We start from the raw sequence: 72,089 nt of genomic DNA, 5'->3' as shown, positions 1-72,089 counted from the left end.
CCTAACCCTAACCCTAACCCTAACCCTAACCCTAACCCTAACCCTAACCCTAACCCTAACCCTAACCCTAACCCTAACCCTAACCCTAACCCTAACCCTAACCCTAACCCTAACCCTAACCCTAACCCTAACCCTAACCCTAACCCTAACCCTAACCCTAACCCTAACCCTAACCCTAACCCTAACCCTAACCCTAACCCTAACCCTAACCCTAACCCTAACCCTAACCCTAACCCTAACCCTAACCCTAACCCTAACCCTAACCCTAACCCTAACCCTAACCCTAACCCTAACCTAACCCTAACCCTAACCCTAACCCTAACCCCTAACCCTAACCCTAACCCTAACCCTAACCCTAACCCTAACCCTAACCCCTAACCCTAACCCTAACCCTAACCCTAACCCTAACCCTAACCCTAACCCTAACCCTAACCCTAACCCTAACCCTAACCCTAACCCTAACCCTAACCCTAACCCTAACCCTAACCCTAACCCTAACCCTAACCCTAAACCCTAACCCTAACCCTAACCCTAACCCTAACCCTAACCCTAACCCTAACCCTAACCCTAACCCTAACCCTAACCCTAACCCTAACCCTAACCCTAACCCTAACCCTAACCCTAACCCTAACCCTAACCCTAACCCTAACCCTAACCCTAACCCCTAACCCCTAACCCCTAACCCCTAACCCCTAACCCTAACCCTAACCCTAACCCTAACCCTAACCCTAACCCTAACCCTACCCTAACCCTAACCCTAACCCTAACCCTAACCCTAACCCTAACCCCCTAACCCGAACCCTAACCCTAACCCTAACCCTAACCCTAACCCCTAACCCCTAACCCCTAACCCCTAACCCTAACCCTAACCCGAACCCGAACCCGAACCCTAACCCTAAACCCGAACCCTAACCCGAACCCTAACCCGAACCCTAACCCAAACCCTAACCCGAACCCTAACCCTAACCCTAACCCCTAACCCGAACCCTAACCCTAACCCGAACCCTAACCCTAACCCTAACCCTAACCCGAACCCTAACCCCTAACCCTAACCCGAACCCTAACCCGAACCCTAACCCTAACCCGAACCCTAACCCGAACCCGAACCCTAACCCGAACCCGAACCCTAACCCTAAACCCTAACCCTAACCCGAACCCGAACCCTAACCCTAACCCTAACCCGAACCCTAACCCGAACCCTAACCCGAACCCTAACCCTAACCCGAACCCGAACCCCTAACCCTAACCCGAACCCCTAACCCGAACCCTAACCCGAACCCTAACCCTAACCCTAAACCCTAACCCGCACCCTAACCCGCACCCTAACCCTAACCCTAACCCGCACCCTAACCCGCACCCTAACCCGCACCCTAACCCTAACCCTAACCCGCACCCTAACCCTAACCCTAACCCACACCCTAACCCGCACCCTAACCCGCACCCTAACCCACACCCTTACCTGAACCCTGAACCCTAACCCTAACCCTAAACCCTAACCCTAAAGTGGAAGCCCCTCAAGAGTGTTTTAAGCCCCCCCTCAAATACCTCTCCCCTCTCCAATGGTGTCTGGAGATCCCATGAAGTGCCTTGAAATCCCTCCGAAATACTTCTACCCCCTTCTCAGTGTATCTGGAACTCCCCAAAGTTTGCCTGTTGCCCCCCATACGTGACCATATGCCCCTCCGCCTCAAATTGCCTGCACCCCCTTTCTGGGTTACCTGGAGCGCCCCAACCCCCCTCCCCCCACTTGTGGGATCCCCCCCTTACCAATGAAGACCCTCTGGATAATGTCCCCCCCTCATTTGAGTCCTGCAGCTCCACCACATCTGGCTCATCCTGCTCCATGGGGTTTCCTGGAGGAACTGTGGTATCCAGGCGGGCCCGAAGCATCCCAAAACCCTGTAGGACTCCCCAAGATGCAGAAACCCACTCCCTCTCCCAATTTCAAAGGTTTGTTTGCATCTTGGTTCCTGCTGTGTCCCCCAGATTTGTCAGTGTGACGCTAAAATCCTCTCTTTGACTCCAAATCCCTCTGGTTGACCCCAAATTCCTTCTCCCCCCCCCCCATCAATTTTCCTGTACCATCCCCAAATCCTTCTGTATTACCCCCCAAACCCTTCAGGGTGATCACAAAGCCCCTTGTGCCCCCCTAAGTCTCATCCTCCCAAAAACCTCTTTATCCCCCAACCCATCTGTTTCCCCCAAAATCTCTCTGTGTCACCCCAAATCTCTTCATGTCCCCCCAACTCCCTAAGTGTAATCTCAAACTCCTCCACATGATCCCAAATCCCTCTGCGCCCCCTCAAATATCCGTTTCCCCCAAAATCCCTTTGTGTCCCCCCAAATCCTTCCGTGTGACCCTCAAATTACTCTGTACTCCCAGTTCCTCCCCCCCCCACCTGCTCTTTGGGGCTCTCAGGGGGTCACAGCTGCTTCAGACTCAGCCCCCAAAATCGGCGGGGTGGGGGGGAAGGTGAATGGAGGGACGCAGATGGGGGTCTGCTTTTTATTGTGACAGACTGCCATGACTCAAATGGAGCAAAGCAAAAAAGACCACTGGGACTCTGTCCGAAATGCCACAAAGTACAGCACTATGCTAACCAGTGTTGCTCTAAATATGGTATTGATGGCAAAACGATCTCAGTTTGCCATCAGAGTATGGGATGGTGATGTGCTTAGACACAAATTCTTCAGCTAAATTCTGCAGCAGGAGTGCTGCTGCCTTACAGCCAGCCACCAGCCATAGTGCTGGGATGGACCTGGCAGCAGCCTGTGCAGTCACTATTTTAGATTCCTCCGTCCATCTGATCCCCAAGGGGATTAATGGACCTTTAGGGCAGGGATGGAGTGTATTGCTTTTGAGGCATTCTTCAACCACTTTAACAGGATTGTTTGTGCTCCCAGGAATAATAGATACAAACTTTTTAGGAGAAATCAAAATCATGATCTGGACTTCCTTCTCCCCATGTACTGTACTCCAGGGTTCTAAAATTGCTCAATCAATGTTTTTTATAACACCAATGTCTATTAACACAGTGCAAAAATGGAGGGGGGAGGAGGGTTTTAGGCCTACAAGAGCACCTCAAATTTTCTAGACTCAGCAGTTAACCATTCAACGTCCCACTTGTAAATGTAAGCTGTCATGGCAAGGACAGCATGTCACACTCACAGGCATTATTGATACAGGTAATTTCACAAGCCAAGTGGCCTCCTGAGATAGTCACTTACTGCAGTTCCCCAAGCACTTACTGGTATTGAGGGGAGCAGTACTAGCTTTCAAAACAAGGATTTTATCCAAATTGTAGGTCTTGAAGGACACACTGCTAATATTAAGCCTTTTGTTTTGCAAATTCCCATGGTATTATGGGGCCATGACATGTTCTCACAGATGGGAGTCAGAATTGGGTCTGATTTTTTGGGTCACCAATTTGCACATTATCCTGAAAATGACCTGGAAAACTAACAAACTGGCCCTGTTGCGAACAGGCTTAGAAAGAAACTTTAAAGTAACAAAAAGGAGGCAGGTTAATTAAATTAAAGTAAGCCTGTTTATTACAAAAGGAACAACCCGCTAGTCCGGAGACTTAGTAATTGTAACCTAGGGGTGCTTCCAGGGAAACCAGCTCCGAGGAAAGACATGGGCGTTAAGACACCCCAGGCCTTTTCAAGTTTGTCTCCTGATTGGGGTGCTCAGGATCTGTGCTGTGACAGGTCTATTTCTCCGTTGCTGATTGGCTTATAAGTTGGTGCAGTCTTGGCCAATCATTTTGGAATTCTTGCCTTCCATTGGTCTCTCTTCCAATCTTGATTTAAGTTGTGGTTGTGTTCTATGATGTAATACTCCTGAAAGTTTCTCTGCCCTTCCACAAAGATTGGCACCCCACCCCTCCCCGGTTCCACTCCCCCTTTATACATGAACAACAGTACTGGGTTTTAATACAACTAATCACAATTTGTTACTTGTATTAACAACATTTAACTTGTATTAACAACATTTAACTTTGTAACAACATTTAACCATTGTTAACTAGGTTCCTCAAAGGTTTAATTTTCATTTTTTTGTTCATAACAGGCCCCACTAACAAAGTGGCCCCTGCAAGCAGAAAAATTGGGCGCCTTACAAAATTTGATGAATGAATGTTCTGGTTTGAAAGCAAAACCAGTGAGGGACTCTTAAGTCAGAAATACAATTTATTAGGAAAAGGGAAAAGAAGCAAAATACATGCAATAATACAAAAGAAAAAACTACTGACAGAGTCAGAATACACCCTGACACCCTTTTCGCCAGGGTCTTGGAAGCAGTCTAAATTGGAATGGCTGCAGTCCTGGAGTGGCAGATGTAGTGCTGTTGGAGCAGTGATCCTGTAGAAGGGTGTAGTCTTCCTCTGAAGGTCCAGTGGAAAAATCCCAGCTGTTCATCTTGGGAACTCATGGAAAGGCTGAGTCTGGTGTCTTAAAAAACCAGATTGTATCTAGTTAGGAATGCTTGGCTCCTCCAAGAATTGGAGGGAGAATTGGTTGTGAAAGAGATAAGGAAAACTGCCCACCTAAAAGAAGACAACTGCCATACAGATGGCAATTGAATACATCTTGACTTCCAATGTGGGACAGTGAACAAGTGCAAGCAGGACCTATTGTCCTCTCCACAAGCCCATGAAACTGATGTATTTGTCACTCAGAAAAGAAGTGGTAAGTGGTGTTTCCTTCATGACCTCAGAAAAATAAATGCAGTCATGGGAGATATGGGAGCTCCACAGCCAGGCCTCCCATAATCTACTTACCATGAAATTGGCACTTAACAATCATTGATTTCAAATATTATTTTTTCACAATTCCTCTGCACCCAGAGGATGCACCAAAATTTGTCTTTTCAGTACCCACTTTAAATATGCAAGAACCTTTGCAAAGATTCCACTGGGTAGTTTTACCCCAGGGGATGAAAAACAGTCCCACAATTTGCCAGTGGTTTGTTTCACAGACCCTTACCCCAGTGTGACAGGCAAAGCCTCACGTGCTACTATACCACAATACGGACAATATTCTTATTGCTGCTAAAAAACAAGATGACATGAAGGAAACCTTGACCCTCACCACAGAAGCTGTAAAATGTGCAGAATTGCAAATAGCTCAGGACAAGATTCAACAAATGCCTCCATGACAGTACCTAGGTTGGCATACTAGATCCCAAATTGCACAGCCATTGTGTGGGAGGGGTCCCGACTCTCCCTTGGGAGGCAGCATCAGCATAGAAAAGATTGTCAATCACCTCTTGCTCTCTGCCCCAGCTGAACTGCCCATCAATGTTTAACACACTCCCCGGTTCTGGAAAGTTCCCTTGTTCTGTTAACCCCATTGGCCCCTGTTAGAATGCCACTCCTCTCCTGTACCCCGATTGGTTTGCTGTGTGTCACCCCATCCTCTCTCCTCCCCTTTGCCCGTTACCCATTGGTTGTCTTGTACCTCAACCACTCCCACTCCTCCTCCCTTATATATCCAGTCCCGCCTCATCTCGGGGCTCCTGGAGCCAGTTCCCTCTGAGAGTGCTTGTGTCCCCTGCCTTCTTCTCCCATTCCTGGTCTCTCCCTACAATAAAGCCTCTTGGATTTTACTACTCCGGAGACATCTTGTCTGTTGCTGGTGGAGTTATCCGGGTTCCATCTACCCCTCCCTGCGGACCGGTCAGCCGAGGATCGCTCCCTGGACTGACTGGGAACCCAGGGGGCCCCTGGGACATTTTCAATTTATTACAATCGGCGCCCCGAACGCGGCGACCGCTGTCCCGGTCTCTGAAGAGCATCTCCTGTCAGTGTGTGGATCTGTGACCCTGCGCTTCAGGACTGCAAGCGCCGTTCGCCGCCGATCCCAGGAGCAGCTGCTCTTCTGTTGTAAGAAGACTCCTGCTTCCTGGACCTGCTGACAAGTCGTGGATATCCAATCCTGCAGCTTCAGGGGAAGCTCCGGATTCCACAACACCAGCGGACCTCCACCACCCCACCTCACCTTTCTTCTTTTCGCCTCATCTTCGTTTGGTGAGTTTTGCTGCTCTAGGCGAGCAGCCGACGCAGGCCCTTCTCCTTCTTTTCTCTCTTTTGGTTTGGTGGGGAATCTCTTCTGCAGCGGGAATATGGGCAACCGCCTCTCCCCTGCACGACGAGACTTTTACGTCCAAGTTAAATCTGCCCTTCAGTTGGGGAATGTTACCTTTAATAAGCGGGTTCTTAAATCCTTTGTTAATTTCATTTTCGACCATTTTCCCGACGCCTCTAAGGAGGACGTCTTTTCTGTTTCCTTTTGGGGAAAAGTGGGACGTTATATTTATGATGTTCAAGTCTCTGGGAATTTTAAAGTGGGGAGGTTCTTTCCGATTTATGATATTATTTTTAATTTAGTTAAATCAAAAGGGGAAAGTTCAGGTCCCAGTTTTCCTGCCCCTCATTCCACCCCCCTCATTCCAAATCCCACTTCCCCTAAGCGTGGATCGGGAGACAGATCCTGCCAAGATGCGGCACAGGGTTGCTACCGTCTCCCTGCTGCCTCCCGTTCCACCCTGTCCTCTTCTGGTGCTGGGACTGGCCACCCCAGCACGAGTCCTACCCATTCCCTTGTTCCCCAAATCCCCAACCCCAGTTCTAGCCCCAGTTTTAATACTTGTTCTCTTGCTGTCACACCACCTCAAAATGGCGACGGCCTCGTGGCTGATTGCCTCAGGGCACAAAAGGGCGCCTCCTCCTCCCTGCCTCCTTTGGTTCCCGCCACTGTTACATCTCCACCCCTTCCGTCGGTTGCCACCCCCGCGTTGGGTCCTGCCCTTCCACACGCGTCTATTTCCATGACGTCGGGACCCTCCCATCCTGCTCCCTGGACCACGCCCCTGGGTGGGCCCCTGGTGGGTGGGACAGGTCTACCAGAAGGCCATGCCCCATTGGGTGGGTCCGGCCACGCCCCCTCTCATGCCGCTTCCGGTTCCCATGCGACCGGAACTGGAAGTAGGCCTTACCGGAAGCAGGCCATCTTGGCCTGCAGGGTCTCCCGTAACTGGGACCTACCGGTAAGGGAGAGGCTCCGCGCCCTAGCCAGTCCTGCCTCATCCTCGGAAGATGATGAGGACAGTGACGACCCCTGGCCCACAACCAAGCCGGGGGAGGCCTGGGCCCATATACAGGCGGAGGCCATCAAGGATGGGGACCTAGATCTCACCAGGGATCTAGGCCCAATCGTGGCGCCGGTCAAACTCAAGAGGGGGAAGGAACCACGGTGGGAACAATTGCCGTATGCGGAGGTAAAAGAGTTGAGGAGGGCCGCGAAAGATTATGGGAGGAATTCTCCCTTTTTCAAAAACATTTTGGACTTGACGTTTACTGGACATTCCCTGGTACAGCATGACCTTCGCTACATAGCGAAGACTCTGCTGTCTCCCACAGAATTTCTTCTGTGGGGGATTCACTGGAAAAAGTTGATAAAGCCTCTCCTAACAAAATACGACCTCAAGGAAGTGTTAGGAGATGGCGCTGAGGGCTTTGAGGCTTTGGCAGGGGAAGGGAAGTTTAGTAAGCCAGAAGACCAAATCCTCCTTCCCGAGAACTTGTTAGCAGACATCAGAGACGCTGGGAAGGAGGCCCTACTAAAGATCCCCGACGGAACCACCCCCCTCCAAAGTTTTTCATACATCCTTCAAGACCCTGATGAGACCTTTATCAAGTATGTTGACAGGCTAAAGGAGGCTATTGACAGACAAATCAAGAATGTCGAGGCCCGGGAAGAACTGCTAGGTAAGATGGCCCTGACCAACGCAAACCCGGAGACCAAGAAGATCCTGCGAGCTCTCCCCCAAGATCCGGAGCTGACCATTGCCAAGATGGTCAAGGCATGCACCAAAGCAGCGTCGATGGAGCAGACAGTGGCGTTCGCAGTGAGCAAAGGGGTAGGGGAGGCGATGGTGGACCTAATGAACACTTGTTGTTTCGGCTGCGGTCAGTTGGGACACATACAAGCGAATTGCCCACACTGGCCGCCAGAAAGGTACTACCATCAGTACAACCCCTCCCCGAGGCCAACATATCGGAATCCCCAATTCCATTGGCCGGGAAACGGGAGGCGGAGCGCGCTGAGGGGCCGCGCTATGACATCAAATGGCCTGTCCCAGCGCCCTGTGCTACCATCTCTCCCGGAGAACCACTGCCCCAGCGGCACGTTTCTCCGGACGTCCGCAGCCAGGAGGACGGGCTCCGGCTCCTCAGAAGGACCAAGCAATTAAACTGCGCCCGCCGCCAAGTCCTCCGGAGTTCCATCCACATCATGTTTCCTGATGAGGACTTGGTCCACGTCCCGGTGGGATTCCTGCCACCGCCATACTGCAACTACCCCGCCACTGTCCTGCTATTGGAAGACTCCATCAACACGCCAGATGACCTCACTGTCATCCCGGAGGTCATCTACTTTGAGGCAGGGGCAGAGCTCAACATCTCCATGGTGTGTCATCATCCGCCGTTCTCACTGCCAAAAAAGTCTCCTTTAGCCTTGTGCTACATCCTACATCTGCACACCGAAGAAACCAATTACGACACTTCACTGGACATTTCACCTAATCAAGACTCTTCTGCCTTTTTTGTCCAAAACATCAACAGACATAGACCAATTATTAAAACATCTTTTGTCTTTCAGGGGAAAACCATCTCATTGGACCTAATGGCAGACACCGGCACGGACGTTACCATCATCCCTCAGGCAGAGTGGCCGCGCGACTGGGAGTTAGTGTCCCCTTGCGGCACAATCTCCGGAGTGGGAGGAGCTGTCAACTCCCACCACAGTAAGCACTTAGTGTGTGTGGAGGGGCCGGAGGGTCAGGTTGCCACTACTCGACCTTTTGTTGTGACATCCAATATCAAATTATTAGGCAGGGACGTTTTGTCCCAATGGGGTGCCCGTCTTGACATCCCTAGCCCTGCGTGGGATTTTTAGTCTGGGCCACTGCGGAGCGCACCTCCCCACTGCTCAATTGGAAGACGGACACACCGGTGTAGGTGGATCAGTGGCCCTTGCCATCCGAAAAACTTAAGGCGCTCAATGAACTGGTAGAAGAACAGGTGCACCTGGGGCATTTAATACCTTCCACCAGCCCCTGGAACACACCTGTCTTTGTAATTAAAAAACCCGGCAAGGACAGGTGGCACCTGCTCCAAGACCTGCGCAGGGTTAACGATGTCATTGAAGATATGGGCCCCTTGCAGCCAGGCCTTCCCTCTCCCTCCATGCTGCCTCGGGATTGGCAGCTGGCAAACCTGGACATCAAGGATTGTTTTTTCAACATCCCATTATACCCCGGAGATGCTCCCAGATTCGCATTCTCGGTTCCCTCCATCAACCGAGGTGAACCATATAAGTGGTATCAATGGACCACTCTGCCCCAGGGAATGAAAAATTCCCCGGTGCTCTGCCAAACCTTTGTAGCACAGGTCCTCTCCCGTATTCGCCGCCTCTTCCCAGAGGCCATTATCCTTCATTATATGGACGACATTTTGATTTGCGCTGCGAACCCTACATACTTGCAAGCGGCCCTGGATAAGGCAGTTAAAGCCATCAAAGATGCGGGATTTCAGATTGCTGAGGACAAGATCCAGCTGTCGTGCCCCTGGAAATATTTGGGCTTCCTGATTACGGGAAGGACCGTCGCGCCCCAGTCTCTTACCATCAAAGACGACCCACGAACCCTGCGGGATTTGCAGCAGCTCTGCGGTACCATCACATGGATCCGACCTCTCCTGGGACTCACCATGGAGGAGCTGTCACCACTGTTCCACCTTCTGAAGGGCGACGGCGACTTGGCATCCCCATGTCACCTTACTCCGAATGCCCGTGAAGCCCTAGAGAGAGTCGCAGCTGCTATCAAGTCCCGCCAGGCGCATCGGGTCGCGCGGTCCCTCCCAATCAACTGTGCCATCCTTGGTAAGTCACCGAACTTACACGCCCTGTTATTCCAGTGGGAAGACAGCCAGAGGGACCCATTCCTTGCCATCGAGTGGTTGTTCCTCCCCCACCAGCCCACAAAGACTGTAACCACATTTCCAGAATTAATGTCCAAACTCATTATAAAGGCCCGCCAGCGCCTCCAGACCCTCACAGGGTGTGACCCAGCATGCATTTATTTGCCATTAAATTTGGACCAATTGGACTTTCTTTTACAAACAAACGAATATTTACAAATTTCAGTAGATAGCTATCCTGGCCAGATTCTCATCCACTATCCAAAACACAAATTATTCAAAGACACTTTGTATTTGGTTGTAGGTAATTGCCAATTGATGTAACCAATTGTTAATATAATGAATTGTTAAATTGTTAATGTAGTGAGTGGTTGTGAGTTACTGTTAGTTAAGTAAGTGCGCATAGTTGTCACAAAGTTTAATATGTACCATTAGTTAAGTGTTTGTGCATAGTTGCCAATAAGGGGGAGGAGGCCAGGTGCATCGGAGAGCGACATCATCAGTCCAACCTGCTATTGGAGAAACAGACCAACCAATGGTGCCTCGAAGTTCAGGAATGATTGGCCAGAAATGCACCATCTTATAAACCAATCAAGGACCAGAAAAAGGAGCCAATCAACGAGAGGATCAAGAACGCACCAATCGACAGCCTCCAGAGACTTTAACAACCCCGGGTGCTGGCCACCCGGGGTCTTTCTGCGGACTTTGTTGCCAAGGAAACACCCTGTGCCTGTGCACAGTTACTGTTGCAAATTGTTACTCTCTGGCTTGCCGCTGAGGTCCTGGGCTTATCCTGGGACCTCGTCCTCAGCTGTCTGTGATTTTAATAAACAGGCCCAAATTTTTTTAACATATTCTGGCTCTGAATTCGCCTGTTTTTAACAATTACAAAGGCCCGCCAGCGCCTCTGGACCCTCACAGGGTGTGACCCAGCATGCATTTATTTGCCATTAAATTTGGACCAATTGGACTTTCTTTTACAAACGAACGAATATTTACAAATTTCAGTAGATAGCTATCCTGGCCAGATTCTCATCCACTATCCAAAACACAAATTATTCAAAGACACTTTGTATTTGGCCCCAAAATCTTTCAAAAGTAAAACTCCGCTGAAAGGTGCTCTCACGGTGTTCACCGATGAGTCGGGTAGATCCCACAAATCGGTGGTCACTTGGAAGGACCCGGACAGTCAGAAGTGGGAGTCTGACGTCCAAATAGTTCAGGGTTCCCCCCAGATCGCTGAACTTGCAGCGGTTGTGAGAGCCTTCAAAAAATTTCAGCAGCCGTTTAATTTAGTCACTGATTCGGCGTATGTGGCCGGGATAGCAGAGCGAGCTGAACATGCCCTGCTCAAGAAAATTTCAAACAAAGTACTCTATAACTTGCTCTCAGAATTAATTTGGCTCATCTCCCACCAGGAGCAACCTTATCACATACTGCATGTTAGGTCACACACAGACCTGCCAGGCGAAATCACAGAGGGAAACCGGAGAGCGGACAACCTGGCAATGTTAGCTCATCCTACCTCAGTGAATCCAACACTGTTAAGACCTACCCTGCCTGATGTCCACATGCAGGCTAAGATGAGCCACGCCTTTTACCACCAAAATGCTCCGGTGCTGTGTTGTCAGTTTAAAATCTCTAAGGAGCAAGCGCGAGCCATCTTGGCCACATGCCCCAACTGCCAATCCCACGCTTTACCATCTTTAGCGATGGGGGTTAATCCCCGGGGATTGGGGGCATTGGACATATGGCAGACAGACGTAACGCATTTCCCTTCCTTTGGCCGACTTAAGTACATCCACGTCTCGGTTGACACCTTCTCGGGGGCAGTATTTGCTTCCGCCCATACGGGGGAAAAAACAAAAGATATTATCAAGCACTTATATATGGCTTTCTCCACCTTGGGTGTCCCCAAAACCATCAAAACAGACAATGGACCAGGGTTTGTGTCCAAACAGTTCATGGATTTGTGCAACAATGGGGCATTGACCATGTCACAGGTATTCCACACAATCCTACAGGGCAGTCAATCGTGGAAAGGAAACATCAGGAAATTAAAAAACTACTAGAACAGCAGAATGATTCGGCTATTACCACGAGCCCTGTAGAGAGGTTGTGCAAGGCCCTATACGTTCTCAATTTCATGAACTGTTCGGACCGTGAGCCAAACCCCCCGATACTGCGCCACTTCCATAACAACACCAGGGCGCAGTTGAAAGAGAGACCTCCTGTGCTCGTGAGAGACCCTGAGTCCAAAACTATCAAAGGTCCATACCCTCTAATTACGTGGGGGAGAGGGTATGGATGTGTTTCTACAGAGCAGGGCCCCAGGTGGATCCCCGGCAAGTTCATAAAGCCGTACCAGGAAGACATCGCTAAGGAAAGCCAACCCCCGGAGCACTCCCCTGAGACACCAGCTCCAGCGAAGACCACTGTTGCCTGGAGCCGAAGGAAAAGGAAGGGAAACAGACCAGTCAACGCCGCCATCAGAACCCTAATAACCAACAGATACTTTCAACCGGCATGGACACCTTACCCCCTAACTCCATCCCCTTCCATCCCTTACCCTTTTCCGTCTTATCACTTTCCTCGCCCCTTTTACCCTTATAATTGACCCTATATTTTTTTTTTTTGATCTTTTGTTATGATTTTGACTTAAACGGGGGAGGATGGGGATTCAAAGGGACCGTTGCCCTCATTTCTTTTTGTATGTCTTATTTGTTAGATTATCAGCCACCCAGATGGCAGCTACATCAGCCAGGACACCCCGCAGTGACCGGCTTCCTGCAACCGCCTTCCTCACCATCCTATGGCTCCACCTGGCAGGAAGCTGGCTCGTTCCACAGCCCAAAGAGTCACGCTGGCAAAGTCCATCGGACAGGAACAGCTGTGCATGGCCATGGGCAGTGTAGACAATCCATTGTCTACATGCCTGGTGGGAGTCCCCCTGTCCGAAAACGATTTTCCATTCACAGGGATGAAACCCAACCCGGCGGACTCCTGGATGGGTTGGATGAGGACACTGCCACAGGCACCACAGGAACCCCAGGAATTAGACCTACTGGGGTCCACAAGGGCTCACTTCTGTATCAGATTCTATACTAAGGCCCCTCAGGCAAAACCAGGCCAAAACATCAGGGAGGTAACACCAGTCAATAAAAAATACATCAATGAGTGGTGTAATTACACAAGTCCTGTGCTGTCCAAGTCCTACCCATACCCTAAGGAGCTCCCTCGGGGTGTGTTTTTGATCTGTGGGGACAGGGTGTGGGCTGGGATCCCCTCCAAGATCAAAGGGGGCCCCTGTAGCCTTGGCAAGCTTACTACGCTAACCCCTAACAAGACACAAATTTTAGATTGGAAAAAGGAAGGACAATTGGCACGCCAAAAGAGATCTTAAAGTGAATTCGACCCTAATTGTGATTCAGAAATTTACGATTGGAGTAAAGGAAAGAGGGTTGCCGCATCCATCTTTCTACTGTGGTATGCGGCAGCAAAGGCCCTCGGTGAGATTTCTCACCTTGGGTGTTGGGTAAGTAAGCAGGCCAATGCTACATCTGCCGCACTGTCAGAGCTCTTGGCAGAAGAAAAGACCACCAGGCACGCTACGTTACAAAATAGAGCGGCCATTGACTTCTTGCTGCTTGCCCATGGCCACCGCTGCGAGGACTTTGAAGGGATGTGCTGCTTCAACCTGACATCGAAGAGCACATCCATCCAAGCCAGCATCCAGCGGATCCAGGCGTTAGTAAAAGACTTGAAAACTGAAACTAGGGCTGTGGATGCAGTAAACAAGATCTTCTCTCAGTGGGGTGTTCCTGGGTGGGCCGTTCCCATTGTTAAAGGTTTAATTTGGGTTTTGATTATTATTTTCCTGATTTCGATTGCCCTAACTATCTTTAAGAGAATGTTATCCAGGACTGTAGGGAATGCTTTTTTAGTAAATCAGAAAGGGGGAGTTGTGGGAGGGGTCCCCGCTCTCCTTTGGGAGGCAGCATCAGCATAGAAAAGATTGTCAATCACCTCTTGCTCTCCGCCCCAGTTGAACTGCCCATCAATGTTTAACACACTCCTCGGTTCTGGAAAGTTCCCTTGTTCTGTTAACCCCATTGGCCCCTGTTAGAATGCCATTCCTCTCCTGTACCCCGATTGGTTTGCTGTGTGTCACCCCATCCTCTCTCCTCCCCTTTGCCCGTTACCCATTGGTTGTCTTGTACCTCAACCGCTCCCACTCCTCCTCCCTTATATATCCAGTCCCGCCTCGTCTCGGGGTTCCTGGAGCCAGTTCCCTCTGAGAGTGCTTGTGTCCCCTGCCTTCTCCTCCCATTCCTGGTCTCTCCCTACAATAAAGCCTCTTGGATTTTACTACTCCGGAGACGTCTCGTCTGTTGCTGGTGGAGTTATCCGGGTTCCATCTACCCCTCCCTGCGGACCGGTCAGCCGAGGATCGCTCCCCAGACTGACTGGGAACCCAGGGGGCCCCTGGGACATTTTCAATTTATTACACCATTGCAATTGCAAATTCAAAACAAAATTTCTAGAACAAAATTTTAAAACAAAAGTTGTTAAGGGACCATTAATGCGTGACACCCTTACTGGGAATCACAAAATCAGGGTTAGCGCCTCTTCATGCATTGTTAAAAGGAGAGTAAGATTTGTATTCCCCAAGACATTTGAATCATGAAGCACAACTGGCCTAGCAAAAGGTGATAGATGTTATTGCCCATTGGTAAACCTCACAATGGGTGCCTGATCTTCCATTTTTACTAATCCATTTAAATCCTTCATGACAACCAAATGCCTTCCTCTTCCAATGGGATCCTAATATAGCCGACCCTTTGCTTATCATTGAATGGATTTTTTTGCCACAACAAATGACAAAGACAATTGTTACTCAACATGAAATGTTTGCACAGATCATTCTTAAGGCATGACAGAGATTACAAACATTGGCAGGCTATGAATTTGAACAAATTTGTACACCTGTAACTACTGTCTACCTGTAATGGCTTTTGCAAACATCAGAACATTTTCAGATTGCACTAGCTGATTTTTCTGGTCAGATTACTCTCCATTCACTGCCTCATACTAACTTTAATATTGTGTTAAAACCCAAGCACAGTGAAACTCCTTTACAAACTCCCAAGTATTTACTGATGGGTCTGGAGGTTCCCATAAATTCATGTTACTTTGATAATGATACTGGTACATAGGCCTCTGATATAACTGTAGTTTCTGGGTCCCCACAAATTGTGGAAATAGCTATAGTTGTTTGTGCTTTCCAAAAATGGCCAACACTTTTTAATTTAATAACAGATTCTGCTTATGTTGCAGGTATTGCTGAAAGAGCTGAAGCTGCTGTTCTAAGAGAAGTTTCTAAGGCAAGTTTTTTCCAGTGGTTACAACAATTAATTTTCCTTTTAGATGCCAAACAACACCCTTATTTTGTTATGCATGTTTGCTCTCACACAATGTTACCTGTCTTTATAGCAGAAGGAAACCAACAGGCTGACTTACTTACTTTACTTGTCCAGGTACTCCCTGATCATTTTGCACAGGTCAAACTTAGCCATTCCTTTTTTTTATCAGAATGCTGTAGCTCTTTATTGCACATTTGCTTTAAAGCACCAACAAGCAAAGGACATTATTGCTGCTTGCCCTTATTGTCAATGTCATAATTTTGTGACAGGCTCACTGGCCTATAAAGCCTCCAAATATGGCAAACTGATGTCATCCACTACCCTAAATTTGGTTGTCTCAAAGTACGTTCACTCATCCATTGACACCTTCTCAAGTACATTATTTGCATCATGCCACACAGATGAAACTGCTGAAGATGTTTGCCTCAATTTTTTGGCTGCTTTTGCAACTTTAGGGGTTCCTCAACAGATTAAAACTGATAATGGTCCCGCTAATACTTCTCAATGACTTTCCTCCTTTTTTGCCCTATGGGGAATCTCTGGCATCCCTCACTCCCCCATAGGACAAGCAATTATTGAATGTGCTCATCCAACACTTAAGCATCTTTTAGCTCAACAGAAAGGGGGAATGCAGGGATGTATTCCAATGGAATGGTTACATACAACACTGTATTTTTTCAATTTTTTAAATTGCTATGCTGATAGCAAAGTAACTCCTATTGCCGAGCCGTGGGGGCTTTTAGCCACTCGGCACGAAGCTCGGATAGCTGGTACATCTGAGGGTCCACCAGAAGAACGGGAGGGACACTCGGGCTGCTGAAATCCTGCTCGTTTATTGAAGGGTCGCAGAAGGGGCAAACAGGGAGACAACGAAGCAGAAGGGAGGCAGATTCCGAGAGCCCCGAAGGGCGGGGTGAGGATTCTTTTACTGCGTAGGGGTAGGAGGGTTTAGCATTCGAGGGTACAATCGGGAGAAGGCTAAAGGGAGGGGAAATATAACATTAACCAGTGGGGAACAGGGAAAGGAGTGTTCTTGGTGGAAGAACCAAAGGGAAAACGTGGAACAGAGAAGATTCTAGGCTAAGGGGCAGACTTGAACAATAACTGACAGGACAGGGGGAGGGTACAATTCTCTTACAAAAGGGGGTAGAGAACTCATACAACTGCTGTTTCCCATGGCAACCCTAGACTGACTTCCCCAACCCCTCCTCCTACATCCTATAATAAAACATGTTTCTACTTCTGAAGAAATATTGTTAGACATAGGAAAAAAAGCACAAGTCCTCATAAAAAACACAAAAAGTGGAAAAATCATAGGCCCATTTCCCCTTGTTACATGGGGAAAGGCTTATGCTTGTGTTTCACACAGACACTGGTCCTCGTTGGGTTCCAGCCAAGAACATCAGACCCTTCATTGAACAGCCAGCTGTGGAGGCCCATCAACCTACCAGGGAAAGGTCAAGGGCCATACCCTGGAAGAACACATCATAGGCTCTGGGCATTCCTCCCAACTTAGAGTGAGGACAGAGGCTTCCCCCATGGTGCTCTGCAGCATCATGTTAATTATTACAGTTCTGTTCTTCCCATTAGCCTGTTGGCCTTTCCTATCCTGCTGCAGTTCGTATTTTGTTAAGTTATTGTTAAATGGTTTGTTCTATTGTTCCTCTGTGTTCTCCCCAAAGTTGGTTTATCCCAAAGTTTTACCCTCCCTCAAAACTGTCTCTCAAGCCATTCCCCTCCTTTTGTTCCAGCCCCTTCCCTACCTGTCAAGGCAACCCTGCCCCTATTGTTTAAGGTTTTAAAAACCATAAAAAAGTTGCCTAACCAAGGCAAGAATTTGCTCAACCAAGCCAGCAGGGCAGGAGACAATGCCTGAGTCCTGTTCTCAGGTGACATGTGATGATGAATGGAGAAAGTAAGGTGGGGGCAATTCCCCAAACCAGACCATTTCCCAAATTGCATGCGCATGCTCCACTTTAAGGAGTACACCTTTGCATATGTAAATGGCTTCTGAGAAGCGGAGGAGAATTCTGGGAATTTAGATATTATGTATGCTTTGTATACAAGTGATAATTTTGGAACTTTGCATGTGTTGTATACATTAGGAGGAACAGTGTCCCCCAGAACTGACACCAAAATAATGTCTGCCTCCTAATACTGAAATTAGAGTGTTAGAAAGTTTTATTCTTCCTGACATTTCAGTGACATGACATGCACTCTTTCGCATGTTTTACTTTCCCAGACTGGGATTTGGAAATGTTTCTTCTTTGCTGTGTTGCACTGCTTCTTTCTTGTACATAATGTGAGTTGCCATCTCACTCATTTTACTCTAAGAAATGGGAATAAAAGGGTTCAAATGAGCATTCAAATGTTCTCTTGGTATCATCCTGCAGAGATTCCAAGTCTCAGGCAGCAGACACAATGAAGTGGGGAAGGCCTGTTTGTTGGGGGGCTCCAAAGTGAGAAGCTGACACTATGGCAGGAGCTGGTTCCTGGTTGCCATGACTTTTGGCAGCCTCTCCATCTGATCCAGCCTGGGGATGCCTGAGGAAAACTGGCCAGTCAGGGCTGCCAGTGCACCTGGCACAGGCTGGGCATTTCCTGGATAAGGTCACAAGGGTTGTGGAGCCACGGGGCCACCATGGGTAGCCCCTCAGGAGCTTCCCAGCCAGAGCCTGTACTGTGCTAAAGTAAGATGGAAAACACCTCATAGATAAGATGGTAGCAGTTTTGTAAAAGAAATGCAAAGGTCACATGTGCAAAGAAGAAGAAAAGTACTGCAAAAAGCTGATGAGCCAATGTCCCTGTGGGTCCCAATACTCCCTCCAACCCCACAAGAGACACTGGAGACAAAGGAGACAAGGGGAATGTTTGGAACATGGGGATTGGGAGTCTTGGTGGGTCCCTATGAGGACACAGGGACAAAGGGAGCTGGTAGATCCCTATGGAGACATAGAACTAGGGGGGCTGGTGGGCCCCTTGTGATGATGCAGGGACAAGGATGGCTGGTGGATCCCCATGGGGACATGGAACTGGAGGCAGAAGGGCAGGATGCCCTTCTGGGTGAGGAACAGGGCCCCTAGCCATTAGGAGGCCTCACCCCAGAGGTTCTTCTGTAATGTCACAATCATGGCTACAAGCCCTGTTCTGAGGCATGAAGAAACAGAAGAGCAGGATGCCTGGGTGATGGACACGTGTCTTGGTCTTTGAGCTGAACAGGGGTGTTTCTGAGCTCAGGAACACCTGAGCATCAGCTCCAAGCCTCACCAGCACTTGACACCCTTCAGCAGGCACCAGATGAGGAGGGGCTGGTGCAAGGAGCATCCAAGGGAGACTTAAACAGCTCTAGGAAGTCTGAGTGACCTGAAGCGAGGTGAACAGGAGTGCATAACCCAGGGCATGGCATGAAGTGGCAGTGAGGGCCTGGCATGGCAGCTGGCACAGTGGTTCACCCAGGCAGGGCAGGCAGTGGGGCAAGCAGGAAGGACTCCTCTCTGATCACATGAGAGCAGCCAATAGAGTCAGCAAACAGACTCAGTAGCTGGTAAGGAAAAGCATGAAGAGATCCTTTCATCCCCAATCTTACTAGCATACCAGTTATGATCCTGACACACCAATCCTCTGTACATGCCTTCCAACTCAGAATATTTCGTGATTCTGCATGTCACAAGCACCACATGGGGATGGATGGCATCAGGGGCTGCAATGGGGGGAGATCTGATGGCATACAAAGGGGACCCTATGGGGCTGACGGTGGCTGTAAGAGGCTTGGAAGTCTGTATGGGGCTGAAATGTGGGGTGCCAGCTGAGTTTGGGGGGACACAGGAGCCATATAAGGGAGGGGAGCCATATAAGAGCGAGGGGACATATAGGGGAGCTAGCAATGACCTTCAGGTTCAGTGTGTCCCTGGTGTCACCATGTCCTCCATGCCTCTGACCCCATCAAAGCCATTCCCTTGTTTACCTTGATTTTCAGGAGTGACCCCACAGCGATCCATCATCAATTGATGGGAGCTCAGTCACCAGGCCAGGTAGGGGGCATCTCCCCAGTGCTACCCCAAATGGGGAAGGACTAAAGTTCAGAAGGAGCAGTCGGGGAAGAGCATGGGGAGGGGTGTCCCAAAATGGGCATTGTGGATATCCCAGGGTGGGTACGGGACTCAGTGGGTGGCAGGAGTGCTGGACTGGGGGTGTGCCCAGGTTGAGTAGCATGTGTGTCTGAGGTTACTCTCCCAGTGCATGCGGTGTGAGGTGCATTTGATGCCACTCCATGGACTGTGGAGTGGGGCATCATTCTGTCCATGAAGACTGAGGCATGATTCAGAACACTGCATGCATGAGGTTTCTGGGGCTGAGACATTTGGAGTTCCTGGGAGCCAAGGGCTGGGGCCTGGGCCCTTGCAGGTTTCAGAGCTGGGTGATGGGAGCCAACTGGGTCCTGATGGGAGATGAAAGAAGCAGCAGGGTCTAGGGCTGGGTGACATAAGCTGGGCTGGTCCACGACCGATGCTGGATGCTGGCAATATACAAGGCTGACTGACAGCTGGAAGGTCTGGGGCTGCAGTGGGGTCCAGAGCTGGTGATGGGACCTGGACTGGGAGGTTCACATTTCATGCTGCTTCTTCAGTTGTAGTTCCTGACCTTTCCTCTTCATATTCCCCACAACTTTCCCCTATGTTTTTCACAATTTTCTCCTCATATGTCTCAACCTTTTCCTCCTACATTTTCTAGGCCGTTTTCTTTCCTCAAGTTTCTCACAATTTGTTCCTCCTGTTTCCTGCCCTTTTCTTCCTTCACATTTCCCTCCCTTTTTTACCTCATGTTTCCAGTCCTTTTCCTCTCACATTTCCCACCTTTTAAATAACTTGACAGACTGTAGAAGCAGCAGCCTGCTTGGGCCGCCCTGACCTTGATTAACAGCTCTTCACCCATGGGACAGTGCATACCAAAGGATCAAATACAGCCATAAATACCTGTGCTTTGACATACAGTCCTGAAAATTGTGTGTGGGATGAATTTTAAGAGCTAGAAACATCAGCTCTACTCTTATTTTTTGTGGTTACTTTCTGTCTCCTACTGGTTGGCTGTGTAATTGATCCTAAAACTTGTACACAGAAGAAACATATAAATACTCAAGTGTGTATAATAAAGACAATCCTGCTTGAAGACAAAGTGGTGGTCTGTTATTCTCAATTGCTGCACAGACAAGGTTAAAAACTGGCTTCTGTATTTTTATACAGACTGGGCATCATGAAGCTGTCTCAGGGTTCTGCCTCTGGCCAAGGCAGCCTCCTCCATCCCATGCTTCCATTTTCCCACAGGTGGAGCTAAGGCAGATGCAGGTGAACCACAGGCACACGTAGGCAACACTGCAAGACAGCCAGAGCCAGGTTTCATCTCCCTGTGGGGACAGGGTGCCAGGGAACATCACACCGATGTATCGAGACTGAAGGAAATAGGACTGAACATCTTCCCACGCCAAGGAACTGCTGACAGGCAGGCAGAAGGAACAGACAGGAGGCAGGAGCAAGGGCCAAAGTCAGGCAGTCTCTCTCCTCAGCTCCTCTTGCAGATGAACAGCCTCGTGCAGTTCACACAGATTTGTCCACACCAGAGCGACACAGAAAGAAACAGCCCATCTGCCAGCAACACAGGTGGCAGCACTCCTCCACACACAAGCTGCCTCCTCTACCAGCAGAATCCAGCAGTTGATTGCTTCTACCAGGGGCAGGAGAACAGCCATAACCGTGGCCAACAACAGCCACCTACTTGTCCCCATTGCTCAGGGCATTCACAGTGAGCAGGGCACAGCCACAGATGTTCAGAGCTTGAGGGCTGCACCACACCACCACCAAGCCTATGTTGCAGGTGTGAAGGACAAGAACCAGATCCCTATGTATGACATCCCTCACAAGAACTACATGTGGAGTCAGAGAGACAGCAGAACAGTGAGAGTGGGCACACAGCATGGTTACATGAGTTTCCCTGGGCAGAGATGCAGGGACATGGCACTAGACAAAGCAGCATTGTTAAATGCAACCTCAGCAGCAGGTCTCTGCTGGCGCACCACAAGATTGCAAAGGATCTGAGCATTGTGTCTAAGACAGAGCCTTCACAGGAAGTGAAGCCCAGCCTGTGCAGAGCATAGACTGTCCCTACTCAGGAAAGCCAGACAAATTTTCCAGGATTTTGAAAAAATCATCAGTCATCAGAGGGTGCTAGAACTTCTGGAACCGAATTTTTCAAACAATCATGCTACCTTATCTGAGGAAGAGAAAGAGTGGGAAGATGATGGATAGCAAAAGCTGTGCCAAGGGAAGACATAAAGGACAAAGAGCTGTCTCAAAATGAAGACAAGAGTCCAAGAACTGGGTGAAAGGGAAGACAACAATGAGAAAGATCTGTCTCAAGGTGAATACAGGAGATGAAGAGTTGGCACAGTGAGAAGAACACAGTGATAAAGAGCTGTCATAATGGGAATACAACAATGACAAAGACATGTCCCAAGAGGAAGATTGGAATGACAGAGAGATGTCCCAAGGCAAATACAGGAGAGACAAAGACCTGTCCAATAGGGAAGAGGACAATGACAAAAAATTTACCCAGCAGGAAGACAACAAAAACATGTTTCAAGATGAAGATTATTTTGACAAAGGCATATCCTAATAGGAAAATGACAATGACAAAGGGGTCTCCCATGGGAAAGACAATATCCCAACAGGTACAGGAGAAAGACCAAAGAAAGACCAAGACCTGTCCCAAGGGGAAGGCATCAATGACAAAGAGCTCTCCCAAAGGGAAGATGACAATGAAAAAAAGACTATCGACAAGACAAGAAAGACCAAGATCTGTCCCAATCGGAAGATGTCAGCTACAGGATCTGGGACAACTCCTTGGGCCCAGTGAACAATGAGGACCCTCACACTGCTACCCAGAGGAGGCCTAGCTGTCTTAGCAGCATGGTCACAGAGGTAGCAGGAGGGGCAGCTAGTGACCCTAGCATCTCTTGCCCCAGTGGGTGCCACAGCCTCTGAGCCAGCTGTGGCCAGAGTTCCTGAGGAAGGGGAGCACTATGCACCTCTTGCTGCTGAAGCACAAGAGGCAGCAATAACAGCTTCTCTGGCCTTCAGTGTGCAGGTAACAGGTGCAGGGGCAGAGAACCGGGCAGCTGCACTGCACAGCCCCTGCTGCTCACCCAGTCCTTCACCTCGCTTGTTGGAACCCCACGCCCACAGCAGGCAGTGGGCAGAGACAGTTGGAGGTATCAGTCCTGTTAGTACCAAAGACCAAGGATGGAGCCTTTGCTAAGGAAGAGGAAGAGTGGAAAGATTACATCAGCTAATATCTGTCCCTAGAGGAAATCTACAGTGTCTAGGGCCTTGTCCAAAGTGACAAAAAGCTATCCCAAGAGAACAAGTTCATGTACTTCTACAGAAAAGTGACTCTGATCCTGCCCTCTGAGAAACACAGGTGTTTTGCCTGCACACCCAAGACTTGCCTTGCCAGATGGAAGCCTATGCCCTCACCAAGCATAGATGCCAGCAAAGCCCTCTTTTGCTGGCAACAATCATCCCACTTCAGGAGGGCATTCAGGCTCTGTACAGACTGTTCGGTGGCTCTGCATGGTAGCACAAGGATGGACAGAGGATTAGTACCCTGCTGCCAGGGCCAGGCTAGTCTCTGGAGATATGGCTGGCCCTGAGCCTGTGCAGCATCCTGAGGGAGCCACACAGGCTAGTTTTGCTGTGGACATTTTGATAAAAGTTGATGATTTTGCAACCCAATTTCCCCCCATGTTTCCAGCCCATTTCCCCTCACATTTGCCATACTCCCCCCACACACACTTCTTGCATTTTCCCCATATTGCTTCCTTGCCCTTTTTTCTCCTCAGATGTCCTGTCATTTTTCCCCTCATGCTTCCCACTCTTTTCCCCTCATGCTTCTCACACTTTTCTGGCCTTATTCCAGTCATGTTTCCCACTCTCTTCCCATCACGTTTCCTGCCCTTTCTCTTCCCATGCTTTCCTCCAACCCCGTCACCCTCACGTTTCCTGCCTCTTTAAATAGCTGGAAAACAGGGGTACAAACTGTCTTGTGTTTCTTCGTGTGCACAGAGCAAAGTTGCAATACTGCATTAATGAACCTATTAATAGTCATCTAAACATATACCTCATAATGGAGACACCCGCCTGCCCCGGCCCGGAGAGACACCGTGCCTCGGGCAGGCCACCCCAGGACACCCAGGGGCGGCGCTGGGAATGGCAGCCACGGCCGGCCGGGAAAGCCCGCGCGGAGCGGCGGGAGGCACCACCTCCTGGGAGCAACGGCCTCGGCCGCCATCTTGTGCGTGGCGCCATCCCCTGCGGCGCGGACCCCACTCCAGTCCCGACCGCTGCTCCTGAATACGCGCTTTCTGGAAGAGGCAGACGCTGTTTTCTGTCTCCGTAGGGATTGGTCTCGGCTGAGACCAATGAGGCCGCACCCGTTAGCAGCCAGCCGGCAGCAGAGACCTTCCCACTCTGGTCAGCGCCCACTCCCTGTATCCCTCCCTCCCGGCACACCCGTGCCTTCCACGCCCGTTCCGGTTTGGCGGCGCGCGGAGATTGGCTTTTCGATCCCGTCGGCCGGAAGCGGGACATTTGAACAGTAACGGACTGTCTAGGCTGCTCCGCTGTGGGGTCGCTGCTTCGGGACAGGGTAACACTCGGGACGGCTCCTGCCGGCAGCGCCCCAAGAAACGGGGCGACTCGAGGGTCTTCTTGCCGCTGCGACTCGGCGTCGCGGCGCTCCCGCGCCTGTCGCTGGGGAGCCGTGACAGATCCGTGGGAACAGCAGCCGCTCCGCCTTCCCCGGGGGCTGCTGCTGAATCGCTTTCTGTGCCCGAAAGCATGAGCGCGATCTGCGGTCTCCCCTTATAGGTGCTGAGAAGAGCTGCCTGCGTCCTGCGGGTCGCAGAATGGCCGGAGATGACTATGAGGAAATTCTTAAGTACTATGAATTACACGGAACAGTCGGCACAGGTGGGCTCATTCTGTGAATGCAAACAAGTGTGTGTGATGTGTGCACTCACCTCGATGTTTATCTGGGAGATTAACTGTTGCTTCAGAGTCTGTGGGTCATGTTTTCTCGGTGTGTTTTGCGGGGCGCAGCTGTGGAACTGTAACTGGAAGGTGGTGGCAGCAATTGCTTCTTCCTCTGGTAATGATACTACATGCTGTGCATATGGTATTTGCTTCAGGCCGACTGAGATCAGGGTGAGAAAGCTTGTCACCATGCAGAGCTTTATACATTTCTGTTTCAAATTCTAGGTGGGTTTGCAAAGGTAAAACTTGCGCGACATCGTCTCACTGGTGAAAAAGTTGCGATAAAAATCATGGACAAGCTTGCTTTACAGGTAATCCAAAAGATACTTCAGAGCTGGTAAGGTGCTGTTCCTGTGGAGCTCTCAGGAACGCAGGTGCAACCTGTCACTGTGGGTTAGTGGTAGATGCTGTAAAATTGAAAGAATTTTAAAGGCACCACAAATCCTGTGCCCTCATTTGGAGAGGGCAATGTTCCCTGGCAGTAAAACTGAGACAGTTACAGTTTTAAATATTAAGTAACTAAATAAACTAAGTCAGAGTGTTGATGAGAATAGTAGCACAAATCTGCCCCTTTGGGTTTTACTGACCAGTGTGTGAGGAGGGCAAGTGAGCAGTGACAGAGCTGGTGCTGGTTTGATTTTGAGCAGTTCTGATGTGCAGGTTTACTTTGAGGTACCGGCTGTCAAAATACTTCATACCTTGCTGTTGTGATCTTTTAGGATGACTTGCCTCGTGTTAAATTAGAAATCGATGCCATGAAGGACTTGAGTCACCAGCACATTTGCCAGTTGTATCATGTGATTGAGACACCCAAGAAAATATTCATGGTTTTAGAGGTAAGGAATGGTGTTTCTGCTATAGCAAAAATCTCTGGGTTTAGCCATAGCAGTAGATGGTAACAGAGTCCAAATGAAACAATTCTTAGAAAATTGTCTCAATGATGAGTGTGTCCAAGGTGCTGTAGTTTAAAAATGAAGCTGATAATGTGTTCTGTCTCATTGTAAAGTTACTTTTCACTGTTTGCAATAAACAAATTGACTTTAATTCCCACCTCACACTCCAAAAAACAGCACCAGCAGGATATGTGGGACCTGGGAAATGCCACTGAGTTGTCATGTCTTGGGCAGTTTCTGTCACCTGTGCTGGTAGTGTGATATGGCTGTGGCAAGCATCAGGCAAGAGTTGGGCTCTTGGTCTTGTTGGATCTGTTGCACACTGGCCTGGGGCATGCCCATGGGTGCTGCTGGGATTAAGAAGAGGGAAGGAAAGAGAAGAGTGCCTCTTGCTGTGCAGTGTCCTTGTTCATGTTTACATTTCATGATTGTATTCCAAATGTATTCTTTTTTTCCTGCTTTCATGCAGTACTGTCCTGGAGGAGAACTGTTTGATTACATAATTTCTAAGGACCACCTTTCCGAGGAGGAAGCTCGCATATTTTTTCGGCAGATTGTTTCAGCAATTGCTTACGTGCACAGTCAGGGATATGCCCACAGGGATCTCAAACCAGTAAGTCGGAACAGTAGTTGAATTTGCATAAATAATAATGAATACCTACTTTTATTTCTCTGAATGGAGCTGGTGTGAGTTATCTTCTCTGTTCTCCTGCGCTTAGAGCTCTTTAGTTAACATTTACTGAAAGAGCATTATTTCTACTTATTGCTTTGTTCCTCAACTGAGCTGGATGTGGCTGTATCTGAGGAAGGAGCTTCCTCTGGAAGAGAAGCAGAATAGTGCACTCCAGTTGAGAGTGGAGCAGACACAGATTTGATTTTGACTGTTGGTTAGGCATTTTTGCTATCCCCTTTATTCCAGCATGTACCCAGGGAGAGTTGTTAGGATTCCTCTCTATTGTGCAAACTGTTCTGTTCTGACATTCAAAGGAAAATGTGACTCCCACAATGTAAACAAGTAAGGACAGAGGAGGGATGTGCCAAATGATCCTGTGGCTTTGCTGTCACCACAATAATTAAGCATGGGCTTAGGGAAGACTTGAGACTATTTCTCCTAGAAGGGGTTAGAAGTTTGCATGTTCAGAGACACTGATAACTGAGAAAAGCAAATTCTTTGGGTACAAGCATTTTACTAGACAGTTCATGAAATCTTTGTCTCCAAAGAGTTTCTCTCCAAGCAAAGCCTTCTGTATCCCTCTTGGAAGGATTTGGATTGTAGCTGGAGACCTGATGAATTCATAGGATTGTGAGAGAACTTGGTCGGGAACTGACTTCTAGTGGCTTCTGCTTTTATCTCCTGTTTAAAACAGTGTCATATCAAACTTCTTCATCCAGTCACATCTTGGACCTCTCCCTAGGATGAGACACCATAATGTTGCTGGGAAACCTGTTAAGATCTTCACTTTCTTTTTTATAAGAAAGGCATTTTCTTAGTACCAGTCTGAAAGTCTCCTGAGGCTTGTTGACTGTCATCATCCCACTGTGTGCTTCTCTGGCGGGGCTGGTGCTGTCTCTATGCCTCCTTTATAGGAATGAAAAGGCTGCCATGAGGTCTCCACTTAAGCTTTGTCACCTACAGGCTGAAAAACCATCTCTCCCTCAGCCTCCTCATGGAAAAAGTGCTCCAGCACCTTGGACAGGCTGGTTTCCATCCACAGAGTTTACCTCAGTTTGGTGTCTTTCCTGTGCTAGAGGGTGGGCAGAAACTGAATGTGCTGTTCTCACTGTGGTGAACAGAGGGCAAGTGGCTTCCCCCACTTTGGCAGCTTTGCTTCTTTTCACGCCATCTGGGATATCAATGGCTGCATTTTCTGCCAGGGCAGACTGCTGCTTCACAGTTTTTGCTTTCTGTGTAGCAGCCACCTAGGCCTTTCTGAGCAGTTAGGAGCTTGTATTTCCTATCTGGAATATAGGATATATTCATTAGCAACAGACCAAAATCTCCAGAGGAGAGCTTCAGGTAAGTTATGGCTGGTAATGGCAAGAAGAAATAGGGTGAAAGAAAATGTGGTTTCTTGGATACCTGGCATTATATAAGAATTCATTACCAATTTCTCTTTTACTAGGAAAATTTGCTGATTGATGAGGACCACAATCTGAAGCTGATAGACTTTGGACTTTGTGCAAAGCCAAAGGTCAGTTGCTCTCATAGCAGAGCTTAATCAACTACAGTGCACACATAAAAATTGCAGGCGTGACTTCAGGGTGCAGTGCAGAGCCTTGTCCTGAATTTGAACTGTTGGTGTAGTTGTCCTACTGCTAATTGCTTCGTAGGACCTTAACAGTGTGAGACAGTTTTACACTTTCTGTGCGGAATATCAGTTTTTCTCCTCTTACACTTCATCTTCCATCCCAGTATGAGCACAGATTGCCTTGTGTATATCTACTTGTGTGTAGAGTATCTACTCCCACAAAGCACTGTAAAGCTTATGTTGGTGTCCATTTGCCCCCAGTAATTTTCAATGGCATGTGTAATTTTCAAATGATTTGTCTATGTGTAGAGATTGCGATTCAAATCAATTCCCCTTACCTTTGCAAAGCCTCTGGATCCACATGGTGGTACTGAGTTGTTTAACAAGTTTAAAGTTTGTTTCTACATTGCTGCTCTGTTTGTCATCTTCACATATGAGATAGGTGCTGGGAGGAAGGAATTTAATGGAAAGAAGATCTTACTGATCCAAAGTCTGCAGATTGTTTTAGCTGAGTCAAGATAAAGCACCTTGCAGGAAATTGAGAGTATTAGACCACCATCTTGGTGGTACAATGTCATCTCACTCTGATTTGCTTAAAACAAAGCCCAGGCTAAGGAATAACACATTTTTAATACGGAAGCATTTTAGTGGCTCTTCATGAAGTTATTGTCTTAAATATTGATAAAAATATCCAACCAGCCTCATGCCCAGTAGCTCTTGGATTACTGATTCCCAAGTTCCATCTGTTTTCTTTCCGGTCACAAAAGGAAGTATTTCTATCACAGGAGGAGCTGCAGAAAAGGCTGCTCGGGATAATGTGAAGAAGCAGCTTGGGATCTGAACATTTATAGCAGTCTCCTGGTCTTGGACAGTTTTTGCCTACACCAAAGCAAAATGTTAGGTGACTGTATATAGACAGCATTGAAAAATGAAACTTCTGAGGCCTCTTAATATGTTGTTGCTAGAAGACACCATTTGTACTAGAGCCAATGCTTCTTTGTCATCAGTTTTGTCTGATTCTAGGGTGGCCTTGATTACCATCTGAACACTTGCTGTGGAAGCCCAGCTTATGTGGCACCAGAGCTGATTCAGGGCAAAGCATACATTGGCTCAGAGGTAGGTGATACAATTGTGGGTTAGGGTGTTTTTTTTTTCTGTGTGCACCATGTATTTAAAGCTGGTGAGATTGAGATATACTCCCATGTTGTCTTTCTTCAGTGTCATGTTGCCTCAGTGGCGCTCAAAAGCTGTGTGACTGAGAGCAGTCATGGCCTGGAGTAGCTCCTGACCACAGGTTCTGCATCAGACTTTTTCATCTCTGACTAATTCTTCACTGTCCCCAGATGTTGCTCTACAAAAAATAACTACCTCCTAACACATTATTCCAGGCGGCAATTTGTTCTGTTAATTTTCCAAGTCTTGTTGCAAATTTCTATGTGGTCTCAGTATCTTGTGTACTTTGCCTTTGAAATCTTCTATGAAAACTTGGTCTTTGTACTGTGTAGTGTAGTAAAATTGAAGAGAACAAAAACTGTAGCAATTCTTCCAGCTTTGATTCCATGTCTAGAACATTGGGGTTTGCTACATGCCCTTGTCAATTCATTCAAAATGCTGCAGTTTCAATCTCCTCAAACTTCCTGTCTGTGCTGTTGGATGGAGTCAGTCTTTTTTCCTTTACCTCCTTTGCACCACTGTCCCTGACCTCTAAGTCTTGCTTTCTTTTAGTTTTCCACAACGTCAGTGCTTCTCAAACTTCCTTTATCTTTATGACTGAAGTGGGGGTTGCGGTATGAGGCAAGTAGACCTTGTCATGTCTATACAGAAAAGTAACAGTGGGGCTTTAAAACTGATTGTTACTGTACTGACAGCTGTCATAATCACAAATACTTTTGAGTACAAAATCCCTTCAGATGAGTTTGATTTCCTTTTTGTCAATGAATTCCTTGTAGGTTAAAGGTAATGCAGCAATTTGGTGACCTAAGAAAAAGAGTAATGGTTTTAATAGTGCTATAGTTTTAGTGAATTGAAAATTGTGTGCTTTCACTTTGTGATAAATGAATATGATTCATGCTAATAACTGTAACTATATTGATATTTTAGAAAATATTTGTTAAAAAGTAATAGAGAAAAATTATATGTAATTAGTGTCACAAAACAGATGTTTTCAGATGTTCAGGAGGAAATAGGGTACAAGATGGAGTGTTTCAGATAAGCAATATCCTGAAAACAAAAAACGGCCTTGGGATGAATAAAGTTAAGAAAACTCCCAGAGCAGAATTGGCATTGATGGACAGAGTCAAGACAATTCCCAAGGCAGGATCGGCCTTGAGATGAATAAAGTTGGGACAATTCCAGATAGGGAATTTAAAATAATGGTCTTATCTATGAAATAATAAGGCTTATTTGGAACATAATGCTTACTTACGTAACACAAAGCTTAATGCACATGCACAACTTGCCAGGTTATTCAGAGGATAGCGAGGAAGACGGTGAGCCTTCCTCTGAAAAGACCACCAAAAAGCCAAGAAGTAGCTCCAAGTGGAGCATACACTGTGCCGTACAGTGATGTAGATTTCAAGAATCGAAAACAGGAGGAGATTTACAAGAAAATATTGATGAATATGTATTAGCATACAGCATATAAGTTGTGTTTGGATTCTTTTGCTTTTGTATGTGAGGCATGGTGGGAAGCCCTCCCTATACCCCGATCGATTGGTTTTGCTTATGCTTTATCTGAACCACTGCCAGATTTGGTTTTGCGACTACTCAGTTGTATTATTTTATATAAAACTGCTGCTCAATTAAAATAGCTGCTAAATTTTAATTTTGAGGTTTATTTAACTGGACATATAGGGACCTCATTCATAACAACTTGGACTGTAAGAGTTCTGTCCAGAGTTAAGGAACCTACTTTCCACAAGTTTCATGTGGGCTTTGCCAAAAGGAGACAATGTGATAGGTCTCTAAGCCAGATGAGGTTTAAACAGATGAGGTTTGTGAACTGTCACTTTCATTTTTTAGGCAGATATTTGGAGTATGGGAGTACTGCTGTATGCTCTGCTGTGTGGCTTTCTCCCCTTTGATGCTGATAATGACATGGGTGTCTACAGGAAGATCATGGTAGGTATTGATAGTAGAATCATGAGGAACAGGAATCACTAAGCATTATGGGAAATTTTCACTTTCTGATTTGAGCAAAAAAAGCTTATCTGCTGAATTTTGTTATGCTTTGCTTCTCTTTTGATCAGTATTTTGTGGATTTGTTTCTGTTTTCCCTCAGCCTGTGCAGTATTGTAGCTTGGACCTATGATACAGTAGAAAACTGAGACTTTTATATCTGAGTGTTTATCTGTCTTCTCCCTAAAAAATGCTAAAAATACTCTTCTTGAATGCCAGCCACTCTCATGTCTAGGAAAAGCAGGATTCTGCCTCTGGTATGATGCCTTCCTCTTCCAAAAAGAGTTGAATAAATAGTACATAGTAAAATTAAGTCATTGATTGTTTCCCTGTAAACTCCTCTTGATGTGATTAAACAGCTGTTGTTCCTCATTACACATGCATCTCTGCCAGCCACTTCTGAGCTGCCATAAAAATCTATGTTGATGAAGCTTGGTCTGAGTGGGATGATGAACAGCAGTGCAAAGTAATGGCTTTGTATTCTTCTGCCTCATTCTCCTCTCACCAAGAGTCTGATATGTCTTTAAAAAGACAGCAAAAAACCCTTCTTGAGAGTATTCAAGGACTACTTTGGCAGGGGGCAACTGACACTGGTTTGCACAGGAAATGTTTTCAGGGTGCATAACAGTCTGACTTCTATGAAGCACCTGATTATTTCAACAGAATGTGGATTTTTAATCTGGAATTGGAGTACACTTGAGTACCTTGACAGAAGGAAGTACCTTGACTAGGAAGCTTAGTTTGAGTTATGGAAGAGAGCTTTAAGAAAGAAAAAAAAAGGGGAAAAATAAGCTAAGACTACCTAATCTAAAGAGATTGTGTAAAGGTGCTAATGTTCAGATGAGATGCCAGTAAAATTACGTGACTTCCCAACTCATATAGTCATAGAATATTTTGAGTTGGAAGAGAGCAAAAAGGATCAAGTCCAACTCCCTGCTCTTTGCAAGACTACCTAAACTAAACCATGTGATTAGGAGTCTTGTCCAAATAATGCTAGCAAGCACTTAATTTCCCAGTGAAATTGCTATTAAGTGTAAACACCGGGGTTGTTGAGCTGCTTTTCCCTCTCTGCTTCTGGTGTGAACTGTGTTGTCTACCTAGAAAGTCAGAGCACACTGAGAACATGTCCACCTGTGAGCATGCTGTCATAGGATGATGAAACCCTTTTTGGTACTCACTACACCGAGATGCAGAACCTGGTAAATGATCCAACTGCTTAAGGCATTCACTGAGCTGAGAACTCAGATGTGAAATGGAGATCTTAATTAAGAATATAAAAAATGACTCTGTGTAGTTACCATTGTCCACCATGGACAGGAACTGTGAACTGGGATGTTTGGAGCAATGCAGCATCTGCCAGTGGAATATGTTAAAATGAGCTGAAACAACAAATGAGGTTTTAAAGTTTAGTTTGGGAGCAGTCAAAAACCAATCATGTCGCAGGTGTTAAGATGCATACTTGCTATTTCCACTCTGAATTTGTTTTAATTTTATGTGGTTGTGAATTGAAAATTGTTTCAAATGAGGGCTATTGTGGAATTAGTTTCACATATTTTAAATCCTGAAATTTATTGTAATCTCATCTTGAACCTGTTGCTGCAAGTCAAATCTGCTGCATGAATTCAATTCACATCATATGCCTTACATGCAGTGTTAATTCCCTGGAATGTTGTCTTCATTTGTGAATCAGTGGATTGACTTTTTGACTGAAAAATTAAGCTGTGGTATAACTACTGTAAAAAAAAAAATTACTTCTGGTATGACCTTATGTGCCTGGCAGATATCACAACCAGATATTTACCATCCAGTATTGCCCACAGTAGAATAGGTGAGAATTGCTCTTTGTTATGTTGTGTTCTGTAGCATTATACTAAAGCCAAAATGTAGATTACCTGTGTTACTTAGTTTCATAGTAAAGCTGTGTTGTAAAACAGCCTACAGAACTATTCCTAAATAACTTACTAATAGTGTCTGTAAAGATGTAACTAAAAGTCTTTAATCTGTGATGTCAATGCAATACATACCATTCTTAGAAATGTGGCTGCATATAATACCAACGGTTTTGTTATTAAGGCACTTGTCTGTAGAAATAAACCTGCCGTTACAAAATGATAGTTACGTTATTTGACAATGAGTTTGTACAGATTTTTATTTTTATCTTGGTTTTCATTCAGAAATAAACTATTCTTGGTGGTGAATTTGGTTTGGTTTCTAGCTACTGTTACTCCTCACATATGGGAGTTGTTTTTTTCTATTTTCTTCTAACCAAAACTTAAAGAAAAACAACAGTAAATAATTATCTTGAAAAAAATCTCACTTGCTAGATCTGTAACCTTTCTCCTGTCTGCTGTATGATTGAAAGTTTAGCATTAGATTTAACCTATTCAAAAAAGAATATCCTAATACTGAGGATGGTGTAACTTTGGTGTCTGAAAAGTAGTGATTTCAGGGAATCTTCACATTGCAAAGTGCTAGTATCAGTCATTCATAATCCAGTATGTTTGCACTTCTAGAGCTTCAGTACTAAGTTGATAGGATAAACCAAGGCAATGGAGAAAGGAGCAGGTTAGCTGCAAAAGTGGGTGGAGATGGAGGTGTCATACAAGCAGAATGGACGAAAACTGCAGCTGGTGATTCAAACATGGCATTTTCCTTTCTAATGCCGCCAGGTTTTAGTACTGCCATGACATTTATGCAAGTCATTCTTTAAACTAAGTTCACATCTTCCTGCTGTTGTTTTTTTTTACAAAGTACAGATGTCACTATTGTCCAAGTAATTTAGTAGTTACTTTTGAGGTTCAGTGTTCTAAATCCTCTTCTTTTTTTGTAGAGAGGAAAATACAGTACTCCAAACTGGCTCTCTCCTAGCAGTACATTGCTCCTTGACCAGATGCTGCAGGTAAAGATTATTGTTTCTGTTCAATAGATGTATAAAGTACTGTTTAATTGGTTCAAAACATTACATCAAGAAAATATTTAAAAAACATTCTGTGTTTAAATGGGAAGTTTAATTCTTACAATTTTTTTAAGAGAAGATTACCATTCCCTTCAGCAAAAAAATCTTTGGGAAAAATGTTTGATTTCAAAAACAATTAGCAAAGTTTACATGATTTAACAGACTTCAAACAGCATGTATTTGGTTCTTCTTAATAGAAAAACAAGAGCTGTTTTGTAGCCCAAATATACATGAATATAGCCAATGCTGCATATCCCTGGGAGATCTGTTGTAGCTGTAGGTTCTGTAACTGCTCTTCACAGTTAAGATCTTTGAGTGCGAGCTTCCTTTTGTGAAGCTCTGAAGAAGTATTGGTTTCTGGTTTTGTCCCTAACGACCCTAACATTCTGTGTGGAAGATCAATTGTTTCTTCACTTTTTCTCCACAATTTAAGTATCACTTTGATTTTTATGGCACACCAGGTTGACCCAAAGAAGCGGATTACAATCCAACACCTTTTAAGTCACCCTTGGCTCATGCAAGGTTTTTCTGATACTGTTCAGTGGCAAAGTAAATACCCAGTAAGTACTCTGGTCAGATAGATACTAAAGCATTTCATGTAGTATTTGCTAGCTTACTACCATCCTCATAGTGCGTGGTATGAAATTGTTTGTTACAAGATGAACTTTGAGATGGTTGTGGTTGTTTTCTGATTCTCTTAGCTGTCAAAATATTATTACTTAGTCCTGATTTCTCTTGAGGAGATATTTCAAATGTATTTTCCTTGTATTCTGCAGCTGAATATGCAGAATAACTGAATTCTCATCAAAAAGTACTTCCACATATGAATGACCAGCTCCTTCCTTAGGCTGCTTGATCAGTACTTTCTTTAATGTGTAAAACACAAATAATATGAAGGTCGTGCTAGATGTGGTTATGGTTTATCTTGTATGTAGTCCTCAATGAAAATTGGAATTTTCAAAAATTCCAATGAAATTAAATGAAATTTAAAATTTTTCAATTTTTAATTGGAAAATTAAAATTTCACTGAAAGAATATTCATCCTGTCTCTCTCTCACTTGTTTTACTTGTGTGAGAGATGAAGGCAGTATGGAGAGGAAAAAAACCCAAATAATCTGGCTGTCAGCAGAACGTGCTGACAAGTTCTGTATGTTGACAGCCAATGCTTCCCATAGCCACCAGATGCCACTGTTACCCTAGGTAAAGACCCTTTTACTGTGCTTGCACCATCAGTGTGAGAGATGGGCATGGCTCGTAGCTTTGGGTATTTATAGGCAGATAAAAGTGGACCTTCCATTCTAGTAAAAATCTTACCTGCTTTTGGGTGGCTTATTTGAATTTATAAGGCTGTGAGGATCCAGACTGTGAAGTTGTTGAAGTCGTACGACTTTTTCAGTCTGTTTCCTACAATGTTTAGTTGTGATGCTAAACATTTGAAATACAAGGTCTAAAATCATCATTGACTATTGACTCAGCCCACTGGGTTTCACAACAGTGTCACTGTCAGATATGGATTAGGGGGTAAATTGAAAACCTCACACTTCAATATCCATTGTGTTGTTGCAGCTGGGACATCTTGATGAGGACTGTGTAACAGAGCTTTCTGTGTTTCATGAGCAGAGCAGGGAGACTATACTGCAATTAATAACAGCGGTAAGAAGTTTATGTCAGTAATTTACAGTAATTAACTACAGTAATAGAGTAAATAAATTTACTGTGTTATCAGACCAATACTTACATATTCCAAAATACGACATTTTACATACATTTCAGATTTAAGGAGGCCCCGCAGAACTCTAGAATCTAGCTGTAGCTTGCAACTACAAGCTACTGGTTCGGAAGTTCAAATTTGTTTATTTATTTTTCTCCTTTAATTGTGATCTTCATGTTTCCTAAATCTTACTGTTTCCTAAATCTTACCACTATGGTAAAATCCTTCTGAATCTCTGAAAGTCAGAACAGACTTGTAGAAATTTATAGTTGAACAACAGATACCATTTGCTGGGTTAACTCTTTGCTTTGAAATTGTTCAATAAAGAGTAGGAAAACAAAAAACAAAAAAAAAAACAAAAAACAAAAAAAATCAACAGCGCCCAGGCAGTCAACAAAATACAGGGGCTTTTGGAGTTCACAGATTTTTAAAAATAGTGAGTATGTTTAGTCATTTTTGATGACAAATGATAAAAGTTGAACTGAATACTTCTGGAAGAATTGTGCAAATGTTAGCAGTTGAAAAGACTTAAAGCATGATGTGTACTCCAGCTTTTACCTGAATCTGAAAATTCTTCATTATAACTGAATTTTCTGCTTCTTTGTACCTCCTAGCAGTGACAATAGTTTTGGGTTTTTGAAAACACTTGGGTTTTCCGCATAACTATAGCAGAAACAGACTTTTAAAATGTGTGTGATAGTTTTAACAGATTTGTGGAGTTAATTTTCTTTGTTCTTTAGTTATAGCAAATAATCAGAATAACCTGTTTACAGAGGGGAAAATCCTTCCAAATAAGTTTGTGCTATTTGCATAGTCCTTTCCTGGAAGACTCTAATCCCTTATAAGTTATTCAAACTAACTACACTATGCTGCAAACCCGTCAAAAGTGGTGTCTGTTCTTCACGCACACAGAGCTGCTGAAAATAATGCAAAAAGTTGTCAGTTAAGAAAGAATGGGCAGGAATTACTTCCAAGAAACTTATACTCTTGCTGAAGTATTGGATAAACCGAATTGCTGGGTTTGCATTCACTTCAGTAGATAGATCTTCACTCCAGCATTTCCATGCTACTGCATGAACTACAAACTAACTTGCAAAGAACAACCAACATAGGGCCTTTTTCTGGATTTCAGGCACGTAATGCAAATCACTTGAAGTCTGAAATTACAGTTATGTGTAATTAGGGTTGCATATCGAATAGAAAAACTTGTGGAGACATGGAAATACTCAGAAGGCTGAGGTTGACTTGTACTTGTAATATGTCCAAAGAGGAGATTAAAATACTTTTTCTTTCTTTCTCCCTGACCCTACAGTGGAAATATGACCACATGTCAGCAACATACCTCTTGCTTCTATCCAAGAAGGCTCGTGGCAAGCGTGTTCGTTTAAGGTTTCCGTGTCTAACAGAACATACCAGTACCACGATGTCAACCGTCCTTGAGGTAAACTTGAGTTCAGCAGGCCAGCATCTTCTTTAAAATCCTGCTCTGCATTGACACAGCTCTGCCTGGAGAAATATTCTGGTGCTCTAAACATCAGGAAGAGAGCATGAGCCTGAGTTTAGCTCAGCTGGTTAAAGCATGGTGGTAATAACACCAAGGTGGTTATGATCCCTGTACGGCCCATTCACTTAAGAGTTGGACTTGGTGATCTTTGAGGGTCCCTTCCAACTTGGAATATTATGTGAAGTACACAGTCAGCTAAAGTCTTGGGCATTAAAGAGTTCAGTTATCTCATTAACATGATTTAGCAAGCTAGGCTGCTTCTCTGGATTGGCTTTACTGGAATAGCCATCTGGGAGGATTTGATGCATCAAGTGTCGCACAGAATCCCTCCTTATTAATGGCCTCAAATTTCCTCTTTTGTGGCCTGGATGATTCCAGATCTTGTTCTGTAATGACTATGTGCACTCTGTTTGTTTGTCTCTATATTTTTTCTACCTTGAGGGTTGCATTTGGTAAGGAAAATCTTTTGATACCTCATGATATGTCACCTGGGCAGTGTTCTCTGAGATGACATAGACACTATGGGAGCTGGTGATCAAATCAGAGGGAGTCATCCCTTTCTCATCTGTTTCACTTGAGTACATAATCCTAGAGAGGAAGATGTTTACTTTGAGTAAAGGAAATGTGTTGCTACTGTTTTTCTGATGATTGGGATTCTGAAGTAATTTTGTATATCTTAGGGGAATTTCTATTCCTGTAGTTTGGTAGTGGCTAGAGTTGCTAAAATCCTTGCAATGTTGTATATAATATGCAAATATATGTGACATCAGCAATACTAGTCTAGTCGACAAATTCCAAAACGTTCAGTGGAGTTGCAGACTTGTATAAGCTGTTTCCCCTTGAGACAAAACATCTGTGAAATGGTCTGAGTGTGCTGCTTTTTGTGTTAGAGGCAAGCACTCAGAATAAATACTTTATGTATCTCATTCAATTGCATGTACATCATTTCTGTTCACCCATACAGCTCTTTTGATATGTGAATTCTAGGACTACTAGAGCTGCATAATAGATAATGAATCGTAAGTGTTCCTGAATATGCTTAATGTGATTTCCATGATCACGGTGGGTTAGCCTGCTACACTCTGATGATTAAGGTGGAGGTTCACTAGGTTCAGTTGTGCTGAACTGTTAAGCTACTTCATCTCTAGTGATGTCCAAGGTAAATTGGCAAATGCTACTAATTGACATACGCATTATGCCTTCCTAGATGATGGTGAAATTCATGTCTACACAATACAGCAATCCATTAATCCTCCTGCAGTGCTCAGAACACAATTAACTTGCCTGTGCGTAGCTTCTGGGTGAACATCAACTGAATTTGCTGAAACATGCAGCTAGCAAAGCTCTCTAGCTGGACCTGATCTAATGTGAAGACAACGAAGCAAACAGAACCTTTTAGTTAACCATTTCTGAATTTGGTGGCACAAGCTTGTACATAATACTGCTTGACTTCAAGCAGTTTGATATAGAAGCATGTTGCAAAATAGTCACCATGAATTACATCTAGAACACCATAGCTGAGATATCCTAATCATGCATTCATGTTTAATGGAATGTGATTTCAACTACACTGTCAGCTTCTTGTAGTTAGTAACCCTCTGGTAAGGGCTTTTGAGTAAGGTATCATAGAAGATCTAGAGCTTATCAGACAGCTCTCTGTTCCAGTAGTAATGAGAGATCTGCTCATTGTGATATCCTTGATCATGGGGCAACAGAAACTCACCAGCAGAACATGGGTTACTAAAATGTCATCCATTCCAGCTTTTTATAATGGTGTCCATTTCAGCCAAAGACTGACAATTTAAAATGACTGTGTACAGTTTCACTGTAATGGTATGAAGTAAGTTCTTGGGAAGAGTTTCCTGTAAGTAACAAAAAGGTGTTAGAGACTAAGGATGCTTGGATATATACCTGCTTGTATGTGGTGTGAACCATAAAGGTTAGCAACCTTGGCTGAAGTTACAAATCCCTTGATTTAATAACTGACAAAATTTGGGGAGGGCAGAACTAGCCATCAGATGAAGGGTTCCAAATGCTAGTTCCAATTAGTGTTGTGGATTCAGTAGTCATATGTTTTGGATATATGTGTTTATCCAGCCTCCTTTCAAACGTTACTCCATTCTTCTCTTGGATTCTTTCTAAATTATTACTAGGACTTTTGGTAAAAAGAGGTTGTGGTCCAAGCCTTCAATTCAAAGGTGGCCATTTTTGTGAGTTGCTTCTCTTCCTAAACCTGGTCAAGAAAGATGATTTGGCAATGGTGCTTTGAGAATAGTTTCACACCTACTTTTGATAAAAATGACAGATCTACAACAACAATATTAAAGAACCTAGGTCACCATCATGGGAACTTCCATTATTAGGAACTTAGAAAGAAATTAGATTTAGACTTTAATGGCAGTCTTTTCTGATGAAATCTTACTTTTAAGTGTGCAGTGGAATCTCAACTGAATATTTCTTTCCAGTCTGGAAAAATTGTGATGTGGCAGAGTGCAGTGAAGTGCCATGTGCATTTGTATTCATGGAATTTACAGATACGGCTTCACTGTTTGAAGAGTCTCTGTTAGAAAAAATTGGTATAAATACTGATGGAATGAAGCAGGTGTTTGATACAGTGTCCTTAATCCAAAAGATCTTATTTTCATTTGTTTTGGTTTTTCATGGAGGCGCTGGCATTGTGCCAGTGTCAAACCATGTCATCGTTGTACATAAAAATTACTGAATATGTAAATGTTTGGTAGACCCTGGCCTAGTGAAGTTACAAATGGAGTAAAGAAGTGTTTTAAATATATAGCTGAACATATGTTGTGCCTTCCTCTAGCTGTAGGTAACTTGACTAAAACTTGAGCTTTGATCATATAGAAAATGAGTAAATAAGGATTTTAAAACCAACAGGAAAAAATAAGGTTCAACAAACAAGGTCTCAGACCTAGGCTAAAGCTGGACAAGTTTCTGAAGAAGTGCAGCTATATTGGACAAGAAAATCAAATGAAGCAATTAAAATTTTACAATTAAGCCAAATGGAAATTCCTAGCTGTGCTTAGGTAAGCTGGTGAGGAATAGCCTTAAATGTGCAAGCTAAAGAATTTAGAAGAGCTGGTAAAGAAGCGGCAAATTACTTGCAAACCTTATGAGCAAGTTGTAGAGGGAATCAGAAGTATTGAAGAGTTTTTAACTATTGCTCTGTAGTCAAGCATTATATGATATTTTTACCCTGCTTCAGAATTTCCGTGTCTGTAATGTTCCTGAATGTGATCAGAATACAGCAAAGGATGGCTTTTTTCTTTTTGTTATATCTCTTGTAGCATTCAAGGCCTGATGCCCAGCTGGAGGATATGGAATTCACACTGTCAACTCCAATGACAAGAAAAGTGGCATCAAAGAAGCATAAAAACAAAGAGAATGTTGAGACAGTGCCAGCTTTGAGAAATGAAATGCCCTTTGTGCTTCCTAAGACTCCTCTTGCAAAGAGTCAAATGGAGACACAGGTACAAGCTGTTCCCCTTAGGGCACCGGCTTTCAAAGGTATGTAGAATGTAACTAATGAAAGCTTAGAACATATATATTGCTTGGGAATCACTGAAACCCAAATATAAGCACAATATTTCTTCATCCAATACATCTATTTCTGAAACACCTCAATTTTTTTGTCCTATGCACCACCGAATTTCTTCTAGTACATCTGATAGGGTGCTGCAAAAGTTTTAACCATCCATCAGGGCATGTTACTTGTGTTGCTGCTCACAATTATCATGTGTGAGTCCCTTTTGGTATACCCTAACATGGAGCCAAGCACTGTGTTGTTAAAGCTTGCACCTGGTTCCACTTTTCCATGAAGGTTGAGATTGCAGTTTCCTCAACACTCTTTTTCCTTTGTGATTACCCTGAATGAAAATAAAAGCATACTTTTAGTTAATCTGCTTTAATTGCTGGCTTTAAGAGAAATCTAGCTTTTGGATTTCTTATGGTTGCAGATCAACATTTTCACAGGGGCAGTCCAGTATAGCAGTGAAAATGCTTCTGTTAACAATATGTAGGTCTTGCAGCTATGCAATAGACCACAGAAATCTGTATAAATTATGTCAGCTTTTCTGAGTTACCAGAATTTTCTGTCATCAGCCTGTTTAGTCATGTACATATCCCATATGTTCCTTACCATTTCATTCAATGATTACCATTAAAGTTTTGGTGTTGATACTGTAAATGCTAACTCTGTCCTTCAAATGCCAAAGGCTCCTCACAATAGGAGACTTTTTCATTTCTGGTGTTAAGGAGCATATTGTTAGGAACCATAAGTTTTTGCAGGCTGATTCGAGGAATAAGGGATTTTGAATATACTGCTATTTAATGAGATCATTCATAAAGAAGAGCAATACAAAAAGTAGTTTATGAGTTTGCCTTAAGATTGTACATAACTTGTAATGTCTGACATCTTTGTATGTCTAAAAACAAAAGAGATACTATCCAAAATGGGAAATGTAATAACCTTTCTAGCTCATTTATTTAGTGACATTTCTGAGAATTAAAAAAAGAAAGCTGTCTTTGCTGCATTGAAAGATCTTTGATTCAGGAAATAGAAAAGTGGAAGAATCCACTGGAAATTTTGAGGTTGTTTGTCTGGAGCCAGGTGCAATTCTGTAGAGAGCTGAAACTTTAAACATTGAAGTTGGGTTTAATTGTGACAACTTATTTGCTGACTGTTTCACTTGGTGTTTTCTCCTGTGCCTTTAAAGTCTGCAGACACTGCTCTGTGTCTGCAGTGTCTGCTCTGCAGACACTGACTTTCTATACCATTGTGTAGCATGTACATTGTATATTAAACATGACTATATGAACTTATACCCTTCATATAATGGAAATGGATCACTGAAGAACACAACTACTCAATGCAGTGGATTGCTCCATATTTATTCATGGACCAGCAGCAGAGCAAGAAAGCAATTCTAGTCCTCAAATTTCTAGTACTGAACTGCAATGGTTACTCTTAAGGTTTGACTTGTAGAGCCCTGGGGAAATCAGTCACAGTTTTAATTTGTAGAGTAGAGGTAGTAGCAAAAACATATTTTATAATTCCCAAAATATAGACCTGAGATAGAAGAGGGGGTCTGGTGCTAGAACAAAGTTATTAATAATGAGAAATAGTCACTGAAGAAAAGAAAATCCTTTTACGCAGAGACATACCTGGTTTGGCTTGGACATTTTCTTTCAGAGAGTCAGTTCACTGCAGCCACCCCAATTAAGAAACCTGCTAACCGAACAAATGCAGATGAATTAGCAGCTGAGATTCTTCCTGAAAGAAGGTAAGTGTCCAGTTATTTGTGTACATTGCTGATTTAGAGCAGGACTACCTTAATCCATGGGCTGCCTGGGAAGCCCTGTTACAACAGCAAGCTGCTGTTCCTATTCTTTTTGGTAAAAACTTTTCTAGAACCTCTTTTTACAGTCACTAGAAAATAATGAAGGTAGAGAAAAGTTTTTAAACTATGAAACTCAGTATGATCTATTTTTCATTATGTAGATGCCTTCTTATTCCAGGTCTCCAAAGGACTGCAATTTCTAGACACATCTCTGGGTTTAAACTTCAACAGACTTTCAAACAGAAACTCCTCTAATACATTGCACTTGATTCCATTTTCTTTGTTCTGTCATGTCTGGTAATATTTTAGTGACATCTTTGAAATAATAGTTTTTTAACACAGAGGGGAAAAATAACAGATTAATCTGTTCATGTAACAGGTGTCAGTCAGTGGAATTAGATCTCGACCTTGCACATGTGGATAGCAGCCAAAAGAAGAGAAAAGCCAAAATATTTGGAAGTCTTGAAAGAGGCCTAGATAAAGTGATCACAATGCTTACACCAAGCAAGAAGAAACGATGCACTAGAGACTGTCCAAGGAAACTTAAGGTATGGTTGCTGCAAAGGTCTTACATAAAGCATGTATTATTAAAATATTAAGTAATTATATTAGTTATGTATTAATTATTATCTTACAGTAATTATGATTGAAAACATCCAGTAGCTTCAGAAATGGTTTTGGGAAAGCTTCTGTGACCTGTCTTGCCTGAATTCTACAATGAAGTGCTCTTACTTATTGCTGATAACAAGACAGTGCCCCAGTTACCAAATTCATTTATCTGTTAGTCTGGGTTCAGGCAAGAGATCCAGGGAGGAGTTTGGCCCTTGCTACTTATAGCCCATCTAAACCAAATGTGAAGGAAGCAGCATGGTTTGAAAGGAGCCCTACTGGCCAGTTTTTAATCATTCTGGAGAAAAGGCACAAAGTGTGCACAGGTTGATGGCCTGTTGTGACAGGTGGGTGAATAACAAGAGACAGTTAACAGGCTGTACTGAACTGAGGGGCTGAAATGGACATAGTTGTGGCTTCAGAACCATCCACCTACAATGGATACCACTGAGCAGGAGACACCTTGAGCCCTTGTGACCCACAAAAACAGTGCTCCAATTCAACTTCCACACTCCAGCATTCAGACTGAAAACACATATGGTGCTTTAGATGTTCACAGGCAAGGTTCCCATAAAAAGAAACATTGAGTACTTGCAGTGAGCGACTCTATTCAAGGGCATAGAGACACCCATCTGCTGGCCTGATAAAGAGTCACAAGAAGTTTGCTGCCGACCAGGTGATAGGATTCATGATGTTGCTGAGAGGGTACCCCAACTTCTCAAGAGCATGGACAGCTACCTGCTACTATGTTATCATGTGGGTAACAAATGGTGCTGCAAGCCAAACAACAGACAGGATCAAGGAAGACTGTTAACACCTGGTGAGGCAGGTAAAAACATTAGTGCCCAAGTCATCTTCTCATAGTGAGAGAAAAGGGGACAGCCAGAAGCAAATGCATAGTGCAGATCAACATCTGGCTTCATGGCTGTGCCATTGAGAAGGTTTTGCCTTTTAAACAATGGGTTGTACTTAATGACTGTAGCCTGTTAAGCAGAGATGGGATGGATCCACCTGTCTAAAGCGGGCAAGAAAATCTTTGGCAGCCCCCTGGCCAATTTGGAGAGACTGACTTCAGACTGAAGGACTCAGGAGTGGGGTTCAAAATGGTGATGCTTGTGCCATTGCTTCCTTCTTGATTAGGTCATTGGTGATTAGGCCATACCAACCAATGCAGTAACAGATGTTTCTTGGCTGCCTCTCAAGATGAGGATCAAAGGGCAAACTATGCTGAGAGTATGCATTGCTGTTGTGATTGCTCTTACACCTGCTCTGTGCAACCCAATTGCTTGATTACGTGCATGAAATGCCTAGACAGAAACATGTACAGCATGGGGAATAAACAAGAACTAAAAATCTATGTGTGGTCACAGGGCCATGATCTCAATGCAATGACAGAACATGGTGGGATAGCTTATGTGACTGAAATGTTGTCAGGAATGGCCAAGTCAGTGTGATAAGCTCATTGTGTAAAAGACTAACTGTAATGTATTGAGCTCTACCCAGGGTCAGGTGAATGAGGTGAGAATTTAAGGGAAAGGTGACACTGTTGCAGGTGTTTACTATAATCCACCTCATCAGAGGGAGGAAGCTGATGAGCCTTTCTGTGGACAGATGGAAGTAGCCTCATGATTACAGGCCCTGGTTCTCACAGGGGACTTCAACCACCCTGATATTTGTTGGAAGGGCAACATAGCACAGCACACACAGTCCAGGAAGTTCCTACAGATTATTGAAGATAACTTTTTGACACAAGTGGTGGAAGAGCCAACAAGGAAAGGTGTGTTGCTGGACCTTGTACTAATGAACCAGGAGGGACTGAGTGAAGATGTGAAGGCTGTAGTGACCTTTATTGTAGTGACCATGAGATAACGGAACATGGGATCTGTGTGGTGCAAGCAGAGTAGCAGGACTACAACTCTAAACTTCTAGAGAGTTAACTTCAACTTCTTCAAAAATCTACTTAGAGGAATCCCATAGGATGGGGCTTCAGAAGAGAAGGGAGTCCAAGAGAGCAGGTCAGTATTCAAGGCAGCACTTCTTCCAAGCTCAAATCCAGCATATCCCTGTGATAAAGAAGTTAGGCACAGGGAGTAGGAGATCTGCATGAATGAGCAGGGAGCTTCTAGTGAACCTCAAATGGAAGAAAGAAATTTATAAGATAAGGAAAAAGGGACAGGCCATGTAAGAAGACTAGGAACATTGTCAGAATATGCAGAAATGTAACTAGGAAGGTTAAGGCCCACTTGGAATTGAGCCTGGCAAGGGATATAGATGAAAACAAGAATGTATTCTATAAGTACATCATCAGCAAAAGTAAGATTAGGAAAAACACAGGGATGCTGTTGAATCAGACAGGTGTCCTGGTAATGAAACATACAGAGAAGGCAGAATTACTGAATGCCTTCTTTGCCTCAATCTTTAAGCTGGGGATCTGGCTCATCCACTTGAAGGCTGCGATGTCAGTCAAGTTGGGAACTTGACAGGCTGGAGATAAACCTGGGCAGAGAGAAACCTAAGGAGGTTCAACAAGGGCAACTACAGGTCCTGCGCCTGGGGAGGAATAACCCCAAGTACCAGAACAGACTGGGAGTGACCTACAAGAGACCAACTCTGTGAAGAAGGACCTTGAGGTGCTGGTGGATGGCAAGTTGACCATGAGCTGACAGAGTGTCCTGGGGACCAGGAGGGCCAGTGGGATCCCAGAATGCATCAGGAAGAATATGGCCAACAGGTCAGGGAGGAGATCCTGCCCCTCTGCCCTGCCCAGGTGAGGCTACATCTGGAATGCTGTGTTCAGTTCTGGGCTCCAGATTCAAGAAAGACAGGGAGTTGCTGTAGAGGGTCCAGCAGAGGCCATAAGGATGATTTAAGAGTTTGGAGCATCTCTTATGAGGAGAGACTGGGAGCTGAGCCTGTTTAGTCTAAAGAAGAGAAGACTGAGAGGGGATCTCATCAATCCATATAGATACCTCAAAGGAGTGTCAAAGGACGGTGCCAGACTGTCTTCAATGGTGCCCAGTGATAGGCTGAGGAGCAGTGGCCATAAAATAACCTCATGTTCAACCTCAGCGTGAGGAAGAGCTTCTTTACATTGAGGGTGGCAGTGCACTGAAACAAGCTTCCCAGGGTGGTTATGGAATCTCCCACTCTGGAGACATTTTAAGCCCACCTAGATACATTCCTGTGAAACCTGCTTTAGGGAACCCTGACTTGACAAGGGGATTGGATTGTGTGATCTCCAGAGGTCCCTTCCAACCCTAGTGATTCTATATACATCATTCAAATGCAACTTACATACTTCAGAAGCTATACAAGAAAAATTTGTACTTGAATCTTTAGGCAACATGTTTGAAAAAGATAATTACCATGAAAGAGGGCAGGTTGTTTTTTCAAGGCATAAGCAGTTGTATAGAAGCTAATGATGTGTCCCTTCAACAGATTGGCTGCTGGGATACCTACCACACAGAGAACTGTCTGTCAATCATGCACATTCAGGACAAGATATTGGGCTACAAACCTGACCAGCCGATCAGACAGGAGTCTAGACTGTGCAAATAATCCAGGAACCTGAGCAACTGGAAGCTAGATATTCTTTCTCTAAATGCCTTTAGTCTCCTGCCTCAGTTTCTCTTGTCTATAGTCTATGCAAAATTCCTGAGGCATGTCTAGAGACACTGGGCTACAGTACAGCAAGACAGTGTTACAGCAGTTATGTCAGAGAGTTGCATACATGTAAATCCAAATAAGGACCACAAGAAGCACTCTTCTACTGACTTTGCATCCTCAAACTATGTTAATTTTTCAAGCTTTTTTTCAGTCTTGTCTTCTCTTGGCTGCTTCTGTGACTTCAGAAGCCAGATATAGGACATGTTGGTATGTTACAATTGTCATATGCTTCCTCCCAATACCTCCAGGCATTTGCTTGTTGTTCAAGAGGTCACTTAGTGCACAAGATTGTTATGTGAAATACTAGATATGATTAAAACTGCCTATAACAGTAAATTTAAAAGTAGTAAGTAACCTCTTTTCTTTATACATGAAGAGTTGCCTGGTGCACTGCCTGCTCCTTGTTATCAGAAGCACTCTGTCTCAGCTTTTGACTATTTCCCAGCTCTGCACCATACAGCAGGGTGATAGATTTGGGATGTTGAAGCATTTGTCACCATGGTTGTTCTGAAACTTCCTTAGTGAAAACTTTTTGCAATGTCTTCAGTTTTAGGAGATTTTTATTTTTTTATTCCTTTTTTTTAGCAAGCTGATGTTACTTTTGATATTACTTTTAGGCACGCTGTAACATTACCACCACTTATCTGCTGAATCCAGACGAACTGTTGAATGAAATAATCATTGTTCTTTCAAAGAAGCATGTGGAATATGTTCAGAAGGGGTAAGTCTAAAATATGATTAGTTCAACTTGTATTTGTCTAAATGGTTGCTAGTCCAGTCCTTAAAAAGCAAATTATTTAAACTTAGTTTCTTGACCTTATTGTAAAATAATCTTTACAGAAAGTGTAAAGGCACTAAATAAATGTCTGCAATTAAACATGCCCACACAGAACAAAACTATGTTAAGTGTATTCTAGCAGAGCTCTTTCACCAACAGGTATAAACCAATAGTAGTAGGGTAATGCTTAGGAAAAAAATCACATCAGCCTGTCTCATGTGAAATTTTAAATTTCAGACTGTTTCAGGCACAGTCACATGAACAAATGGGACAATTTTGGAAAATAGTTTAGATACCTTTTAACTCTCATTCTTGGCAGTTAAAAGACATTAGCCTTTAGGCAAGAGGTCAGTACATTTTAAAACGTGTGCAGATGCCACGTTCCTTTTTGTGGATTATTTGAATTTGTACTGTTTGCTAGCTACACTAAGCTACTGATTGGTTAGATTGGTTCTTATTTCTGATCAAACTGAAAGACTATTTCCTGACCTCCCAATGCATGAAATAACCATTGTGCTCACTTTTCAATATGCATTTTCTCAAGTTCTTGAGTATTTCAGTGTTGGGTATTGGTAGAACATCAGAGTTATACATCAACCTCCGATGGATTTCCAAACTCATAATATGGAAGGATGCTAGATTGCACAGCAGCACCTGCTCCCATTGTAATCATTCAAACTCTGCATTCAGGTTTTTCCTATTTTCGCACCAGCTGAGCTGCAATCAACAGAGAGTAGAGTGTTCTTGTCTAGGAAAAACATGGGAACTTTCCTTCATTCCAGCTCTGAAGATAGGGGCCTTTGGCATGCAGGGGTTTTTGTGGTAGTGTAGGATATTGGTGCTGCATATTGGTCCTAGGGCATAATAATAAATATGGTGCCCTGAAACTACAGTATTTACAAAGGTCTCAGGTGACTAAATTGTGGACTGTTTCACAATATTCTGAAGAGCAATGGGGTATTTTATTTAAAGTGCTTCTATTAATTTAAAATAGTATTGCAAAACAAATATGAAATGGTTCAATAATTATTCTGTTTTCCCTTCTGTTTTACAGTTATACCCTGAAATGTCAAACACGGTCAGATTTTGGTAAAGTAACTATGGAGTTTGAGTTAGAAGTATGTCAGCTCACTAAGCCTGAAGCAGTGGGTATCCGGCGACAACGGCTTAAAGGAGATGCCTGGGTCTACAAGAGGCTGATAGAAGACATCTTATCTAGCTGCCAAGTGTGAGTGGCAGAGTCTTTTATCACGATGTTTTAGAAAGGTCTTTTCAGACAAGTAATTCTTTCTCACAGTCACAGCTATATGTGAAAAATCTGTCATCTTGGGTTTTTAACCATCCCTCCTTGTACATATTCCTTCTGTATGCTTCCTTTAATACTAGGTTTGTAATAAATGTTCTGCAACTACGACTTTTCTGAAGCAAAATTCTGTAAGCCATTCCCTTGCTTACGTACTTTTCACATATCTGGGTTTTAAAAGTACTGGTTTTATGTGCTGAAGCTTATTGTGGGATGTCTTCAGTTATCAAGTGCATGGTGCACAGTAATAGTCATTTGCATAATTCTCTTCCTGTCTCTGCTTAAGTAGGATTTATTGAGATCATTAACTAAGTCACAGCTGTGGTTCCCAGAGTTACACTATATGCTCAGTGTTGTACAAAATAGGACGGGCTTTAATAAATGTGAAATCAAGTGTGCTAGGATTTAAACTGATCCCATATAAAGCATTGTGCTATCTTGTTATGAAGCCTTAGTGATGCTTAACAAGCCTGTGCACTTTCTGAAGCTCTTGTGTTAACGTGGTGATAGGAGGATCTCTGAAGAACACCACCACCTTTGAATTGTTCTGAATGGAGAAGGCATTTGTCAGCCAACTGTCTGCAAGGAATTCAGTGACACCTCTAAGAGAACTTAAGTGCCAGAAATAAAACTAGAAATATGCAGAACAAAGCAAGAACATCTAAGAGTTGCTTGGGGGGTTGCTATCATATCTTAAAAACAGATGCATATCTCCCTATGCTTGTGCTAGGTGTCATGTGGAGTGTTTAATTCTGCCTTTAGTTGTGCTACAGCAGAAACCACATCAGGCCAATCCCTAGCAGCAGCAGGAAGACAGGTTGAAGCCTTTCTCTAAGCGATGACATTCAGTAATACTTAGACAAGTTGACGTGTGCTGAAGCATTTTATTAAACAGGAGTTGACTGCCATTTGCTGCATGTAAACCACACGTTATTGCCCCTTAACTAAAACCTGAGGCACATCCACAAAGGGTTGGGTGAGTGAGAGGGCTGAGCATTGCTGGAAGCTTGCAGTGACAGACATGAGATCTGGCTGCTAATGAAAGATGTCTGCTTGTTCTCTGTAACCACTACCTCAGGAACTGGAGGGTTATTTTGTCTGCATCAAGATAGAAACATCCATCAATTTTGTTTCCAGGTTGTCCGGTTCCTGCTTTACAGACAAGTAAAGAACAGGAACATTTTTAGCAGATTTCAAGAAAAAGAAATGTTGGGAAGGAAGGAGAGCAAAGAGAGAACTGCTGCTCCTTGAAGTGTTTCTGGTCAAGAATATTTTAGGTGCAGAAGGGACTAGTAGGAAAAGTGGGACAACATGAACAAAGAAACAAATCCACCAGAGGGATTCTAAGAGAGGTAGTAATGACAGCCAGGGGTGGCTGGTCACATTAATTGATAAGAGGGTGTGGAACATGATCATGTTCACTTTGGAAAGGTTATCTAATCAAGGACCTTGTCAAATGGGATACTAAGGAAAAGTTGGGAAAGGGAAAGTCAGAAATTAAAATAGAGGGATGCAAATCTGACAGGCAGTCCTGCAAGAGGAGCAGGACTTGATGGTTATGATTGCCTTCAACTTGACGCATTTTATGTCTAGTCTGTGACAGAAAGTCAACAAAACAATCCTGTCAATTACAGCAAGTTCAGGGTCTCTGGGGAAACTGCATCAAAACAGAACTTTGCACATAGTGAGGCTGGTATCTTGAAGGTCTGGGGTGTTGAGAGTGCTGGTGCAATGCTGCCAGCTGATGGGGCAATGCACAGAAGTCTCAGCCTGGTGCTGGCTATGCCCTCCCCAACCCAGGTCTGTACATGTATACACCAGCAAACAAGAAACTGGACTGGCAAGAAAGTGGGAGGCCTCAGGTCTGGGCAGGGATGTCACATGAGCAGAGGGTGGGTTCTGGTTTTAAGGGGGACACAGAAGCCTGGAGTGTGCCCATGGGCCAGTGTGCAAGTGCTGTATGCTTGCAGTGAGCACCACACTGAACCAGATGATGAGCAGGGGACCAATATGGGATCAGTGTGTCAGGGTCCAGAATAGGTTCTGGGATACCCTTGACTATGCCTGTGCTGTAGTAGTCAACTATGCTCTTGACATCCATTAACTGCTAGTACTGAAGTGTGAATGGTGATGCCATTCCTCCTGCCAGTGCAGGAGATCTCATATGTAGTGTGTGACTGGATTGGTGTTGGTAAAAGCAGAGCTAACATATTTTTCTAATAAATTGGTACTTAAAGATTCACATCAGCACTTAAATACTTTCAGCATTCCCAGCTGCAACGTGACACTCCTGATTGGTTTCTGCATGCTGAAATTTGAATCTGCTAAATATCAGATATCAGTTGGAAATAATCTAAAACTGTTGGTGGAGCAGCTGAGGGTTGTAGCTGATGTGTATCTCGAGTACTGCAATATCATGTAATCTCTGATTTTCCTTGTTTTCTTGTTTCAATACAAACTTCTCCCCAAGAATTTGGCTTCTACCTGGAATTTGATCAAAATGAAGAAAGGATAGAAGAGGGAAAGGCTGTTATAAGGAGGCATATTGATAGCAGTTTTGCTAATGAATAGCATGACTTGTTTTAAATCACCAGTCGCAGTCATAAAGCGCAAGGGCTGAAGAACTGAAACATTTACTTGCCTTTGCATTCCTTAAGTTTTAAATTCAGGAATGACTACAGAAGTATCTTGTAATACCCCAACTGTCACTGCTCAAAAGCACATTCTCTGTGGGTAACTATCTTCTCCCCATGGTGACAAAACTGAAGTTGTGAACAGACAAGAAGTAATTAGGATGTCTTGTTCATTCTTTTTAAGCTAAAGATCACTGATTTGATTCACATTGTCTTAAAAGCTTTGATGTGTGAAATAAGGTTCTTCTTCATAGGCTACCATCCTGACTTTTTTTACTAATATTCCTTGTTGTGAATAATAACATTTGGTGATAGGAATTAGAAAACAGGCAAGAAACAGGAATCATGTATGCCTTTTTTTTTTAAACCAAACTGCTGCTACTATATCACTAATTTTTTTTTACTAACATTGCTGGAAATATATTTCCACCTGACCTCAGTATTGCTGGCTGGGGGTCTATGTACAAATCACAAACGGAACAGGACTGCTGAGGAATGTGTCTCGAGTTGTTTACTTTCCAGCATCAGTCTCATTACATGGATATAGGAATGGGCAGATGCCAGCAGCTCACGTCCCTGGCAGCAGACCAAGAACTCAGTGTTACAACTTTAAAAATTTTTTGACTAATCACAACAAAGCAAAAGCATAGACAGTAGTTCTATCCAACTACTGTAAGCACATGCACCTTTTGTTAAAACAATGCTGGCTTATTTCAAATATAATACTTGTTTGTAGGCCTTAAAATATAATGCACAGAGCTCCATTATCAAGCTTAGAACTTCGTACTGTCTTGTTAGATATACTTTTCTGTAGCTTAGGGAGTTATTCTAGCCAAGTGTTAATACAGAGACCATTGTTCTATTTGTCCTTACTTCTTATATCATTTTTCTGCTGACAAATCTTATGGCTATTGCTTAGCTCTAATCACAGTTTTGCTGTCTCTGAGGCCTGTCTTTTGCAGCTTTCTCAAAACTCTCTGATTTTAAGGATTCCCACAGTTCCCCCTCTCAAAGACAAAAACAAGGATTAACAGATAAAGGAACTATTTGGACGAGCAGAAGCATGGGTTGTGTGCTAAGCTTGTGGAAGCCTTTGCACAGACAAACGCAGGGCCAGAAGGTTTGTCTTACTTGCCTGCATTCACTCAGCCAGGTTGTATAATGTCATGGGTATCCGTCAGTCTTGAAAGCATGCTTGCTTTGCTATTCCTAGAGATGTGTACTAACTTCAGTCCCTTTTCTTTTGGAATCTAAACTCAATTTACATTTGTTATTGTCCTGGTTTGGGCTGGGATTGAGTTTATTTCTTCCCAGGAGCTGGTACAATGCCATGTTTTGGGTTTAGGAGGAGGATAACACTGGTAACACACAGACATTTTAGTTGTTGCTGGATAGTGCTGAACCTTAGTAAAGGTTTTTTCAGCTTCTCATGCTCTGATAGTGAGCAGTCATGGGGGCACAAGGATTTGGGAGACGGCACAGCCAGGATAGCCAAACCTAACTGACCCAAGGAATATCTCCAACCATAGGGTGTCATTGTTGGCATTTAACCCTATGGAGATGTTGTAGTTTGACACTGGCCAAACGCCAGGCATCCATGAAAGCTACTCACTCACCCTCCCCTGCTGCAGCTGGGCAGAGGAACGAAAAATTAATGAAGGGTTCATGAGTTGAGATAAGGACCAGGAAAAAACACTCCAAGGGCAAAACAGGCTCAGTTTAGAAATATTAAGTGAATTTATTACTAACAAATCAGAGCAGGAAAATGAGATAAAATAAGCCCTTAAAAATGCCTTTTCCCCCCTAACACTTCCCTCCTTCCCACCGACAGTGAAGGGAGACAGGGAGTCGGGATCAGCTCATCACACAAGATTTTCTTCTGCTTGGCTTAGGGAGAGAAATCATTCCCCTGTGAGACCATGGTCTCCCTTCCCATGGGAGGCAGTTCTCTGAGAATTTCTCCAGTGTGGTTCCCATCTCACAAGCAGCAGTCCTCCTAAAACTGCTGTGGTGGGGGGACGCTCTTCCACAGGGTGCAGTCCTCCAAGGACAGGCTGCTCCAGTTTGGAAGCAGGGATCCCCTGTCTCCATCAAGTCTCCCACTGCATCACAGCCTCCTCTGGGCATCTACCCACTCTGGCATGGGGTAGCGCGGCACCTGCAGCCTTAGTTCTCCAAAGGCTGCAGGTGGACCTCTGCATCCCCCATGCATCCCCATGGGCTGCAGGCACACAGCTGCTTCACCATGGTCATCACCACGGCCTGCAAAGAAATGTTGGCTCCAGTGCCTGGAGCACCTCCTCCCCTTCCTTCTGCATTGACCTTGGTGTCTCCATGTTTTTTCTCTCACATGTTCTCACCACCTCTTCTATAGCTGGAATTAAAACTGCATCATCACCTTTGTTTTTGATTTCTTCTTAAATATGTTATCACAGAGGCATTACTATCATCTCTAATTGGCCCAGCCTTGGCCAGCAGCATATCCATCCTCAGAGTCATCAGGGATTGTTTCTGCCAGACATGGTGGAAGCTTCTAGCAGCTTCTCACAGAAGCCACCTCTATGGCCCCCACGCTACCAAAAATCAAGCCATGCAAAACCAACACAGACAAGAAAGAAGAAGGGAGGGGCAGCATTTGTATTCTTGAGTTGTGATTAGGCATGAAGGAGTCCTGTCATGGGTTTGAGCACCTTCCCACCCATGGAAAGTGGGGATTTAATTCCTTGATTTACTTTGCTTGTGTGCTTTTTCTTTGCCTATTAAACTGTCTTGATCTCAAGCCAAGGGTTTTAACTTTTATCCTTCCATTTCTTTCCCCCATCTCACTGGAGTGGAAGTGAGCAAGTAGCTGCGTGGGTCTGAGCTGTCAGCTGTGATGAAATCATGACAATTGTACATGAATGTTGTCTTGATGTTACTGTTATGCTTAAGTCTTACCTCCTGATGATGCTACCATTTGTCCAAATATATGAGTCGTTACAACTTACCAATGTATGATTTCTAAGACTGAATTCACCAAACTTTGGGGCCTTATCTTGACTCTGCATTTCATCATCCAAGTGTTGAGGTGATCTTGGTTCATCTTCTTTTAAAAGCAGGTAGTCCCTATTTTAAGTCCCTGTATGGATTTCATGCAATAGCCACACTCTTTGTTCTTTTCCTACCAGAACTACTGCTTCTAGTACTTTGTGCTATGGATATTCATGTTCTTTCCAGTGTACATGTTCTCTGTTTCTCCTTTCTGTTCCTATCTGATCATCTTCAGTTTTGGGTCCATCATGACAAGAAAGATACTTGTCTGTTGATGAGGCAGCATCAGTGGCAACTGAGATAGGTCTAAGGGTGAGAGCTAGATTACCTGATCTTGGTACCTGATCTCGGGGCTACTCCAACAGCAGCCACCAGCCCCATCCAGACCTGGAAGCCCTTGACAACCAACCATCAAGGAGGGAGCGGTGCTAGAAACAGCAAGGGAGATTTAAATGGCTCTAGGGAGTGCAAATGATCCAGAACAAGGAGAACAGGAGTGAGCAAATGGGAATGTGCCATGTCAGTTTCTATGGATGGGATGAGCAGGAAGGGCTGCTCTTCAGCTCTCTGTGAGCAGCCAATAGAGGCAGAAAATAGACCAAACAGTTGGTGAAGGACACAAAGAGACCTTTTCAGCACCAGTCTTAATAGTGTATCCTCTCTCAGATATAGTTTTGGTATGCCACAGAGCTGCTGTAGTTTTGGCATGCCCCTGTAGGTGTTAAAGTAACTGCACCAGCCATGTCAGAGGCTTCCAGACAGCCAGACCTGCTGATGCTACATACAGCTCTCCAGGTCTCAGGTTATCAGGAGTGCTGGATGCCTCTCTGTGAGGCTCAATCATTCCTTTTTCAGGTGTTGTCGATGTGCTACATTACCAGATGAAGAAACAATGAGGGGAAGTGAATACACAGTATTCAAGAGAATGAGAGATTGATGAATTCTCAGAGGTGCTACAGCCTAAGGAGTCCTGAACTTCTGTTTTAGTAGAGAGCCAGATGGATTCAGAACACGGTCACGTATCTAATCAATGATCTGTTGAACAGGAGAGCTGGAAGCTGGTCTCTGCCAGTTCTAGGAGAAAATCTCCTCCTCCTGGAAACATGACAATGACCAGTAAGACTGGCACTTTTTACAACAGGTAGAAAGGCCTGGAACCAGAAAGACAATCAACAGATAAGATGTATGAAGGTACTTCTAGGATGGAGTGGGGCCAATTAGGGCAACACAATCGACCTCTGTTTCACACCCTTATTTGTTAAGAGGAAAAGAATAATTCTCATTATTCCCTTCTAAGGGGAATAGAGGGTTTGATATGGAGCCTGGACTCAATTTACAGAGAAGTCTACTGTTTCCTGAAACGTCAAGTAAGGGACATTACTGGAAAACTCTCCAGTCTACTAAGGCTGTCTGATTATTATCTGTTATTGGTTCTTCAAGTCACCAGTGATGAGGCAACAAAGAGAATTCTGAGGGTAAAAGGAATTTCAGGACCTAGGGATGACTGGTTGAAGGTTCAGGACCACAGATAATGTTTTCCATGGTTCTTTCAGTACCAAGGAATAATATTCAAATAAACAATATTCAAAGGAACAGGCAGCTCCATCAGATCAACACTGGGCTTTGGGGCTGATGTTATTAGAATAATGTTGGGTTTTTGACCATGGGATAGTCTGTACAACACCTGATCTGCTGACATGTGATGGGATGCACCTCTCAGAGGGGAAAAAGGTTTCTAGCATAGGAACTAGGAGGATTTGTTGAGAGAGCTTTAAACTAGTTTGGAAGGAGGAAGGGACAAAACCAGCTAGTGAGAGGCAGTGGGCTGATGCACCAAAACTTGAGGAACTGAGCGCTGGTGGGAAGCGTTGGCTACAACAATCCAGAGCTGAAGTGTTTCTGTTCCAACACAGCACGAAGAACAAACAAGAGGAGCATGGATCCTTGGCCCAGTCCCACTGATTTGACATCACTAGCATAAGTGAAACCTACCAGGATGAGTCCTGTAACTGAAGTGCCCTATTGAACACTTACAAACTCTTTAGGTAGAATAGGCAGGGCAGATGAGGCAGAGGGAGGCACTGCATGTAACAGAAGAGTTAGAATGTAGGGAGGTCATAACTGGCAGTGGCACAGTTGAAAGCCTCTGGGTAGGAATCAAGGGGCAGTGAAAGGATGCAGATGTTTCTGTTGGAGTCTACTATAGATTTCCCGGCCCAGACAATAACACCAATGGAACTATGGGATGCGGAACCAAGGGTTCCTTCTTTGAGGAACTAAGGTATACGTCCAAGTCAACTGCCCTTGTCCTGGTCAGAAAACATCTGGGAGCATCACACAGTTGGTACAATCCAGGCCTGAAGATTACTAAAACACTTGGATGACAACTTCATATACAAGTACGAGGAGAGCTGACTGGGAAAGATGCCCTCGATTTGTTGCTTGTTAACAGAGAGAATTTGAATGACATGATTGATGGCTATCTTGCTACAGCAGTCACAAAGTGATTGAGTTTAAAATCTCTTTTACTAGGAGAAAAAGTGTCAGAAAATTGTCACCCTTAGACATGAGTAGAGCAGACTTTAGGCTGCTCAGGGAAATAGTGATCAAGATTTCTGGGAAAATTCTTCCAAAGGTGCTGGAGTCCATGTGGATACGTTTTAGGTATCACCTCCTATGGGCACAGGAAGCAGCAATTCCAAAATGTTGACTTCTGTCAAACAGAATTCAACAATGTTGAATTCTGTCAAAGAGTGCAGATGAGACAGAAGGCTGGCTTGGCTGAACAGGCATCTTCTTTTGGAGGTAAAGCAGAAAAGGAAGGTGTATGCCCAGCCGGAGAAGGTTGGGTGACATGGCAGGACCACAGAGATGGTGCTGTACAGGGAGAAAATTTTTGCAACCAAAGCATAACTGGAGTTGAAACTTGCCAGAACTGTGGGGGATGATAAAAAGAGGGTTTTAAAATACATCAACAAAAAACAGTGCAGAAATGACATTGGCCTATTGCAGAATGAGGGTGGTCACCTCACAAATAGAGAGTTTGACAAGATAGGGATATTTATTGTTTTCCTTACCTCTCTTCAGCATGAGCTAAGGGAGTCCCCGTGCCCTCAGCTGAATGACCATGGCTTGAGAATGATAAACTCACAGTTGATCCTGAAGTTGTAGGGATCTGCTGCACCAGCTACATTCCTGTAAATCTATGGAGCCTGATTGGATTCATCTGAGACTACTGAAAGAGCTGACTGATGTCATTGTGAGGCTTCTCTTGATATTTGTACAGTCTTGGAAATCTGGAGAGGTCTCAGTTGAGTAGAAGCTGTCATAAAGCGCAAGAAGGATGACTCTGAAGTGCCTGATAAGGTTATGGAGAAGATTATTCTGGGAGGTATTGAAAAACATCTGAAGGACTACATAGGCATAGGTCACAACCAGCATGATTTAATGAGAGTTAAGTCCTGCTTATCAAATCTGTTTCCTTTCCTTGACAAGGTAACCCACCTAGATGATCAAGGGAAGCCAGTAGAAAAGAATATTTTTAGATTTTAATAAAGCTTTTGATACTGTGTAAACAGACTTAAAGATAACAGTTTCCGCAAACACTAAAATTGCTGAAGACTCTACTGTAGCAAATTGTGCAACTGCTCATCTGTGACGACCAAAACCCACTCCCCCCATTCCCCCTCCCCCTTTCTACCCCACCCCAAATATGCCTCCTGGATTCCTGGAATTTGGACTGTGAGTTAAGCCACCTAATGGGAACTTGAGATAACACAAAGGTGATACTATCGTCCATTTATCTCAGGCCTGAGAAAAGGTAAACAAGTCTTTGGGAAACTGTATCCACTAGGAAAGTGCACTCAGCAGCTAGGGTGAAAATCAGCTCTGACAGGTCTTGCAGGAGGATAGCACAGCCCACTGATTAAAGCAAGAAATCCACTGAAATAAAAGAAGAGAAAAGTAGCATTAGAAGAGAAAGAATCATTTAACCAATAGAATAAGAGAACTGTGTAGTCAAGGAGCATTGATTTCTTTCTTGCTAAAATGTATAAATGGTGAGAAGTTTTGAGCGACCTCAGGACCCCTATCACTAAGAAGCCCAGGGTGAAGAGGGATGCTCTTTGGAGACAAGTCCAGACATGCCGGAGCTCCGGTGGCAGTGGGATGGAGCTTCCTCTCGCAGAGGGTCCGCTTCCTCAGAGGTTTTCCTCTGCCAGAGAAGCTTTTAATGCGATAGTGAAGGAAAGGAGTCGGTTCTGATGGAGGGTTTTACTCCAGAGCTTTTATTCTGGCCCACAGGCCTCTGAATCTAGCAACAGCTCCAAGAGAACACCCCAGACCACGTGGTTGCCCTCCATTTACCTGGGGAAGGGGAGGGGGGAAGGGGTTGGGAGCCCACCAACCGGGTACGGGAGAGGAGGTCTCAGGGGATAAAGGACACCTGGATGGCCCAATGCCTCCTGGGGGTGGAGGGCATCTTTTGAATCTGCCCAATCACTCGACGCCTTTCTGGAATTCCAGGAGAGACCGACAGTGCTTAGCAGGGGTCAGGGTGGGGAAAGGAGGGGTGATTGACACACCTGGGAGGACATCTTCAGGAGAGAAACCCGAGGTTCTGTGGTAAACCATGAAATCACACTGCAACACAGTATGAAGTGTCTTTTGTCTTTTTATTACAGATTACTAAGAAAACCAGTTTACAAATCAGGACTGGAGTAATTTTGATATCTTAAACTGTGATATGTTGATTTTATTTTGAGGAAAAGACAACAGGGAACCTTTCCTGCTTTACCCCTACAGCTTACCAGTTCACATGTTTAAATTATTTTTCCATTCAAAGCTTGATGTGCAGATCCTTTTTAAAAACTGTGCTTTAAAATTATAACAAGGAAGATAAATTTCATAGAGACTGTCACTCTTGTTGCTTTTCTTTGTCTCTTTTCTTCAGAACTTGTCTAACTGGATGGCATAGAAGAGTAGATGGGTAGATAGTTCAGGTGCAAAGGTCAGAGGAACTCAAATGAGAAATTGCAGCTGGTTTGCTTTAAGAGAGAAACATCTGTGTAATCTGAATAGACAAAGACAATTAAATTTTGAGAAGAGAGAATCAAAATACATTTGCATATTGAAGTTAAGCTAGTTATTGAGCTCATAGACCGAGTATTGGTGTAGATGAAATGCAAAGGAAAACCACACAGACTTGGCTATCCAGGCGTAGTCAGGGTTGAGGCTATTAGTCTGATTGCTTACCTTTTGTTTTACTAAATTTAAGTCAATATACTAACTAGGGGAATTACAATACTGACATATGAAATTTATGAAAACAGCAAGTTTAAAAAATAACGGGGAATGCCATATGGAAAGTTCTTCCAATGTCTAAATGCAGCCAATTTTTGTTGGGATAGGTGGATAATAAAATTTTAGTTGTTTCATTATAATGTATTTGGTAGTAGCTGCTGGTCCCTAAAGCTTTAAGTTCTGGGTGTTTGAGAGCTATAATAGCAGACAGGCTTCAAAAAGGTTTTGTGTTAAACTCTCCTGTTCCTAAAGTCTGCTGAATGTTTGGGAGATGTTTCCCATGACCTCAGAACACATCTTTTACATTCACATCTGACAGTTGCTATCCATCCCACATGGCACATCTCACCCTTCTGCAGGTGCAGGCATTGCATGGAACTGCACAGCACACTGATCTGTTAATGATGGTGCAAGAAGAAACACCCTACTGACAAGTTTCTAGCTGGGCCTGAGAGGTATGAAGGAACTTACAGACAGGTTGTGATCCTTTGCATTTCTGAGCACAGGAGCAGGAAGGAGATTCTTCCCTTTAGGTGTGAAAGTAGCTGCACTGCTAAGAGCATCAGATCAAGGGACAGTATTTCCCCCACAGCTGACATCCTACCTGCAGCACTGGGAGTCAGAATGGGTGAGCTGCAAATTCTTAGCATTTCTCTGGAATCCAGGTACAGAGGTGGTGAGCAAAGCAGTCAAAACACATTGTCCTGTTCCCTATGAAAACTACTTGGTACACCCAGCACGGCAGCTGGTGCTCCCAGATCCCAAGTACCTTCTGATTTGTAAAAGCCATCCAGGCTCACCTGAAGGCTGTCTTTGCTTGCTGAATGGGTACATTTTGATCAGTCAGATCTTAAAGTAGACTTGAATACATCAACTCAGTAAAAACCTCTATTTCTGAAAACATGTTTTGCAGTGGTTAAAACTTAAAGCTTAATCGCTAAGCTAAAATCTGAAAACATAAAGAGTAAGCCAGCTTTCCTTACATCAGGGAATGCTGACTGGTAGTGACTTATTTTGCTCGTTGTAGGTGAATGAGGGATAATTTTGATAGCACTGTTGTAGTTTGTTAACAAGGTATGCAGCATCATTCACACAGGCACTTGTCAGATTAGAAAAATATATCTGGCAGACTTTTATTTATTTTTATCAGTCAACTCTGGTTAAACCATGTAGACTTGGACACTCTGTGAACTGTTTCTTTGATTTAATATGAATACTGCACTTCACTAGAGAAAATAAAGTCATCTGCCATTTTTTGGTTTTATCAGATTAGTGTTTTGGCAAAGAATTTATTCAGTTTCTAATACTTAGTTATTTATGTTCTACTAACTAGCTTTGCTACATTCCCTAGAGAAAGGTCCATTAAAACTCTTAATGTGACACCACATATTTTTAGTAGACTAGGAAATAGTTGCAATTTTAATTTAAATTGAAATGACTGTGCAATGGCTGGACAAATCACTCTCCAATCCCTAGAGCTTTTAATTGTAATTCTCCATTGTTTCTATACATAAATTTTCCTTTTAAGTGCTGATTCTGAAATACTAATTTTTTTGAATGTACTATATTCATTTAATATTTTTTTTAATGGTTAAAAACTTCATGATTAAACTTAAATGTTAAATATAAAAGGTGGAAACAATATGCCTAATCAAACTGTGTTTGTATCTTGAGATGCCAATAACTTAAGGACCTTCTCTTCGGGAAAGGAAAGGGAAGGGGAGAATTTCTACTGGGAGTAATGGGCAGAATTCATTGTGTTTCTGCAGCAGAGAAGAATAATCATAATGAGCTGTTGTTCTTTAGCCCTTCCTACAGCCTTGAGTCATCATAACAAGAAAACAACCCTTTACCCAACATCTCCTCAAAAAGAAATAGAGTACTTTATTTGTTGCATCAACAACATTCTGATTTGTTTTAGGCTGGGCAGAACCTGGGGCAGCTCTTATTTCCTGGGACCTGGCAACTGTCCCAGTCCAAGGCCTTCACAGAAAGATGTCACAAAGTCTTACCTCATCTTCCAAAGTCCATCTAAGACATACAGCTGCCAAGCCCTGCCCTTGGCATTAGCTCTTGAGGTGCTCACTATCATCATTGATCACAGACCTAGAGATGTAGACTTTCAGTACTACTCTTGTACTATAGCAAATTTTCCTTCTACTCAGCCTGCCTCACAGCCTTGCGGCCCTTCTTATCTGTATCACCTTCTTTGTCCTCCACCATGCTTGTTCCACCAGTTCCTCCTTTCTTCCAGAACTCTTGTACCTTCTCAGTTCATGACAGCTCTTAGGTCCTTTGTCTCCCACTCAAAGCCTTCCTGTGAAGGATGCTCTTGGCCTGCCTTCCCCAAGGGCTCATTACATCCCAAAATCTCCCCAAGTCCTTGGCTGCTTCTCACGGATTTCAGTCTCTCCTTCCTGTCCACTCCCCTCATCCAGGCTTGAATCTTCTGAAGTGATTGCCACTTTTGCTGAAGACAGTACAAAAAAGGTGAGTTAATGACCATCCTTTCTAGGACAAAATTCTCCCTTTTATCTGCTGGTAAAAGGAGAAAAATCTGTCTTGGACAAACCGTTGGCTTCAACAGCAAAATGAGATTAAACCTTCAGAATATATCACAATCCCAAGGAAGAACTATGAGCCATAAGAAACTCTATAAAGAAAACTAAATACCCCAAGATATCCTACAGGAGACAATTCCCATGTCACACTGCTGATGCCAAGCAATATTCATAGAATTAAAAAAGCATTCAGGTTGGAAGGAACCTTTAATGGCCATCTAGTCCAACCCCCCTGCAATGAGCAAGAACATCTTCAAAAGCTTTATTTTGTGATATGTGCTATCATGCTCATAAAACCATGTGTGAACGCTTGTCTATCCCACATCAGGAGGCAGCTTACACATGTGAGAGAGGAGGTGTTCATTTCAGGGGATTTGGAAAAAATGGCCTTTAATATCCCTTCAGCTCAAACTGTTCTATGACTTATGTGATTTTATGAAAACCAGTGGTACTTGCAAGCTGAGATACAGTAGCAGGTGTGGGACCTCCAAGGATAGGACTTCTCTTGACCTCTACCAGGCCTTCTGGAATGCAGGAGCTGATGTCCCCGTAAATGTCTGGCCAGAGAAAGGATTCGCCATGTTTGAACTCAGAGAAGGTCACCATCAGCACCAGACAGTACACTCATGAGACACCAGGGTAACTTTAAGAGGTTTTGTGGCATTCACATTCTCTGGACAGAGAGACATAATTCTGTCTCTCAGGTGACACACATAGAGAAGAAGAAAAAACAATCTTTATCTCTGCTCCATTGTTTTCCCCATGTGGAATTTGATGTGGAGATTGTTTACCTGAAGTGATTGCTTGATTGGATTCTGGTGAAGGTTGTTTGGGTTCACTGACCAATGGGATCCAGCTGTGTCTCGGACGCTCAGCAGAGTTTATTAGTAATAACAGAGTCACGAGTTTATTAGTTAGAGTTGTTAGATACGTAAGTAAGAAGCACGTATATCGAATAGGATAGTCTCTCTTTAAATAGTATATTAATGTAATATAGTATAGTTTTAATAAAACTATCCTTCAGCCTTCTGATCTGGAGCCAGACATCATCATTTCTTCCCGCATCTGGGGTCGCCTTTTTTAACAATAGGGTTTCATGAGACTGAGGAGCAGAACAGGAAGCAAGCACTGAGACTGACATAATTCAGTAAAGTTTGCCCTAAGAAGAAAAAGCAATAAACATTTTCCCAAGAAGACAAATTACTCAGATTTATCTTATAAAATGGTGCTAGCAATGGTGAAAATAAAATTTTTTATTTGCAATTTGAAATGCCTCATAAGACCCAGTTGTCTTGAAAACCCATAGCTATCTGGGAAAGGAGGAAGCAGAGGAAAATATTTAGCCTTGCTCCAGTGTTTATTTTCAGGGTTTCAGCTTCAAAAGCCAGCCGGGAAAATGTATCTGAGTTGCTCGATGTGCTGACCTCAAGTGCTAGCAAAGGGAAATTTAGCTAGGATAAAGCAGAGTTCCCAAATGGGAAACAGTAAAGTGGCTTCCTGCTGTTGGTAGCAGCATCTTCATTTTGAAACATGGAGATCTGCAGTCAAATCTTCTAAAATCTCTCTATATCACTGTGCAGCAATACTTTACAGCCTCCTCATGCAAATGATAGGATAATACAGGTTTTCTTTTAATTAAAAGCTCAGCAGCTAGGAACTCATCCATTTTTAATTAATTGCATAGTAATAGATTTTCTGTTTTGTTTAACTTATGGGAAAAAAACAAGTTTTAACATTGGGATCTGGGCTGCTTAGATAAAATCCTGTTCAGTACACACTTACAGAAAAAAACTAAAGCAAAAACCAACCTGAGATGTGTGAATTCTGAAAGGCCAACTGTAAACCTGTATGTTTCTAGCTGAACCTGCTTATATCATAATCCTTTAGACACAGACTGTGACCAGATCTGAGACTAAGTAGACCTACACTTCTCTGGAAAGCTCAGACGAAGAGGGGGGTTTCGCCAAGGCTTGCAACTCAACAGGAGAGACTGTGACACAATGCTACTGTAATCCATTGCAATAAATGACTTATTATTGTTATGAGTTGTTATTTAGATACTTTTAAACATAGTTTTATGTAGATATCAGCAACACTTAGATACTGTACTAGCAATAAATTTAATCATAATCATCCCCAAATGGTGTCCCATTTCTCATGCATGGCTGAGAGCCTCCCCTCAGCTGCTCAGCCACAGCACCACTACACAGACATACTCAGTTTTATAGAAATAGTTCTATGACAGATGATTTTGGCTGTGTGTGGATAGAAAGGAAAGGACATTGCACTAAGAGGGGACTTGACAGGATGCTGGGGAATCCCAACCTACTGCAGCACAGGAGTCAGATGAACATGTCAGATGCAGAGCCCCAATGGGCAGCAGTGAGGCACAGATTCAGAGTAGGATGCTAGACCCAGGGGTAGTAGTGGGGACATTCCTCCTATGCCTGCCTGGGAGCTCATGGTACAGAGGGGATGTTGAGGGCTTTCTCCTCCCTCAGGAGGAGGTGTTTTTGGCAAGTGTTTTGGGAAAGACAGGAGAAGAACACAGTGTGCTGCAGCTGAGAGCAAGCTCCTGCTTTTCTGTTCATCCACGATCCTTTGCTCTCTCCCTTGGCAGGCACCACCTTGCAAGGAAAAAACTTGTGCTGGGAAAAGCCTTTGTTGGGAAAGTACCTGAGACTAGGGAGAAGCTGCAGAGAGAAGTAACCCTGAAGCAGAGCACTGCAAAGGGACCAGCACCCTCTTTAGCAGCGACAGTGCTTTGGGCCAACCTGATCACAAAGCCACACATCCAAGCTGTAAGGGCTTTATGGATATATGAATTGTAAGTCTGGAGAAGAGAACTGCAAATGCACTTAAGGTGTAGAGTGGGTGATTTCTGTACTTGGGTGATTTCCCAAACCCTGGAATCCTTGTTTCCTAATACTGTGAGTCCACAGCCACCCAGTCACACTAATGACATGGGCTGCAACGAACTGAGCTTCCATAAGGCTTTGGGAACAGGGCTCAGGCTCGTGAATAACCCATCCCTGGAAGTGGTCAAGACCAGGTTGCATGGAGCTAGGAGCAAGCTGATCTAATACAAGTTGTCCCTGCCCATGACAGGAACATGGGAACAAAATGATCTTTAATGTTCCTTTCAACACAAATCATTCTGTGATTCTTTGATTAACCTTGGTTTACCTTTGATTACCTTGGTCATTCTTTGATTACCTTGGTTTTGATGAGTCAGGGAATGGTGAGCATTACTTGCATGCTTGTCGCTGGGCCTCCAGTGGGATGGAAGTGACCAAGCAACATGGCAAGCTGTGGTAAAGGGCTGTGCAGGCTGCTACACTCATCTGGCATGAAGCACTCACTCCTTGCTAGGGGTTTTCCGTGTGACCTCTTAGGGACCAAGTCTGTCCTGCCCATGTAATGAGCTTCTCAGTGAGCACCTTGTCTGGGTGCTTGGTTTGCTGATCTTTCCCCATGAAAATTCAGACAACAGTCACCAGAAACCATTCTCCTTGACTTTATTTTCAGGGTCAGAGCAGATGTTTTGTTCAACCTGAAGCAAAATGCATATCTTGACTTCCAGAGATCTCCCTTAGAAAGGAGCTTTTGCAGTAGCAAAAAAAACACCATAATATTTAAAGGAAGCCCACTCTGCAGCCTTGTGGCCTGTGTCGATGCTGGAGATGGCTTTGATGAGCGTGTAAGTGGGCAACAGTTCCCTCTCTTGGAGGTGCTGCTGTGACAGGGCCCAACCTGCTGGGAATGGCGTCTCAGTCACTTGGCTTGTTTCCAAGTTATGTGGCGCTCTGTGTGTAGCTTTTTTCAATATACTGTGGCTTTGCAATTTTTACCAGTTTATGAACTATATAGTCAACTCTTCCTATTTCATCTCTTTTCCTTTGATTTTTTTGTAACTACTCTATAAACTCAAGGACTGGTGTGGTACTTCTGCCCCTCTTTCATGTTTCTGAGTTGGAAATCTTGCTAAAAAATGAGGTGCTGACACTGTGAACTGTAAATCATTATTTAGCGGGAGATTATTTAATTAAAACCTTAGTAAAGTAATGGCTATCTTACTATATTCCTCCATGGACATTCCATACTGGGATGATCCCATCACAATCAGCCGGACTGAACACACTTGTATGGCTGCTCTTACTGTTTTCCTTTTTTTGAGAGAAGTTAATCTATTCTTCATGTGTATGGTTTCACTTAGCAAAGGTCATGGAGAAAAAGCTAATTTCTTCTTAAAAAGACAAACCAAAGACCTTTTGTGGGCAAATTTTGGAGGAAACTTCTGAATTGGGATCTCTTTAGAAAACAAATCTAAGTGGCTTCTCCCCCAACTGGTTCAGCAAAAGATTTCTTTGCAGAAAAATGGAAAAAAGGTGTTTATTTAACAGGCACAGCATTTACTATCACAAAAATTTAAAAATATTAAACAATAAAATTTCTTGCCGCTCTGAAGATTTGACAAACTCAGAAAGTCTTCTTTGTGGGCTGCAGCTTGGCTCACTCTGTCTGTTATCAGTCTTTTTGGTGTTGGAAAAATGCTGTGGCCTAGGCTAGGCTCCGCTGGGCTATAGGTGTGAGGTCTTGGTGCTCTTCTGAGTTCTCAGTCTAGAGCAGGTTTCAACAGTTCTAAGAAAAAGAAAAACTATAGTGTAGGGAACTTCTCTGCTTTAGCTATCTAAAAACTAACTGAAAAATAAAGGAGAGGTCTCTCTGCTGTCTGTCTGTAGACAACACAGTCTAGGAGAACAATGCAGGGGAGCAAGAGCAGTTTCTCAAAACAAACTCTGCGCTTCTTCTCTCCCCCTCTTTGCTCTTGGAACCAGTCTTAAAGGTGCAGAACTTATTTCTGGGCTAAACAGATGAATGGGGATACAAGCATCATAAACTCACCTCAGGACATTAACACACACATACACATGCACACACACACACACATACACTCACCTCCTCCACCAAGATGTAACACGAGTGTCTATTGAGTTTTTGGTGTATCAAACGGATTTGATTAAACTTGTTTTCAAGGATTGGGTAAGGTAAATTAATTAAATCAAGTAGGGCTCAGGTGGTCATGGGCAGGTCACAATGGGTTGCTGCTGGCATGGCAAGGTTTATTAAAATGATAAAGTTACAAGAGGAGATGATCCTGCTTACTATGTACAGAACAGAAAGGAAAAAAAAGGTTAATCAAAAAGTCATAATCATACAAATGAGCACAAGCTCATCCTGAAAAGCAATTACTTTTTATTTGTCCTATCAAATGTAAACAAAAAAAAATCCCTTGCAAATTCATCCTCTTTGGTGATTTTCATGTATTAAAACATTTTATGATAATTCAATCATAGAAAGGATCTTTAAGGATACGCCTTGTAAATTAGTACAACTCCATTTAACAGCAGTGTGCCAAATCTGTCCCCATGGATTGCAAACACTCTGTTCTATTTTCTGCAACCAGAGCTCTGAATATCACTTTGGATGCAACTCCTCCAATACCAGCATTGAGCCCTCTGCTGAAGGGACTCAGCCAGGCTGTTGTCCTTTTTGAAGTTATGAGGGATTTGCCTTTTCCCTAAGGTTTTGAACATTTAACACGGGAAAAAAGCATCTTAACATGCTCTGTCTATTCCTGACCACTTGACTTACACTGCCTCCAAGGTGTGAGAGATGTTGTTGCTATCTGTGCCCATGCAAATTGTTTGCAATGGTCTTTTTTGTTCTAGGATGTGTATGCCGGGCAGAGAGGATTTGAGCTCCAATCTATTGATAGGGACATAAGATAAGATCTGTTTGGGATACCCCACCTCTCAGGGCATGTCAGTTGATGGGGAAAGACAAAGACCTGGAACCCTTCTGGGTGTCTTAGGATTGAAAAATGCTCCTTCCCATTACAGCTATTGTTTGGCACCAGTGGAAGACAGGGCACATACACACAGACCATATATTACAATGAGCTCAGCAAGGGGCTGTGCTGAACTGCTGTCCAGACACTGTCCAAACATGTTCAGTGTGTGTTTTTCTAAGTGTGCAAATTGAGATTTCTTGTTCCATCCTCATAGTGTCACACCTCTGGTAAGACCATCTCTATTTAGTTGACTAATACAAATGCAACTCCAGTTATTAAATCCTTCTCTTAGGAGTTTTGTGGTTTTTTGGGTTTTGTTTTGTTTTGGGTTTTTTTTTTTGTTTGTTTGTTTGTTTGTTTTTGCTCTGACTAGATGCCAGCAAGCCGGAGAAGAGCCTCTTGAAGTTCAAAAAAGTAAAAAGCCAAGTACTGCCCATGAGTAGGGATGACCCTGAAACCCAGTTGGAAAGCAGATGGCACAAATAACATTAGGTGTACTGGTGAACACAAAGTTGACCATGAATCAGCAAAGAAGGCAATGGCATCCTGGGCAAGAGTGTCTCCAGAAGGCTGAGGGAGGTGAGCCTTCCTTTAAACTCAGTGCTGGTGAGACACATCTGGAGTATTGTGTCCAGTATTGTGGCCTCCCACAACCACAAAGGCGATGAAGGGATTGAAGCATCTCTTCTATGAGGACAGGCTGAGAGAGTTGGAACTATTCAGCTTGGAGAAGAGCAGGCTTAGGACAGTCTTACCTATGTGTATAAGTGATGGAAGGAATGATGATGAGGAAGCCAGGCTCTCTTCAGCAGTGCCCAGTAACAGGAGCAGAGACCATGGGCACTCATGTAGGCACAGGAGATTCTTTCTGAATATCAGCAAACCCTTCTTCTTTGTGAAGGTGACTGAGCATCATCCCAGTGGAGTCTCCATCTTTGGAGATGTCTAAAACCCAACTGGGCACAGTCCCAATGGCCCTGCTTGAGCAAGTAGGTGGAGTGGATGATCTCCAGGATCCAACCTCCAGCATTCTGAGATTATGTCCTAATTTTTTAAGGGAAGATCAGTTTATAGAAACTTTTGGTTTTTTCCTACCAGAGAAGTAAGCGTGAGGGATTTCTAAGGCAATGGGAAAACCCTGATGCAGACGTAGGTAGCTGAGTCTGCTGACAGAAAGTATATGTGGGCAATATTTGGTAGCTCTATGAAATCAGTGTTTTTTCCCTCTCAAAGTATTACTATCATGAAAAACATGACAATCTGGGACAGAACCCATGCTCCTCCATGTCTGGTATTCCTGGGCACACAGATAGTTATGTTGGAAAAATGGGACTGCTGACCTGTGTTGTGTATTGTTATTCTGGCCCTTATTTGGAGACTCTTCCAACATTTCCAGGGAGGTCTAGGTGTAAAATGTTTCTATCCTCTGGCTGAGCTTGCCAAAGCAAGAATGCTCATTTCTTCCCAATGCTGTGAATGCGCTCATTTTTCTGTCCTCATTCTGCTGGTCAAACAGAAGCTTGTTTTCTGTTTCAGGTAGCTATATTGGCACTGAACAGTGGATATGTCCTAAGCCATGTTTTTTGGTTTTTTTTTTTTTTTTTTTTTTTTTTTTTGTTTTGTTTTTTTTTGGTTTTTTTTTTTGTTTTTTTTTGTGTTTTTTTTTTGTTTTTGTTTTTTGTTTTTTTTTTTGTTTTTTGGTTTTTTTTGGTTTTTTTTTTTTTTTTTTTTTTGTTTTTGTTTTTTTTTTTTTTTTTTCCTGGAAGTATTCTGTAGGTTCCCAGAAACTAAATTATTATTCTGCTCTTTCACAGGTAACTATGCATCAGGAGGTGTGCACTTCAGTTAGTACCATTACCACATGCAGCTGCTGAAATATTTCAAAAGCAGACTAAAAAGCCCTTACAAAAGAGGCTTCAGTTCAGAATAACACCTTATACTGGTAGAGGACATATCAAATCTGCATTCATGTGTGGCTGTAGACATATACAAAAAATTCAGTATTTGTTACTGTCGTAGTTTAACGTGGGAGGAATTCGGGGAAGTGAGGCAAAAGCTTTTTGTGTAACTGACAGTCTGTTGAACCACTGAGAAACTGAGCATGCCCCTGTGAAAAACACATGTTAAGGATTGGAAAAAAAGCCAGGAACTTTCTTTTTCTGGTCGGCAAAGAGGTAACAAGCCCCGGCCCCCATCTCGGCCAGGCTGGGCTCCTTCCCCCGGGCCGCCCGCGGGCCCCCCATCACCTCCGGTCTGGCCGGGGCGGGCCTCAGCAGCTGCCGGGCAGGAAGGCGGGGGAGGCTGCGGAGCCCTGGCCGGAGCAGCGCTGGCCGCGGCTGGGCTGGCCGCGGCTGTGAAGATCTTGCCGCCAAGCCCCCTTCCCCCAGCACGGCTGAGACCAGAGGCCCCTGCTACCCGTGTAGAGTGGCCCTGCGGCTAGAACTGAACGCAGAGAAAACCAAAGACCAACCATTAAACCAGTCTGACCATTTGAAGGGCCCAGGCAACACGTTAACTCTTTCAGTACTTCAATCCTCCCTCGAGTGAGAGAAAGGAACAAGATGCAAGCACATAAAGACATCGGGGTCAGTAAGAAAGAAGTCCCAGATGAGAAGGAATGAGGAGATGCCTTGTTCTTAGGGCTGAAATCCTCTTGTAAACTATGGAGGAAAGACTCTTTTTCCCTATAACACATGAAACTATAGGGAGATGAAAGGGTTTAAATTATAGATATCAAGTGAAAGTCTCTATACTAAAGTAAACAGATGTTAACGTAGCTGTAATCTCATAAGAAGTTTGAACAGAGAAAAAGAGAAGAGTATTCCTGTACCCCAGGAGAAGAAGAAGAAGATCTCTGTTCACAGGGATTAAGATGATTTTAGAGATAGATAATGAGAACTTTTGCTTTTGAACAGCTCATTTTTAAAACAATACCCCGTAAGTCAACACAACCCATCAAGAGGCTGTGAGAAGGCTTGTGGAAAACAGGAGGGACTTCACAATAGCAGATTTTTTCCCCTGGGCGGCTGCTAGTCATGAGAGAGCCATGAGAGAACTGTTTTTTTCCTCTTGTGGAGAAGTCTCCATAACCTTAACAAGAGGAACTTCTCTCTCTAAATAAACTGAAGGAAAACTATTTTAGAAGTGGTAAACTAACTAGAAATTTAAGGTTTTGTTTCTTTACATTATCAGTGGAAAAGTTTGTGAGGGGAGGAGAAGTGGTCTGAACGGTTTGTTTTGATTCTTACTACTTTTTCCCTTTTAGTTACTGTTAATAAAATCTTCTTTATACCTTTTAAAGTTTTGAGCCTGCTTTGCCTTTTCCTAATCCTGTCTCATAGCAGGAAGTGAGTACATGGGTGATTAGCCAGCATTGAAACCCACCACACTCATCAGTACATTGGTTAGGAAATCTCAAAATTAAAGAAATCTTAAATTAGGGAACCAAAATCACTACAGTTACCCAGCCAGCAATCCCCGTGAAAAGAAAACATAAAAGATTTAAGATCAATTAAACTAGATTTGGAAGACTGGACTCTTCTAAGCTTGTGGTACATGCAGAAAGGAGGAGCTGGTCAATCATAGTCAAAAGGTTAAGCCTTGTGTCTGAATCCCTGACAATACCAACATGAGTTTTTTTTAGACACAGATTAAATTAATTTGGCTATAATGGAATAGAAAGAGAGGGGGGGGAAAAAAAGGCACACACCTAACAAGCCTGAAGTGCACAGTGTTATGGATAGAGATGTCCTTGGCTTTTGAAACTGTTCTAGAAGAGGGATATAATTATCTGGTAAAAGCTATTGGTTATGATTTTCTATTAGTTCTATAGGACACTTCCATTATGGAAGGTCACTTTTCTCCAGTTACTATATCACATTTTATACAACAGTGTACTCATAGGATGTGACATTTGCTATTCTGCAAAATAAATTACAATTCTTGTCCTGTGGAAGCAACTAAAAATAGGCAAGAGAACAGATAGTTACCTTGCAGCATATGCCATCTCTTAGTGCAGGCA

General features: G+C 43.8%; 1 protein-coding gene across 2 annotated transcripts; it reads left to right on the top strand.

Moving 5' to 3' along the window:
* The first annotated feature begins 23,723 nt into the window (after window positions 1-23,723).
* MELK (maternal embryonic leucine zipper kinase) lies at window positions 23,724-49,298 on the top strand. 2 transcript variants are annotated; one of them, XM_054004209.1, is made up of 18 exons: window positions 23,724-23,925; window positions 24,322-24,423; window positions 24,712-24,797; window positions 25,206-25,322; window positions 25,849-25,992; window positions 27,503-27,571; window positions 28,652-28,744; window positions 30,650-30,748; window positions 33,636-33,704; window positions 34,223-34,321; window positions 35,328-35,414; window positions 36,785-36,913; window positions 40,282-40,501; window positions 42,186-42,276; window positions 42,713-42,881; window positions 47,226-47,329; window positions 48,441-48,614; window positions 49,200-49,298. In XM_054004209.1, the coding sequence occupies exons 1-18, from the start codon at window positions 23,874-23,876 to the stop codon at window positions 49,228-49,230; spliced, it is 1,935 nt and encodes a 644-aa protein (XP_053860184.1). In that variant the 5' UTR covers window positions 23,724-23,873; the 3' UTR covers window positions 49,231-49,298. The 2 variants fall into 2 exon arrangements, with proteins under 2 accessions (XP_053860184.1, XP_053860185.1); XM_054004210.1 differs by lacking the exon at window positions 49,200-49,298 and having other exon boundaries at window positions 48,441-48,798.
* Window positions 49,299-72,089: the final 22,791 nt, after the last annotated feature.

Source organism: Vidua macroura, chromosome Z, assembly GCF_024509145.1.
Source record: "Vidua macroura isolate BioBank_ID:100142 chromosome Z, ASM2450914v1, whole genome shotgun sequence".
Classification (NCBI taxonomy): Eukaryota; Metazoa; Chordata; class Aves; order Passeriformes; family Viduidae; genus Vidua; species Vidua macroura.
The sequence above is the reverse complement of the archived record's forward strand: the minus strand, read 5'-3'. Positions and strand labels throughout refer to the sequence as shown.

Coding starts and splice junctions, on each gene's coding strand:
- MELK (XM_054004209.1), top strand. CDS start 23,874: ATGAGGCCGCACCCGTTAGCAGCCAGCCGGCAGCAGAGACCTTCCCAC. Junction 42,882..47,225: donor ACTGTCCAAGGAAACTTAAG/GTATGGTTGCTG, acceptor TATTACTTTTAG/GCACGCTGTAACATTACCAC. Junction 47,330..48,440: donor GTGGAATATGTTCAGAAGGG/GTAAGTCTAAAA, acceptor TCTGTTTTACAG/TTATACCCTGAAATGTCAAA.